Source organism: Diadema setosum, chromosome 15, assembly GCF_964275005.1.
Source record: "Diadema setosum chromosome 15, eeDiaSeto1, whole genome shotgun sequence".
NCBI classification, from domain to species: domain Eukaryota; kingdom Metazoa; phylum Echinodermata; class Echinoidea; order Diadematoida; family Diadematidae; genus Diadema; species Diadema setosum.
In genome coordinates this window covers 9,529,626-9,601,714 of record NC_092699.1, presented here as the reverse complement: position 1 = coordinate 9,601,714, position 72,089 = coordinate 9,529,626, and the positions used below count along the sequence as shown (strand labels likewise).

At 37.6% G+C, this 72,089-nt stretch overlaps 1 protein-coding gene across 1 annotated transcript; it reads left to right on the top strand.

Annotated features, from left to right (window-relative positions):
- The first annotated feature begins 17,362 nt into the window (after positions 1 to 17,362).
- LOC140238988 (chloride channel protein 2-like) lies at positions 17,363 to 68,218 on the top strand. The gene is made up of 25 exons (XM_072318884.1): positions 17,363 to 17,531; positions 23,097 to 23,235; positions 23,920 to 24,051; positions 24,993 to 25,121; positions 26,570 to 26,703; positions 27,507 to 27,584; positions 28,638 to 28,842; positions 31,166 to 31,250; positions 31,975 to 32,076; positions 32,851 to 32,935; positions 33,559 to 33,702; positions 34,788 to 34,968; positions 35,571 to 35,668; positions 36,466 to 36,581; positions 38,418 to 38,551; positions 39,607 to 39,788; positions 40,418 to 40,469; positions 42,360 to 42,388; positions 45,133 to 45,215; positions 45,582 to 45,604; positions 62,040 to 62,044; positions 64,011 to 64,046; positions 65,026 to 65,130; positions 65,961 to 66,047; positions 67,891 to 68,218. The coding sequence occupies exons 1-25, from the start codon at positions 17,406 to 17,408 to the stop codon at positions 68,014 to 68,016; spliced, it is 2,616 nt and encodes an 871-aa protein (XP_072174985.1). The 5' UTR covers positions 17,363 to 17,405; the 3' UTR covers positions 68,017 to 68,218.
- Positions 68,219 to 72,089: the final 3,871 nt, after the last annotated feature.

Below are 72,089 nucleotides of genomic sequence, written 5' to 3'. Positions count from 1 at the left end.
ATTTTACTGACTGGCAACTGAACCCACATCTGTTATGACAGCACGTCCATCTTGAACTAATTTTTGCATCGTTACCACCAGGGGTGTACCAGTGGCACACAGAGAATGTGTCACTCTGGTTTGAGTGGTTTAAAGGCATTGTTTAACAACATTTTCCGTTTGATAAAAAGAATAATACAAAACAAAACAAAAACAGAAGAGCTGCATGGTCCCAAATGGAAAGCCTGTACACTGTATGTATGCGAAGACAAGAGATAGACTAATGAAATGGTCAATTTTATGTGCACTGCAACTTGGCCATTACTCTTTAGCTCTTATTTATGAGAGGATTTAATTTTCGCAAATATCGCGAATCACTGTTGGACAGCAAATTTAACAGCAGTATATGCAAAAAAACATAGCCATGTGCTGGGTTAGCAATTAAACAAAAATGAATGAAAACAATAATAAGAACAGAGAACCTTAGCTTTTCATACTTAAGCAAATTGTAAAAGATCTTGTAGAGCCTAGAATCCTGTAGGCATATTGAGAATACTGTATGAGCAGTATACTGTCATAACCTGGTTCCAAATGCTCTCAGTTCCAGGGAATGAAGCAGTGATCTGTGCAATGCAAAAGCATACCTACAAAGCGTGTATACAAGTGCATGTTTGATTCTGAATAAATTGTTTGTAAAAAAAAAAAAAAAAAAAAAAAATCATTCTATATGGTGTAATGTGTTCTGAGCAGCATGACACAGTGGTCAGAAGGATTTATTTTTTTTTTGTAAAAAGCAACTAACTTGATATTAACAAAAATTGTAATATTGATTTGATTTGATTTATTTATTCACCATAAATTCATGCAAAAAAGAATACAGTAAAAGTGTGACAAGCAATATACAAACATATATTGTATGAAACATAGAAATGCATCAAATATGGAAAAGGGAAGAAAACAAGAGAAAAAAAGCAATGAATATAAATGTACAGTAAGACAACCCATTCAGCTCAGTCTACAAAGACATGGCTGTTCTTCCATGGGGTCCTACCATGAAATTGATATATTGATATCCGGATAAAAAGATTCAAACTGTAAAAATATGTATGTCATTGACAAAAAAAAAGGGTATATTGACTGAGCTACGAAGCAAACAAACTTATACTATGGAGGGATTATAAAAAATCTGGAACAAATGATATTAACTTACTAGAAAATGAAGCAGGACTACAAGCAACTTTTAAATTTGGAGGGAGATTGTTATATTGCACAGCACCCCTATAATACATTGTAAAAAGTTCTTTTACAATATTCTGTCCTAGGTTTTGGCAAGGCTAAGTTACCGGTTGACCCAAGTGAATAATTAAAATGACAATATTGAAATTGATCTTTCAAATACGGAGGTGCAAAGTCATTTAATGCCTTAAAAACCATGGTGTTCAAGTGGCAACAACGCCAAGCTGCTAATGACTTAATTTAAAAGTTGCTTGTAGTCCTGCTTCATTTTCTAGTATTAAGTTAGCATACTTGAAGGCTCAAATTCTTGATGACACAGAAAGGCAAAGCAGCACTTTTTTTTAAATAATCTCTAATAGCAACAATGTATTTCACTATTTGCTTTTGACCCCATGCTGTTATATCAAACAATTTGGTCTGGCATTAAACTGAAGGACCCCTGGAAAAAAAAAAATTGAGCTGGTCACTGAGATACTGGTATCAGTCCCTCCTGAAAGAAACTGCACTATTCAAAGAGGTTGTACCAGTGAATCAAACAATCTTCAGCTAAAAAAAAAAAATTGAATAGCCCTGAAAACTTGCATGTTGCATCAGAAGTATGCTTCTGAGGGGGTTGGTTTTTGAAAAACAAATACCTGGTAAACAAACAAAACAAGTTACAGTCTAATAACTACAAATAGCCAAGTATCCTCCCATACAATATGGATCATACTGGATTAGCCCATGTACTGTGAACAAGAGGGCTCCCCTCAAACAAGCGCTTCATTCTGTCACAGCACCATGGGGGACTTTAATCCATGATCTATCACAGCACCATAGGGGGACTTAATCCATGGTTAGATAATCCCGGATTTGTACACTAGGGGCCAGTTTCCCACAATAGGGTGTGGACAATAGGAACAACTGGGTGACATCATGGTCAGTGCAAATCGGTCTATGTGGAGAGTGAGAGAGGGGTAAAAAAAAATAAAGGGGGATGCATGAGGGTATTAAAGGATGAAGGATTAAGAGTATGGGTACTCATTAAATCTTGTGTGATATAGGCCCACAGCCTACCACATAACAGGCAATAAGGATGAAACTGTCAGTTTTGATCATATGGACTTTCAAGGGCAAGATCACCTTGATTATGCTGTATGTGGATTGAGTGAATGGGACAATGTCAGCAAAACACATCAGTGAAAATTTGAGGAAAATCAGACAATCTGTTCCAAAGTTATGCATTTTAAAAGTTTCTGTCCAGTCACTCCTGGATGAGAAGACTACCACAGTGTATGATGTCACATGCGTAGAATGATACAAAGGAAAATATAAAGAGGATTCCACAAAATTTCATTTTTTTTTTACGATATATGCAGTTCCTCAGTATTCATTACTATTACATTGTATCCCCACTGCTTTCTGAAAGAGGCAATTCAAGTGCTCTTTTATTATGTGAGAAAAGTTATAAATATGTTGAATTTTGTTTATATTTTATATCCTTCTATGTTTATTGACATCACAAGCTGTACTAGTAGTCTTCTCACCCAGCTACAATATGAGTTCCAAGTTTTCTGCCACATGCCCTATGACAGAACTTCCCCCAGGTCTCTCATACTCTGGCGATCAATGACCTTAAAGTGCAAAGGTATCTCATCACCTGAATTTTATTCTCCTGATTACAATATAGGGGGTTGTACTATGTACACTACCCTTGACTGATTTCCATTCATGTCTGTACAATGGGCAGAACAAACACCAAACACATCAAATTTGCACGCTGAAAACATTGACTGAAAGTGATATTCATAGGTACCTTGTATGGAACAAAAAAAAACAACAACAATAGGAAAGGCAAGTTTTGTTTTGAGTCAAGTGCAAGGCAGAGCCACGTCACTATAAAAGTTGTTTTAAAGACATCAAACACACACACACACACACACACACACACACACACTGTTGTACACATATTCATCATCCATAATCACAAAATGGATCAGTGGTATGACGCATTTCAAAATCAGTATATTATTGAGACACATATGATCTGTAATACTTGACTAATACTCATTTCACTGATAAGAAAGGGGGAAGGAGAATACAGAAATGACACTGATATCTCCAAGTCTACTTTCTATTACCCAAACCTATTAAAGCTCTACTGAGTTAGTACATTAGATTTTTATATATGGGCTCAGTATGTAGCCTCTCATTTCCAACAAAATATTGCTCAACTGTTTATACATTTTCAATTTACATGTATAGTGATATCAATTGATATAAAAACATCCTTTACCAATTGTTTATCTTTTTTTTAAGTCTCATACACATGTAGTTACAAATAAACTCCAATTACCATCAATGAATATACTTAAATGTGGCTTCACTAGCTAAAACTTGCTCTTACACTGATGGGTTGTCTGATAAGCTTGATGTGTGTGCTCCCCTATGGCATATTTACTTGAGAATAAAAACATCTCCATGCACAATTACGCTTTCGGCAATCACTTGTCAAAATGGCGCCAGGCTAGCAAAACATCTGCCTAAAGCAAGTGCTTCAGGCAAATATCAAAACTTCCAGCCCAGACGGAAAGGGCGAGGGAGTAAACACATAAATCTGGTGGCATTTGATCTGTACTGAATAGCTCTTCAGAATCAAAAACAACAAATAGAATACCTTACAGAAAAAAAAAATAAAATAAAATCTGCAGTTACACTGTACTAGATCAAGTGACCTCCATACACAGTTGTGCATATGTAAAGATTAGTTCAAGCTAAAAGATTATTTCAACTTTAAGCATTATACCGAAAGGTGGTGAATAACCTTTTACTTTTGTACGCACATTCAACCTTGCTGAGTCATAACTGTAGTACTTGTTGTTGTGGTTGATGGTGTTGTACATGTATCCTGTATGGTTTAAAGTGCTTACTTCAGTATTGCAATTTGTCCTAAACTTTATTCCCCTGTCACAGTGATGAAGTGTCAATGTTTAAAGGCATTCCCTTGAAAATCAATCTTGTGGCTCGAGCTTTAGTTACAAGGCAAGATGGGTCTGTAAAAGCATTTGACTCCTCTGCAATGCTAGTCGCCAGAGCTTGCTTGCCACCTTGTGGAAACGCAATAGCCAAGTGCAGGAAGGGGGGGGGGGGGGGACTTTGTCAGAGTAAAACCAGCATGTGCGACAAGCATCAGTGGCGGCAGGGCGTCGGAAACACTGCAACTGCAATTAAACTCATGATAACAGTTGAACCAGGGTTAATTGCTCCATAATGAAACCAGATCTATCAGTTGACCAGGTATTAAAGCGATAGTGATAAATGTCACCTTTCTGCATGGATGTTATTATTCACATGCCGATGCTACTCTTGTTTCTCATTGACAGAAGATGCTACTGAGGTAAAATACAGGTCATGTGCTGTCATGAGCTCATCTAATCATACTAAGTTCCTCAGATAATCACAATGTTAATACTACAATGTATGTGTACATGAAATGGAAAATATGGAGAACATGGTCATGTGCTGTGTACCATGCGAAGTGACATCAAATTCATGCATGGTATACTTTGAATGAGATATTGCTCCCTATATAAATGTCTCATTTTCAACACTCTAGACGATGAATTAAAACCCATCAACTGTATCTACTATCTACACATAAATGAAAGCTTACCGGTGTGTACAGAAATGATAAGACATCAGTAGTGACTATCTACAGTTTTTACAAATATTCTAAATAAATATTGCAAAGTTGCAGTTCAAGGTAATAAACCACAACAGAAACACACACACACATACACACACACAAAAACACACACACACAACAGGAGAATACTGCACATGTTCCTAAATACTTTAATGACATGAGGTCTGATCAAACTTTACCGCAGCATGACCATTCAAAAAAAAAAAAAAAAAAAGATGGGGGAGGGGAGTTCCAATTCAGCATCAATTCACACTGCATAAAGTATTGACATATAAAAAGTGTGTTTCTATGAAGCTACAGTCAACCTTTATGCAAATACCGGTACCAATTCAAAGCCAAAACTACATTTGTACTATCACTCTTGAGTATTCTGAACTGAAAAAAAAAAAGCAGCTGTGCCTGCATTGTGAGGAAACATGGTAAAACTAAAGTTCAAGTTCAAAGAGTTGACTTCAATAGGATGCACCAGTTCTGAGTCTAATACCAACAGCTGCAGTTCAAAACAAAGACATTCTTCTACATGACTTCAGCAATTCACACAAATCAAACAAATACAAAGTAATGACTTTGCAAGAGTTTTTCAAGAAAACCAGTTTTTGAGGTGGCATTCTGTAGAATCACAAAGGGGGGGGGGGAGAAATCAAGAAGTTGCCTCTCAATTTTTCAGAGTACAGGATGAGGAGAGACTTGTTTTACTTTCCATACGTTGACTTGGACAACTTGGCAGTCATTTGTGCAAGAGTAACTAAACCTACAGCTGTACAGCAGCTCATTGTGCAATTCTACATACAATTGTAATTGGAAAATTAAATACAAAAAGGGTACATTCTACATCATTTGTAGTCTACACTAGTTTCTCTCCTTCAGCCACACAGGTTGGCAATTGATCAGTATCTGCTGAAAGCTCTGTGAGGAGTATGTTCCTTCCTTAGCAACCTGGGACTTTCTTCCCATCACGTCCCATCCAACCTCGTGCACGGAGGGGGAAGGAGGACAGGCTGAGTGCGCCAATTTCACTCAAATTAACAATTTCCTCGTCAGCCGGAGACCCCCCACCGCTGGAAGTTGGCACCCTGGCACTTCTGTGGCAGGCGAGGGGGCTGCTGGGAGGCCCACAGGTGTCGGGTCGTACCTCAAACATCAACCCACTTGCTTCTTCTCCTACACGTGTAGATGAATGCTGCTCTGCTCAATCCTGTCATAGAGTGTACATAAGTTGACACTTGCCCCCTTCCTTTCCTCTCACCAGCCCCTTCCTCCCCCCCCCCCCCATTTATTTAACCCCACCCATCCGCACACACAATCCCCTGCATGTCTCACAAACATATCACCTCGTAAATATTTGTGATATCTAGTTTCTGTAGTCACTTGGAAAGACCAGGGGTTCAATTGATAAGTAACAGTCTGTGGAGTCCCCCCCCCCCCCCCCCACCTTTCCCAACTCATTTTCATTCTGTGTATCTCTCTGTGTATTTCTCTATCTACTGTAAATATACTATTACATGTATAGCACTAGGTATAGATATCAATGATCTATAATCTCTCAATATAATCTGCAAAAAATATTATGTCTCCGTCTCTCACTCACAGCACATTAACATACTTCACAAACACACTCTTTGTGCACAAACTGCCAAACACACTCAGAGGCATGCTGATACCTGTACTGTATTCAGCATTAAGGTCAACCCAGGGACTCGTAACCTCATTTCCTCCCAGGGAGATATCCGTAGTCTCCTGTGAGTAGGGCTTATATAGTACCACAGCCGCGCCATGCATGATGGGGGACTTTCAATAGTACTTCTCTGTTTCAATGATTAATCATTATTTTTCTATGACTGATGCAGATGCTGGAGTGGTGCGGTCAAGCAGAGATTTAAATGATGACACAGTTATACATGTACTTTGAAATGATTGAAAATCTGAGTCAGAGTCCTGTAAAGTAGGTTTGATTAGGCCCTATTATTTTGCACAGTTTTCCACAGATACAAATGTACATTACCCATGTATGTAACTGCACTAAAAATATAAGAATAGACAGAAAACCCCTGTCTGTCTGGAGGAGTTTAATAAATTTTTTGCTTTGTTTTGTTTTGTTTTGTTTTGTTTTGTCTTGTTTGTTTGTTTTTGTTTTTGTTTTTGTGCTTAGCTATTGATCTCCTCAACAGACATAGGAGAGCTAGAGGGATCTAGGTGAAGCCAGATCTAGTCTCAGTGAGACATACAAATGTACACTGTATAGTCTACATGATGATAGATACAGACTGATCTTTCCATCAAAATGAAGATGGGAAAATTTCAACCTCTCAAGAAAAAATATATTAATCGATCTGTGCATCACATAAATCTAGTAGGTAGTATGGTATACATTCTCATACCATAGACTCTTCAGATATGGTCCATTCATTATCTAATATGGGATATTTATCCAAAAAGAGGTGGCTCTAATTTCAAATGTTATCAAAGTGCACTCAAACCAGCTCCACCATGAACAAAACAAAACAAAAAACAATATAACATGTTGATCAGATGAATATGCTTTTTGGCAGATGTCGTTGAATCCATAGATTCCATTGTCACTGTACACACACACTGAAACATTTTTCATTCTTCGACACTGCAAATTCCTTGAATAATCATCAACTGTTGACAATAATCAGTCAGCTTATGTTTATTAGGAGAGCCGAGTCATCAACTCTAGTACATCTTCAATTCATCGTACATAGTACAGTAGAAAAAGTGACGGAAAATGAAATGATATGATCCTTTGATCCAGCGGACCGGTTATGAGTCACTGCGCCGACCACACGGGGGAATCTCCCCTCCGTGACCGTTGTGAAGAGATGGCTTCAGTACGCAGTCAGTTGTGTCTGTCAAAATCGACGTTCAAATTAACCGTCAAATTGCAACAAACATACAACAAGTAGAGCAAAACCCCAAATACATTTGATGCATCGCAAAAGCAAGAATACATACCACACGTCAGGGAATCATTTTTTGCCGTTTCACCTCCATTTGTCCGAAAAACATCTGCCATTGTGCCAGTAGATTCCGGTTCAACAAATCACCAACGTACGTACGTAAACGCGTATATATGTCACTGCACCTGAATTATGGCATAACCTGCTTGTACCTCACGTGCCAAATATGAAGCGTGCATTCGGGGATGGGACCCACACGGCGGAGGACTGGTACGGTTCAGCGAGACGCTTGGGTTCGTAACCATACAACGGTTGGCTGATAGACGAGAAAGGGAGAGAGCAGTCGCTCTGCGTGTCATCCTCACGATGATAAACAATACCTCAACAAAAGATGGCGCTATTACTGATTCACCGAACCGTTCACAGGAACCGCTCAATCTGATTTCACCGCTGGATAAAGTTCAAACATGTAAAATCAAACATAGGCCTAAGTCTCTGAATACTCGGTTCTGTATGACTGATAACTGACATATCTTTGATTTTCTGACTTATGTTTGATTTCATCTTTTTATGCAACAGGGAAAGATCCTGCAGCTATGATTTTTTTTTTTAATATCGTAAAATCAAGTAATATCATTATTTTGGTTTTTCCTCTACAAAGATTTTTTTTTTGATGATTCTAATCGCTTCTAGAACGTTTGAGGGAGGTTGAATGTGATTCAAAAAGTTATAGATACCAGCTATTATACATATGGGAATTGAATGTACTCAGATCGAGTTTTAAAGGGACTTTACAGTACTGGTTGAGGGGAGGATTCAGGTTTATAACATTTCTAACTGAGAAAATGAGAAACCTCTCTTATATGAAAGAGTATGTAATTTTAAAAAGGATCCAACGTTTATTTGATGAAAATAATTTGGTTTTCAAATGGCCAAGATATAAAAAAGCGGTAATAATAAAAGACAACAGGCCACGCCTCTTATTAGGATCTCTTTGTTTTACCTTGTTTGGGGATATCTCGGCCAATTCAAAACCGTTTTTCATCAAGGATTACCCCAGTGCCCTTACAACATTGTATGCTCTTTGACATCTCCAGGTTTCTAAATATCTCGCAAAACATTCAAAGTCAAATCCTCACCTCAACCAGAACTGTACAGTCCCTTTAATAAAGAAAATTATTATTTTCAAAAAATATGATTTTGAATACTTCGTCTTTTTCGCATGAGATTCGGTCAAACATTGTCAAGACCAACAGAGAGCGTTAAGTCACCAATACCAAGTGCAATGCCTTAGTAGTGTTAAAAAATTAATACTTTTCCTCAATACTCTACAGTCATCCTTTCTAATACCCTTACGATTATAAGAGTATAGTTAACTATGTTCATGCATTACTGATTTTTTACAATAGAATCAATATAATATTCGACATGAGTTCCTGAATGAGTCAAAGTGACATTTTTAGCAAGCTTGGTAAATCGGTGACACGACATTTGCTCCGACGACAGTTGTTCCGGTCTTATTTCCTCCAAAGACTTATAAGGGTTTATATGGTTGGGCTTGTGATAGGGGTTTAGATTTAGTTTCATGTGAGGATTAGGATTAAGGGTAGTGTTATGTTTGTACTTAGAATTTACGTTTTGGCTTATGAGACAATTGAGGGGGTTGGTGCAATATAGCGTTAATCCACACTTTTGTGAAAATGAATTACATGCATTTACGTCATCCTGAATCACTGCTCTATAATCCACAAAAATGTCATCTTGAAATTCAGTCATATTTAGTGGGTCTATTTGATGCAGGCACCTTTTTGCCCCGAAAAATAATCACAGGATTCTTATAAACAAGAATATAGTGCTAAGCCACACTTTTCAAGATGGCGACCACCATGGTACTTGTAGCAGACAGAAGGGCGTCTGAAAAAGATCTAAATGTGAACAGTGAGCAGACTTTTTCATCTGAAAACTTAAGGGATTCTGATTCATCATATTAATATGACCCGTACTCTTCTGGAAGTTATGAAAGTGGAGATGGGATAAACATTAATGACTATTGTGTGGGTTAGCACTATGTTGCACCGATCCCCTTATTGTCGCAGGAGCAAAATGTTAGTGGAATTACCGGTAAATCACCTGATCATGAAGTCTCTTCTCTTTGTCTTTTCTTCTCTCCCTCCCCATCTCCCCCTCTCTCTATTAACATTGATTAAAACTCGTCTAAAATTTCTTGCTGTTATTGATGATAAAGATGATGATGATGATGATGATGATGTTGTTGTTGTTGTTATTGTTGCTTATCTCTACTAGTTCAATCATTTTGTTGAAGTGAACATGACGTATAGCATAGCAAGCAATACTGCATGCTTACACATTTTTGTTGCGGAAACAATCTTATATTGAAATATAGTATACTGGACGACAAAGTTTGAGCTTGACAATCAATTATAGAACTTTTAATGCTACTTGTCCAAACTGCATGTCGTGAACATCGATACTGCTGCTATCTTCTTTACAGATGTACTAGTTCAGTTGAGGTAGAGATTCCTAACTCACTGCAGAGTACGACGTCAACTTGTGTACCCCTTTTAACCCGAAGGCAACTCCGCCACGGACCCCCCTCTTTTTTTTTTTTTGTCAAGAAACTTAATATGCTTTTGAAGTCTTTTTTTTTCTTTTTTTTGACTATAAAATGTTATTGTGCAATTTTGTTCATTCGAACAAGTTTAAAGGTTACAGTTGTGTGAGATAATTATTATTCTACATATTCTATATAATAGATACCCGTATACTATCTATCATCTATCTATCTATCTATCTATCTATCTATCTATCTATCTATCTATCTATCTATCTATTCATTTATCTATCTATCTATCTATCTATCTATCTATAATCATCTATCTATCTCCATCGGTCTATCCTTCCATCTACCTATCTATCTTTCTATCTTTCTATTTGATCTATCTATCTATATATAATCAATATATCTATATATCTCTCTCTATCTCTCTCTCTCTCTATCTATCTATCTATCTATCTATCTATCTATTTATTTACTATTATCTATCTATATCTATCTATATCTACAAAGAGAGAGGGGGAGAGGAAGTGGGAGGGAGGTGGGAGTGAGAGAGCACTGTTAATTCAGAAAGTAAGGAGATCCTTTAATATTTTAAAACATCTTCTCACGATAGTAACTTTACCACGATTTTACCTTTCCGATGTCCCCAGGTTGATGAGGATGAGAGCGCCCTCTACGAGAACAGACTTGAAAACAAAACGTTTGTGTGTTGAGCAAATTAAAAAAAAAAAGGAATTGACATGATAGACACACTGAAGTTTATAACATGAGAATCTATTTGCGGTGCGTGAAAAGGTGAATTATGACCAGGTGTCGTATGATAATCAATCATCCCGACGCAGTTCCCTTCCCACTTTACTCTTAATATTGCAGTTTCACCAGGCACAATTTTACGTTATGGATCCGATGATTTTTGAGCAGACGTATGCATTTCTAAATCCTTGGATGATCACATAACAATGTCCCCTCTCTATGGAACTCTATCCGATGTCGGCATACCAGGTCAACGATACTTCATGATATATCAACATACTTTCGTAAATATTCACCGTTATCAAGAAGTCTGCATTCCTTCAATCTGTAGTGTGCATCTATCTACCTATAAATAATCAATCTACTATACTGTTATAGACGCCATGTATTTCGCGAGTCTAAATTTTCGCGAATTGGGACTTCCCGACGATTTCACGAGTGCATGAATTCGCGATCGTGGAGTATACTGAACGGAGAAATGCATACGTGTGCGTCACATTCATAATACGGGATCAGGGTCATTAATTTCGCGAATAGCACCTGACTCACGAAATTCGCGAAAATAAAAAGCTCGCGAAATATTCGGCGCATACAGATGTCCTGTTTGTCTGTCTATCCGTCTGTGCACTCATTTTCCATGGCCGTATACCTGTCAATGATATTTCTCGTAATCAGGATCTATCATTGTCAGACCATCCGTCCAAGTGAGGTTTATTTTTCCCCTCAACTGTAGCCATCCTCGTTTCGGGAAACTCAATCGGAAACCAGCGGCTAACTGCCCAAACGCTGGAAACATGCCCTTGTAAACACAACCGCTTTAAAGGGATCGTACAGTTTTGGTTGAGACCTAATTTCAGGTTTCTAACATGTTTTGGTGAGATAATGAGAAACCTCTTATGAAAATATGAAAGAGCATGTAATTCTATGAGGAATTCAATGTTTATTTGATGAAAATTGGTTTTGAAATGGCTGAGATATCTAAAAAAAGAGCGATTCTAATAAAGTGTGGGACCCACACTTTATTACGATCGCTTTGTTTTACTTTGTTTTTGGATGTTTCAGTCATTCCAAACCCGATTTTCATCAAAATATAAACTTTGAATTCCTCTAAAATGGTATGCTCTGTACTATATCATAAGTGTTTTCTTGTATATCTCGCAAAAAGTTAAAAGCCCAATTCTCATCTCCATCAATACTGTACCATCCCTTTAGATTTGGGTGAGATAGGGGATTCAGATTTTAACTTTTTGTGAGATAATTTAGAAACCAATTAAGAAATATCAAAGAGCATACAATTTATAGGTATTCAAAGTTTATTTAATGAAAATCGGTTTTGAAATGGCTGAGATATTCAACAACAAAGTAAAACAAAGTCGTCCTAATAAAAGGTGAGTCCCACCTTTTATTAGGAACTCCTCATTGTTTCTAGATATATCAGCCATTTCAAAACTATAGTTTTCATCAAATGAATTTTGAATTCCTTTTCAAATTGTATGTTTTTTTTCCATATTTCATGACAGGTTTCTCATCATCTCATGAAAAAAAAGGCTGGGAACTTACGAAGCCCATAATCAACCAAAACTATCCCCATCCTTTTAACACGCCACGGTGATGTCCAACTGGTTATCTCCGGTTTTAGGCTCAGGGTACATCCGCAAATGAGTCGCTGTGACGCCCGGCTGTGCAGTCAGACATCAGTACATTATGTATTGTAAAAACGTTCAGGGGTGAATTTCAGAAGAGGATTACGGATCCGTTCAACTACCATTAGCAAATAATACCATAAAGAGTTTGACCGTAAGACGGGTCAAGCGCCGTCATAAAGAAAATAGAGAAATTTAAGAAAGTCGATTATCAGATCACAGAACAAAATGAAACATTTCAAGTGATATCTCACTCGTAACATTGCAAGGAATATTCTTAACGTTATGAATCAAAATGTGTTTGCTATGTGTGTATTCTCCTTACTACCTCCCCCCCCCCCCACAAAAAAAAAAAATAAATAAAAAAAAAATCTCGCCCTGGAAGCACAATCTAGCCAAGGGGCTCGAACCGGGTACCCCGTAATCAATTCAGAGTACGTGTAGCTGAGTAACGGATGTAGCTATTGATATGGGTATAATAATATTATTATTTGACATGACACACCCATCCTCTGTCTTAAGCAGGGAGAGAGGATTGGGGAGGAGGTGGTTGGGTGGTTGGTGATGGAGGAATGCGTATATATACAAAGCAAAATATTGGAAACATTTTGAGCAGATGGAGAAGACATGCGTTCCTTATCTCACAAACTATAATAGTGTATAGAAATTAAATGCATTATCTTACAAATTAATAGTTCATCTCCTATCTCGGGGATGAACTTAGAGTGGAAAGCGGGATTTAATAGGAGGCCATAAAACCATTTAATGTCTGAACAACCGCTTAAATATAACCGTTATTGTTACAAGGGATATACCATTCGACACTTAGAGCGAAGTCAAAACGCATCACGTCATGTGTGAAATGACTTTGGTATTGGCCTGTATTATCTATCACATGCTCTGTCTGAAATACAACGCGTTTCATGCGAAGCTCGCAGGAATTATTACAGGATATGCCGGTTGTATTTTCAAAGTCTTCTTCAGAGAATAGACGTAATGGCGATGAGGTGACAAGAATAAAAAGGAGAAGAGCAGCGGTTCCTGCTGAGTGCGTGTTTAGAAATGAGCAATGACCGAGGTCTATTTGCAACAAACACTTTGTTTGGTTTACTTGGGACACCGGTGGTATAAAGCTGCCATAAACTCAGTGGTATAATACACCAAGAGCCGCGGCGTGCGACAGGGAATCTGTCACTCCGCTTCCAGTGGCCCCGTCAGGGAGGGCAAGCCTAACATCTGGTTTTCCGGAAGCTGATCAGCTGGAGAGCTGGGCTGATTCTAAAAACGCTACGAAGGTGAGTTGCATCTATTTTGTGACCTAGGCCTATTATACTGGTGTTGCCCTGCCTACATCCGTTCGTGCAGTTCACTTTTTATTAGTTTTACTCGTCTGTATGCAGTGAACGTTGCCTTTTACTGCAGATTCAGTGTCAGCAGAGCACACTCCTTATACATGATCCACTGGTGTACTCACTTATTCCACTTAAATTACTTCGCTTTTCTGACTGTGAAAGTGTATTTTTCAGAATACTGTCGAGTACATTTCGACAGCATGATTTGATCTTGGTCGGACCTGAGGTTAATTCAGCATTTGATTAGAACTGAACCTGGCATAAACCACGTCAATACTTTTGAACACGGGATCAACACCGTTGAAAATTATTTTATCACTCAACGTCGAAGTATTTCAAGCGGGCTCGTCCATGCTTTTGTCTCTTAGTAATTACTGTTAATTACCATTACCATTGCTTTTAATTTCAGGCAATCCAAACCTTATTTTAGGCCAAGCGGAGAAACTTCAAAACCTTTCGTTATATTATAACATCAAGTGATAAACATGATTTTTAAGATGGGGATACGACATGCGCCTTTTGATTGTAGCAATATTCTATAAAGCGACCAGTATTTATGTTTCTACGCCCTGTACTAAGTTATGGTTATAACACGTCCCTGATATGTAGATTAATCATCTTTTTATGCGATGGGTAAAAAACAAGGAGTATAAATCACACCAATAATGCGTGATACAGTGAGTAAAAGGAAAAAAAAATATAACAACATAATCGGCAGCATCCAAGCAATAATCCAGCATGCAAAAGTGATTCAGGTCATATTTTAAGAGAGGACAAACAAGAAAGGGGTGTCATAAAGCGTCTCGAAGTTCGGGGCATGGGGAGGAAGTGAAAATGTGCATAAAAAGGAAAAAGAAAGAAAATTAAACTATAAAGAAAAGGTCACTTTGGGGCTAATATTTACAGAGCTGATTTTGTGGGTTCTCCTGCTCGCAAACTGACCCGATCCATGTTATGATGAAGTGTATATTACAAAACAAATTCCTCCGAATATCATTCTCGTGTATGCAAACGCTTTGTAATCTCCTTCAGATTTCCTTTATACACATCGTCAACTTTTTTTTTCTTCTTCTTCTTCTTCTTCTCCGACCCTCTCTTTTACCTCCTATAACTTCTTTCCCCTTTCTCTCCCTATTTATCTTTCTTTTCTTCTTCATCTTCTTTCACTCATGGCTGTCCCTGGGTCGCTTTCATGGCCTCATTAAAGTGAACAACAACGACGAGCATTAATTTAGATATGCTGACAGCGAAGGACTTTGCTCGTTGTAGCTTCTTTTGCTTGGATCAGATACTCTGATTTGGTCCATTTTTTTTTTGTTTCAAATATAGAAGCACAATCAGTGATGACTTTACATGACCTTTGACATGCGAGTGGATCACCATCGCTACAAACGCGCCTTTGTAGGTTGTGTAGTTTGTGGTAACTGTGCAACTAGAGCAAATCCGGACTTGAGAGTGCCATTAGTGTATTTCCTCTGATGCGATCCGTATGGCTTCTCCGAATTCTTAGAACCGCAATCCTAGAATATACAAACGAGTTTGATCGTCACAGTTATGGGACGAAATAGGTGGGACACGCATGATCCAATATCGGTTGCTGATTGTCGTTATCTCCAAACCGGAAATCATTAGCGGAAAGCAAAACAAAACAGGAAAAAAAAAACACAAACAAACACAGGCTATTATCAAATTAAACAGAACTGCACCCTTTCTTACGTTAAATTTGACTCATATTTTCACAGGGAAGGAGGCAACATTGTGATTGTGGACTTGAAGTAATCTCGAGATACGTAATTTGTCTGGTCATATTTATATACATGCGCACAAAACTTTGTCACATTTTAGGCAAATAAGTTTTTGAGATACAAAACCACGGGAAATTGAGTGTGTATTGATTGAAAGGTATTTGTTGAATAACATCTCTTGCAGCCCGCAGGTTGAATTGCGGACATCTTACAAGGGTCATCATGAATCCATTCAAATATACAAACATACATTAAAAATATTAACTATTGCACAATAGAGTTATTAACAACACAAACAACAAATAATACAATTAACAATTATTCACACCTCTGTTCTTGTTTTCATAAATAATCTCTATTGTTTATACAAATAACCTTACTAAATAATCAACTTTCTTTTCATCTGCTCATCTTCTTTTTATTCATCTTCTCTTTTAGGTGGGGGTGGGGTGGATGTCGTTATAAGCTTGGTAACTGCGTTGGTCTATTCTGAAAAAAAAGGCTCATAACGAATAATCATCAGAGTTTTGAAGTGGGCCGTTTTCAGATTCATAACGTAGCTTCCGCAGTGAAGTACATCAGCTATGCATAATGACCAGCCATTCACTGAGGAAGAGTGTCTTTATGATCTAAATACTTTTCGCTATCCCTATAACTCATGAAAAATGAGCGATACAAAGGGCTAATAATGCTCATAATAAAGACAAGGGGATGCATGAATAGAAATCGCGCAAAGATTGATGAAATAAAATAAAAATTACTGAGCACTAATGACCGGGCAAATAGTCTGACCTGTCGATTTATCAAGAACTACACTTGAAGATTATACGGTATCAGTTTTACTTTGATAATAACCTCGTTAATTGCCCATTTATACGTCAATTGTCTGCGATATAGGATGTCGAATATGGTCCTGAACTTCTGCCAAAAGCACTTCTACACGCAATGCGGAACAATATTATGCGCTGTAAACACGAAAAATTTATAAACAAACACCCGCAAGACGATTGAAACAGATATAATTTCTCATCAATTTATAACGATGAAGAGCATTATATTACATCGCATTACATTGGGCCCTAAATTCATATCAAATGAGATAGATATGATTTCTGCATATCATTGAAATGGTACAATAGCTGTGATGAGAGTTGCAATGCATGTACTTATGTTTAAAGGCAAATAGAAGCAAAATTCGGGAGAAAGCTCTATCGGTCGCTGGCAGGGGTTCCTCCCACTAGCGAAATTTCACGTTTTTTTACGCTGAAGAGATAAATTCCATTCGTGGCAGGGGTTCAGACTTGTTAATTTGCAGTAATGGATCAGTTGGTGAGTATTAAGGTAATGACTGATAATTTTTTCCAATTAAATGATTCGATTGTGTTGAGCTGTAAGAAATAAGCACACATCACAAAGTGCAATGTATAATTTTATATGCTCCCTGAGTTGTTTTGACACTCGCTTCTTTGACAGATACCTTGTACACAAGTGGACGCGTCCAAACAGCTGTATTATGGCAGCGAGTCGATTAGCACGCCAGGCTATGCAAGCCGAACAGGCAAAAGAAAAACAAGAACATCAAAAGTTCAAGATGGCGCTCCAACCGGATAGACGGCAGATGGAATATGAGCAAACTTTGGTAAGATTTCACAAGATCGACGTTCCATTTCACAGTTGTTTACACCGATTTTTCAGACTCTTACATTTGTAACTCGTCGTAAATGAACAATATGACATCAAATCTTAGATTTCCTTTCTTATTTTACGGATGAAATATAGTTGTTCGTCGATTCCGATTATGAGTGTTACCGCACCAACAAAATTCTGAATGAAAGGGACTACGTAACATTTTAGCAAACGCCTGTGGTGGCGTCAGCAACACCTCTGGGCCCCGTCTTATAAAGACTTGTAATTGATTCAGATCAATCACAACTTCACGATTGAATGCAAATCCATCTTATAAAAAAGTTGTGATTGAAAATAAGACGGAGAACTGCAGTCAATCAATCAATCACAGGTTGCGATTGATTGCAGCTTTCAACATGTTCAAAACAAGACAAGAGATTTTGTGATTGATTTCTATCACGTAGGCCCTAAGTTTTATAAGACAGGGCCCAGGTTTTCGTCCTTTAAATGCGAAAAATAGATGCATAACAAAGTTACTCTGGAAGTATTTTACTTTGGAAAGACTTCCTTATATATTATGTCCCCCGCCACTGTTTTGTTTTGTTTTGTTTTTTGTTTTTTGTTTTCCATACCAGCACTCTACGGCATGGCACGCGCGGCCTTGCTAGGTTATGCACAAATACAGCCTGTACACGCACTCACACGCTTTTGGCAAGTGGTGGGGTACAAATTGTGTACATGTATGGCCATGGGGGGGGGGGGGGGGAGGGAACAGAAGCGGGGTTGAGAAGGAAGTCTGCCTTCCAAGTTCTGAGTTCCAGTTTACTTCTTACGCTGTGTTTATCTAACTTGATTGAGAGAGAGAATCACATTTCAAAACGCGTGTGGAATGGTGTTTGCGAATGTGGTTTGAAATGCAATTCTCAGGGTGCAGCGTTTATCTATCCATCATACAGACTATAAGATAGTGTAGATTCGCGCGTTGTCACTGCGTAGTTACCAGATAGGCAGGTACTACTTTGTGCCGTTCGACCCAGGAAGTAAAGGTCAACTGTATACCACCAAACGTGCCTCATCATTCACACACAAATAATGGGTAGAAAACACAACCTGAAACAGCTGGGAGTTGACCTTGAGGCTTGAGATACATGAACGTGTTTCAAAACAGCAATGCGTTTATCTACAACTACCTGTATGTACTCGCAGAAAGGCGATCGTGGTCTCAAACGTGCTTCAAAACGCCCTTTGAAAGGCGTTTCAAAACTAAGTTTCTAAACAGAGTTTCTAAACGCATTTGAAAACACGGTTGCATTTATCTAACCCCCAAAAATGCCTCAAACATGTTTTTAGGATCGTGATTCTGCTTACTGGATACTGTGCTTGTACATTATGTATGTATGTGTACTACAGTGCAATTCCATGCAGTGTTCATTTATTAAAGTGGGATTTGCTCCACTTCAGTGAAATAAGTACTCGTTGATATTCATAATGGCCTGATGCGCCTGATGCCGACCGATTTTTTTATTTTATTTATTTATTTATTTATTTATTTATTTATTTATTATTATCATTATTAGCATAATAGTATTATTAATAATAATAAATTATTATTATTATTATTATTATTATTATTATTATTATTATTATTAGCATAATGGTATTAATAATAATAATAAATTATTATTATTATTATCATTATTATTATTATTATTATTATTATTATTATTATTATTATCATTATTATATTAGGGGGAGAATAGAACTTAATTGTAATGATTGGTTATTTGCAATAATTGTTCTATTTGAGCAGAGACTCTACCATGACACTCACATGTTTGTGACTACATGTGCAGTAGTTGAGAAACTGTATAATATAATATTAGCATTTTAGGATAATACTGTGTACTTTCAGATGGACACAAATGTTTGGGGTTGATTCATTACATGTACTTTACAATTTCATCACAAACTGTCTTGAGAAGGGATGTTTTGTGTGTTAAATTTTGGAATCAATAGAAAGAAAAACTTAAAATAATAATTTCATGTTTCTACACATGTACAACATATAAGACATAAAAAATATGTGACCCTGCATCACAAAACCAACAAAGGGTCACCAGACATAGATTATTACACAAGGGCAGATTCTGAAAGAGCAGACTTTGATGTATAACTCAATGCAAATGGACTGTCCAAACCTATAACTGGATATTGGAAAGAAAGCACACACTCTGGAAATGTGTGTGTACTGAGAAAAGAGGCCCCGAATTACATGGTCTATTCAAATCTTAGCAAGCCGTGCTGCACTGTAGCTGTGCAATGAATGGGACCAAAGAAAAAAAAGACATGAAATGTCTAAATGACAACAATGAAGGGATTATTGGACTAACCTAAAATTAAAAATGTTCTATTATCACATTCTATCCATTATCAACACCAACTTTGAAAGCAGTAGCATCATCCTTTCCCAAGTTTTCAGAGTTAAAAGTGAAAAGTATGCAAGGGGTTTTGAAGAAATGAAAAGGGGCCTCCCTAATCACACTATTTTACAACAACAACAAAAAATGTTCTAGAAAAACTGCTGAAAACACAATTTTCCCATTAATTTGTTATACAGTTATGATCCCAAAGTGTGCAAAAATGTTGAAGAAGAGTACTCATTCAGAAAATATGACAAACTCAAGATTGATTAGGTTGACCCATTTCACCTATGTTGAGTTCTCATGTAAAATCATTGCATGTGACTTTTTGTTGGTTTTGTGATGCAAGGTCACGTATTATATACAATATATATATATATATATTTAAAAAAAAATTATTGTTTTAATGTTGCCACTGTGGGCCTATTGTATGTACCACTAACATACAAAGTTGAATCCATCAGGGTTTATAACACAATGTACCTGTGTACAGCTGTAGCTGTATCGTTTCATCTCATTGTCTTAATACTGTGTGATCTAATCAGGAGGGAAACTGGCAGGGCAAGTGAGTGAGTGTACACCTGCAGTGGCAATCATAACTGTAGCAATGTAGTCATAGTGTTATTTTGAGTGTGATAGCATAGACACAATGATGGAATGATGCCAAGTTTTTGTTCTCCTCTAGCACAGCCTGGCTCAGAGCACACTGTTACAAGTCGTTCCCACGTCTGTCGTATCTTTGTAATTGTTTGCCAGTTTTTGAAATATGCACCTGTAGATAATATTTGACCAGAGGTGGAAATTGGTCAGTGTTCTATATCAAGGTTTCTCTACCTCATAGTGTGAGAGAAGCAATGTTTTCACACTGTCTGTCATTTACAGTACTGCCCCCATGACACTTAACATGATTTTAAAAAATGAAACAACATCATCTGTTGCTACATGCAGCTGCCCCCACAACACTGAACATGAATTCAAAAAATTATTTTAAACAGCGTCATCTGTCACAAGCTATCCCCCCCACGACACTTAAAGGGGTGGTATGATATTGATGGAGATGAGGATTGAGCTTTTACCCTTTTTTTTGTGAGATACTAGGAAACCACATGTATAATGAAATAGTACAGAGCATACCATTCTTTAAAGGAATTCAAAGCTTATTTAATGAAAATCGGTTTTGGAATGGCTGAGACATCCAAAAAGAAAGTAAAACAAAGCGGTCCTTATAAAAGGTTGGCCCCACCCTTTATTAGGATTGCTCTGTTTTGAATATCTCAGCCATTTCAAAACCAGTTTTCATCAAATAAACATTGTTCTCTCTTGGAATTACATGCTCTTTCATGTTTCATATGTAAAGAGGTTTTTCATTTTCTCACCAAAAACTAAGAAACCTTGAGTTACATATAGGTCTCAACCAAAACTATACAATGCCTTCAATAACGTGAATAAGAAGGAAAAAATAACAACCAACCAACCAACCAACCAACCAACCAACAAACAAACAAACAAATAAACACCCCAAAAAGAACAATATTCCTTCTATGTGGATTTTGGTGATGGTCTGTCCAGGTATCCATATGTACACTGACTATAGATGCTTCCTGAGGTATTCAGGTGGGCAGATACACAGGTACATGTGTACATGTGTGTTAAGATTTCATGTCAAAGGTCAAAGCTCTAAATGATGCAAGTGCAGCTAAGAATTTCCAATAATGAAATAATCTGGTGAAAAGGATGGATGGAAAGTACTGTACACAGCCTGCTGTTGGCATGGAATGACCATGGTGGAAGATTGCAAGGTCATTTTCTTGCTGTAACTTCATTGGTAATATTATTTGGTGAGAAGTGTGCAGCTGTAGATTAATGGAGGAAACATTAGACATTAGAAAAGGGAGTTCAATGCGCGTGAAAACTTAGTACAGTGCCAGTTTCTGGCCTGAACTTCTGGAAAATCGTACTGCTCTATAGTGATATTTGGTATGATAGAACTAAACCAGGGCTCGACACTAACGGTGGCCGGTGGCCCGGGGCCACCAAAAATGCATGTCGGGCCACCAAAATTTCAGAAATGAAGAATTTGGTGGCCTGATCGGGCCACCAAAAAAGGTCGGATGTTTGCCTTTGGGCCACCAAAAATAAAAGTTAGTGTGGAGCCCTGACTAAACCAACATATCATGCAAGGGGTTAAAAGCCATCCTACAGTCTATTTTAGTCAAGATCAGCTTTATCAAAGTGTATTAAAATGAAAGACCACATACAGCATGGATCTGTGATATCAGTACATTTAGGAGTAGTATAAAGATATTTTTGACAAGGACTATAACCCTACCAACTCAGTACACATTCAACAATGCCTCCTTTTTATGTCTCTTCCTTGCTGTAGAGAGTAATAGCTTTAAGCACCAAACTTTATACATTTTATAACCCAAGTTTCCCTATGATTCAGCTAGTGTGGAAAAATAAGACTGCATTAGAACTTTGTCCTTGAGCAAATTTAGCTATTTACAGTTCATTCACTGAAAGTGACATGTGAAAAAAAAAAACACCCAACCTATCTCATGGTAAATGGGGAATGAAACAAAGACATGGAGATGATAATAATATTTACAAATAAAAACAAGAAGTTCACTGACCGACAAGACATCGGGAAATAATGACTCAATCATGTACATGTACATGCAGAGTTCTGTGATGTCATCATAGTGCAATAGTTAATTTGCTTTGCCTTCAAGATATTTTGTGTTTCTTTTGTTTTATGTGGTAATTCATAAGAAAGTGACTTGCAATGTGAGTCACTGCAAAAAAGGAAAAGGAAAAACATGAACATAAAATTTAACATACACTTTACTTGACTGATGTACATTCCTTTAAGTTTGCCCTTTGATATGATATGTCATCAAATGGGCATGTACGTGTACAGCAATTGTGTTTCTCTTTTGTTACCATTTTCTGTAGACATGAGATTTTTTTTTTTTTTTTGCTGCACCTTTTTTCTGCTTGTACTGTAGTCAAAATAGTAGGAAGACTCTCCGTGATTGGTAGTTAAATGGATTTATTTTTTCGCCCTTCTGCATCTCAAGAATGCAATTCAAGGCACTCGCATCGTAGTTTTCTCCCCCCCCCCCAACCTCATTGTTTGCCATCTTGTTCACTTGTAGATGCATGGCCAATATTCGCGTGACCTAGGTCAATTCGCGAAGGCCAAGGCAGCAAGGTTACGAGAGGAGAGGACACAGAGACAACTGGAGGATGAATTCAGGCGGTATGCTGGGGAGAGCAGATGCCACCGGTGTAAAGGTACTGATGCATAATTAGGAATAAAATTCAATAGCTCCTAGACCATTACAAGGATGTACATGAATCTCTCTGCTTTTCGTACCACATTTCAATGTCACAAAATGTGATGCTTTTATTTGAGTCAAGCATGTCTCAACGTGCGTACTTTTCTTTTGGGATGGATAATTGAATACTTAAGTTTTTTTTTTTTTTTGTTGCTGTTGGAGAAAGCAAGAGCAAGATTGCACATGTGCATACAAAGAAAGTTGGATCCTCGCACAGCCACAGTGTGGTACTAGTACAACTACTACACTGTCACTACTACACTGAAATTCAGTGATATGATATAATATTGTAAGCAATTGAAAATATGATACCAGGTACATTGTTTCAATAATGACAGTTACAAATTGTGATGAAGATGATGATACATGTAATATGATGATTCCATAATTGCAACATGCTTGGTACACTTGTATGATTATGGTGATCATGATATTCATTTATTGAGCACTTCATTTGATAGTGAATGATGCTTGAAAAACTAAAAGCTACATGTATTGTACTGTAAGCAGAATGAAATAAACACTCTTATGACCTCACTCATTGCCTTATATGTAAAGCTTTAGATTAGCATTGTATTAGCTTCATTCAGTATAATTGAAGCAGACATGCATAACATACTACGTCCAACATTTTTTACAGCATCACTGATCTGGTTCCGCAACTGGCTGTTCTCCAAGATCGGGGAGGACTGGATATTTCTGGCTCTTCTTGGTGTGATCATGGCATTGTTGTCTTTTGCTCTTGACTACACCATCCAAAAATTTCAGACAGGTATCACATATCTGTTTCTGTGCATGAAGTATTCTCATCCATATTTATTAGTGTTGTCTACAGGCACTATTTGTACACATGGTTCTTGTGAATAAGTATCATATCCTGTGGACAGAGGTTTTTCTTTATTAGTCATATCGCCAGACAGTTCTATTCCAGAGACAAGATTATTTTGATGAAGACCAGTGAAATTTGAGCTCTATGCAACACATTTTGGAGATAAGTGACATGTACAGTGTATGAAATTATTACTCCATTTTCAAATGGTCAAAACAATTTTGACACACTACTTACTAATTCACTTAAATGTTATCTGATTGTCATATTCCATGTGCATTACCTCTTTTCCTGATAATGGGATTTTCTTTCTTGGTGTACATGTAATATTCTTGTAAATTCTTGTGTGGTACAGTCTGTGGGCTCATGGTTTCCTCTCCCCCAAAAGAGACAAAAAAAAAAAAAAAAAAGAAAAAGAAAAAGAAAAAAAGAATGAAATGAAACAGGAATAAAACAGGACATGACACATCAGGACAAGAAGAGTAAGTCATGACAAGTCAAAATAAAGTAAAATATAGACAAGACAATGCAAGACAAAACAAGATGGGACAACAAGACAGCCAGACAGGGCACAGTGAATCATAGCAAACTAAACTATTAAAAAGAGAAACAAAAATGAAACAAAATGACCCGGAATGGAAGAAAACAAAAGCTATTGTAAAATCAGAAATGTGTGCATGCATTTTGATTTCGCGAAATTCGCGAGAGCGAAGATTAGCGAAATTAAAAGTGCACGAGAAAGTTCTTGTGTACACTGTATGCATTGGGTGCCAGAGGCAATTTGTGAAAATTTCATGCCGTAAAAAAGACCGCCGGCTCCCAACTGTATCTTGCTTTGCAGTAATCAGAAATTCACTTCATACTGCTGCCATTGTCTTTACCAGCCCAAGTGCACATGTTCTACATGCTGGAGGGAAAAGCCATCCTGCAGTACCTGGCCTGGGCGGGCTTCCCCGTCGTCCTCATCATCTTCTCAGCAGGGTTCGTTCACCTCGTCTCACCTCATGCCATCGGTAAGTACTTGTCTCCGCCTCTAGGGGTAGCTTCTCCATGGGGTGCTTGCACTGTTTGTCTACATACACAGTGCTTGATTTAGAAGAGAAATAGAAATTTATTAGTCCCCCACCTAGCTATACACTGTAGATGTTCTGAACGAGCTTCCTCCTTATACTTTATGCTGTTGCAAACTTTAAAAAATTTTTTTTTTTAAATATGTTGTGCTTTTAAGCTCCGGGATTCACATACTGTATACGCTGTATATTTCGTGGGGGTTTTATTTTTGCGAATTTCGCGAGTCGGGAGCTATTCGCGAAATTAACGACACGCGAAAATATTACCTTCCAAAATGAATCCCTTGCCTTGATGATACGAACATTTCAGTACTAGTATACCATGTCACGGCTTACCGAACAGACCATACTGGCTAAGCTTGTTTACGTACATATAGCACGTCCACGTCTACTTATGAATACTGTTAGAGAGCCAATCCATTATTGCAAGGGGACCACTCGTCAGAAATCTAGCGCGATGGACTTAACCACTTCAAAAATGTTGAATTCTAACTTGCTAGTTCGCAGAGTTTGGTAAGTTTCTTTTCATGCAGTGTATAACTAGTATCATTCTTATTTGCTAGTAAGTTGAAAATTCACACTTTCTTTGCCACTTCATATTTTCTCTGGTCCCCCAATTGCGAATTTAACCACTCGCGAAAATGTGTGGCAGCGGCAATTCGCGAAAATGTATGTATGCGAAAATTATAGCGTATACAGTATTATGGAACATTTGCACCATGATTGATATACAGGGAAACTCTGCTATGATGAGGTAACAGGGGCCTCATGATGACACATACCTCGTAAATGTACTAAAATCAAGACCAAATGCAGTAATGAAAACTGTGAACCACTGAATTCACCTAGTTCAAAGTGATACCTCGCTTTAATCGAGCTCGTTATCACAATGGGGTTTGCCTGTACATGTACAATTTATTACCAGACTTGTCCTATGAGATGCCGTGTGTAACTTGTGCTGTGTCATATACTGGTGTCTGGATTATTCCTTTTAAGGCAAGGACACACTCTTCCAGGGAGTCTGTAAAATATCTGTAAAATTACATTGTACCGTTTGCAGACAAGGGAATGGATTAGTCAGCTTAAGACATTGAAATGAAAACTAATACGCAGCACAGAGCTCAACTTATCTTCATATTTTACTGGCTCCAAATTGAAGTTTGTTAATATAACATGTACCAGGCTATCAGGATGTTGTGTAACAAACACTGCATTTGCATTTATATGTGTGTGTCTGTACTGTCTTCATGCTGTTTTTTTTTTTTTTTTTTATTCTTATTAATTCATTCTAAGTTTTCACTTATTGGTTTTAGTTAATCATTACTATTATTGGTATGATTATTATTGTTTGTTTGTGTTTTATTGCCTTGTGTTGATGCTGTAATTATCAGGTTCCGGCATTCCGGAGATGAAGACCATCCTAAGGGGCGTGGTGTTGGAAGAGTACCTCTCCTTCCGAACCTTCATTTCTAAAGTGATTGGCCTTGCCACTTCGGTGGGGAGCGGTATGCCCCTTGGGAAAGAAGTAAGTGCCAAACTCTGTCCACTAGCAGATATGAAGAAAGAGGAAGAGATACTGCTATGTAACCCTGCATCACAAAACATGTTTCTACAAAGATGACGGTTCAGACTACAGTGTCAGAAATCTGCGAATATCAGTGTGTTAGGAAAAGAAAGAAAGAAAGAAAGAAAGAAAGTAAGAAAGAAAGAAAGAAAGAAAGAAAGAAAGAAAGATAGAAAGAAAGAAAGAAAGAAAGAAAGAAAGAAAGAAAGAAGAAAGAAAAAGTGCTTAGTCATATTTTTCATAAAATTATTCTGCTCCTGTCTCATAACATCACAAATCATGTAGTACAAAAGATCACTTACTTTTAAACTTGTTTGCAGGGAAGACATATAATAGGATAATCAGCATTGAGAGATAAGACTTTGATTAGGAAGGAAAAACGGTTCCAAGCCATTGATTAACCAAAGTTTTGAATATTGATTTTTTAAAGGAGTGTATTCACTCCTGTACAGTGATCTGACTCTTGTGTACAGACCAGTGTAAAGCTACATATCTGACATGTTGTTTGAAATATGCAATTACCTGAAATTTTACATAAACTTTTTGGTTACCATAAGTTTCCATCTTTTTTAATGTTTTTTTGTTTTGTTTTGTTTTGTTTTTGTTTTTTTTTTTAGTTTGCCTGAAGATAATTTTTTCCCTTTTTTTATCATCGGCTGAAGTGTAATATGAACTCTAAACTGATGTCTGCAATGCCCAAGATAATCAGCATGAGAGGATTAATGTGAAATGACCATGCCTTTTTCTTGGTAATCTACTTCCAGGGCCCGTTTGTCCATATAGCAAGCATAGTCTCTACCATGCTGAGCAAACTGATCGTGTCCTTCAAGGGAATATTTGAGGTGAGTTTCAAAGTTCATTTTTCCCCCCTTTTTCGTTTGCTCCAGTGAACTTTTATGATCTAACAGAAGTATTGACAAGACAGTACATTCATCTGTTTAATGCCACCCTGCTGTTTGTGAGATTGATTCTCAGTGGTCTCTTGGCCTTATATTCTTTCTTGATCATACATGTATGCGTGGAGCCATTGTCTAGACTGCAGACGTGTTGGCAAACATGATTATGGGTTATTCGTTTGTTTTTGTCCCATTCAAGGCTGTGAGATAGACCTTAATGCTTTGTGAAGTTGCAATATTGGATACAGTGCAGGTCAATTTTCTTCAGATATTTAAATTTGCATGTTACAATTCGTCCATAGTACATTTACATGAGTTTTTGTCTGACAATGATGTTCAAAGCTGCAAATGTGAAAAAAAAAAGAAGTCTGAAAATGTAGAAAGCCTCTAAATGTCAAGGGATGATAAATTGGGCTGTAACATGTACATGTAGTACTGAATTTACAGAATTGACAGGGAGTATTTTCAGTACCATATCAATAAAAAAAAAATCAACAACCTATCATTCATTACATGTAGTGGGAAAATGAGAACTGAGGCCAAATTAAGGTATTTTATATGTCAAAGACTGGTTTTCATTGTAATATGTGATTTTTTGTTGAATGAAGGGCATTTTATTTGTGATAGTATGCAAACCTCACTATGTTCTTTGAAAATGAAGTAATAATATACAGTCACTAATGTAGTGTTGGAGAAAAAACAAAACAAATGGGCTGTGTTTGTTTACTTTAAGAAGTGAAAAACATAGTGGAAACATAGATATAGTAGAAACGAGAGGAGTATCTTACTGAAAATATTTGAAATTACAGAATGAATTTGAATAAAAAGAGAAAAAACAACAATGTCAATGATAAAACATGAACAAACAGGTTGAGAACACAGTTCTGAAGGGCATGTGGAATGTTAGGATTTTCGTAATGTTTGCAGACATCGTACACATCTGTAATGTCCTATCTATGTTATTCTCCCCCAACCCTTTCAACACCCATCTTCACACAGAACGAGTCTAGAAATTGTGAGATGCTCGCTGCTGCCTGTGCTGTGGGTGTGTCTTGCAACTTTGCTGCGCCCATAGGTGGCGTGCTCTTCAGCATCGAGGTAACCTCGGTCTACTTTGCCGTCCGCAACTACTGGCGCGGTTTCTTCGGCGCTGTGTGTGGCGCGTTTGTCTTCAGGCTGCTGGCAGTTTGGAACAAAGATGAAGGTTGGGAGCTGTTTCTCTTTAGATTTCCTACTCATTATGTCTACAGCTTGTGTAAATAGTTTTCCTTAACAGGCTTTGTTTTTGCAATATGCCCATCTCATGTTCAGTGTAACAGGATGACACTGTTTTCCTCTTTAATCTCAGTTGTGGAAAATAGCTATGACATTGTTCTCAAAGTGGTTTCAGATGGGTTTGTTGACTACAGTATGTGAGGGATTTTACCAAATAAATAAGTGTTCCAGTTTTAACAGGTTATCAAGGCTGCTCATCTCATTCAGTCTTCCCTGGCTTGAAGGGGAATTCCAAATGATTTTTATAATTTCACATCATGCAGTACACAAATCAGTAGTGCATTGTATAAATTTGTGGAATTTATTGTGGTCCTTGAGCAGGGGAACCAATACTCTGAGAAAAAAAAGAGTTACACTGAACGAGGATGATGACATAGGAGGCTTACATATTCCAGTAGTGGAGCAGTTTAATTTTATTGCCATACCTCTTGCTAAACAACTTTGCCTGTGTAGAATTCATGCATGCCTTCTTCCTTTGTTCTGCTTCCTTGAGCATCCAATCATGTGTTCTTATTTGAAGCTGCTTTGTCGTCATCCTCTTTCATGTGATTTTTTTATGAATTATGAAAACATTTTTATTCCTCATCACAGTCACTATAAATTGTGAAAGTCTGTACACAGTATAACCAATTTATAGATGTTCAAATGCTAAAGTCTGAAAATCAGTCCGAAGCCTCTTTTAAAGGACCATTAACTGCGTACGTGATATATTTGTCAGTGCTTTTATGTTAGAGAATTGTTTTTTTTCTTCAAATCTACTGCTGTACCAATATTTGCAAAACACATAAATCATGAAGATAATGCCTCCCATAACAGAAATGGACCTACATGTAATTAAGTGTAAAGCATCTCCAAGGTTGGAAATTACTGTAAATGAAAAGGGATAATATTTACCTCTCATGTCACAGCGCTCCTTGATTGACTTCTCCTTTTACTATATCAGTCAGCACATAATGAGTTAGTATGTGACCTACGTCACAAAACCAACAAAAAGTTGCGTGACCTGATTTTCCATGAGGACTCAAAACAGGTGAAAAGGGAAAACGTAGTCAATTTTAAGTCTTTGTATTTTCTAAAAGAGCAACTTTTCTTTCATTTATATCTAAAGTTTGAGATCATTAAACGAATAGGAAATTGTCTGTTTTTGCAGTTTTGGTAGAGCACTTTGATTTGGCTTGATGTAAAGCTTTCTTAGATTTATGGATGCAAAGCACTTGAAAACCTGAAAACCCTTTTCACTTTCAACTCAATTAACTTTTGAAAGTATGATACTACTGCGTTGGAAGTTGTATCGGTCATGAAAAGAACGTACATAATGATGTGCAAGCTTTCAGTTTAGGTTAACAGTCCTTTCATTGTGAATGCAATGGAGTCTTATATCCTTTTCTTTGCTCCATTCATTGCAGAGAGCACAGCTGGATCAAAGTATTAGCACTTGACTAGACCCTTAAAGGTACTAGCCCACATTTGCAAACCCACGAAAATCAAAACTGCATAAAACAGGTCCAATATGACTTCAAGTACAAGTTATAACAGTAACATACCTCACCTGTCGCTCTTTGTCTATACCATTCGATAAAAGAGAGAAAATCATCGTTTTAAAATCAATTTTCAAACCGGGTCAACCCGACCCAAAATCGAATTACGAGCGCGGGCTATAGCTACGTACATTGTACATGTAACACGTACGTGGACCGGAGCTAGCGAGCGTTATACGCATGCATACGGATTACGGTGCATTTTCATTTATTTTTATGAAAGTAATGGACTAATTGGAACGAAATTTTGCACAGGTGTTACTGCAATCATACCCAAACTCCATGCTAACTATGAGATCAATTGCTGCAGGTTTACAAATGTGGGCTAATACCTTTAACATCAAAGCCTCTTTTCTCAGTACACACTTTTCCAGAGTGTGTACATGTACTTTCTCTCCATTGATTAGATGAGTTTGGAAAGCAATTTGTATTGAATTGTATGCTATTTTGAAGTGTGGAGTCTGCTCTTTCAGAATCTACCCTATGAATAAAAATTAATGTCTGGCAACTTTTTCATGGTTTTGTGATGCAGGGTTACATATTATACTCACATATTGCAAAAATAGTATCAATTGTCTTTATATTCCTTGATAACATGGCATGGTAGTCACATCTGTAATGTGTAGAAATTAAAATGATTGTTGTAGATTTCTTATAAAAGTCTTTTTGTCTTTTATAGTGCACTGAATTCCTTGTTTTATTTCCTCTACACAGAGACTATTACTGCATTATTCAAGACAAACTTCAGACTGGACTTTCCCTTTGATGTCCAAGAGTTAGTGGCATTCGCATTTATCGGGTAAGCTCTGGTGTACTGAATAATAACACTAACACGAACACAAACACGTTTTCATGTAATTACCCACACGCTTACAACCACTGTATATTTGCACAATCCATACACAAGTAAACCACACACTCACAAACCCACACCAAGATGTGCTCACAACCACAGATTGTGCATACAAAATGCTCATACACACATGCACACACACAAAAAAAATGCAAACAAGCAGATCAGATATACATGTAGACACTATTTGGCACAATTATGGCTGTAGCAAAATGTGATTGTTATTGTCTTGTACACAATCTAGCATCACATTTTCATATGATCATTTCTATTCCTGTCCAGTATGTATTTAGATTGTGTGTTTGTGTGTGTGTTTCATACATTTTGTGATACTATCATACTGCACAATGATATATATATATATATTTTTTTTTTTTTTTTTTCTTCCCAGAATTGGTACTTCCCAACAATTTCACAAGGGGATAAATTCGCAGTATTAATTATTGGAATATTGCAATGAACGGAGAAATGTATGAGTGCTTGTCACATCTATGTTGGGATCAGAGTAAATATTTTTGTACATTACTAAATTCACGAATGGCACCTGACTTGCAAAATTTGCGAAAATGTAAACCTTGCAAAATACATGGCCGATACAGTAGCCCAGTGTGTGCATGGATACATGTACAAACATGTTTGCCTTTGATCATCTTGTTGTGTCTCTTTTCAGTGTGGTTTGTGGCTTCGGGGGCGCCCTGTTCGTTTACCTTCACAGGAAAATCGTGGACTTCTTCAGAGGCCAAAAGACCGTCAGCGGTTTCCTCCAAAAGAAGTAAGTATCCTGCTCTGAGAATGTGACTAGACACATTTCCTACTGGTGAGGTACATGTAATTCCCTGGAAGACTAAATCCCATTACATGTATCATGCTATGAAGACATTAAATGCAAAAACAGATATGTCCATTTCTATCAATTTGAGATATTTCAGTTTATAGCTGTTGAAAAACGAAGAAAACAATGAAGATGTGGTAATTTTGATCAGATTTTCCAAAATATTTCTCATTATGGAACAAGTGTAGTGTCATTGAAAAAACCCCCAACTATTTGATGATGACCTCACTGTAAAAACCTTGAAAAATGGCATTTACAAGAATTTTGTACGTGTTTTTGCATTCAAACTATTCTTGTATTCCTTGCACACTTAACCAGTGTAAGATTGCAAATCTGGATGTGTAAGACAATTTCTCTACCAGTCAAGTTAAATTTGTGATTGAGAACCGTAGTGATGAAGTAAAAAGTAAGTAATGCAGCTTCTCCGATAGTTTGTTTGCATTTGTCTATGGGAGGCTATATCCATGCAAGAATCTCACTCAAGAGAGATGTTAAGAAAGTGAATACCTTCAAAGATGTTGCTTTACTTTTTCTCTGATTTTGGAGAAATCGGTTGCAATAAGATTATACAAATGTATCTTTAACCCATTGCTCCCTGGAAGCTGATGTCTCATGTGCATACTCTGTCTCATTGGCAAGGGGGTTAATATCTGTGTATTAATTTGAATAAATGTGTGACATTAATGTTTCTACATTTACCTTTCTCTCTGTCAGCCGGCTGATCTATCCCACCATTGTGGCATTCATTATTTCATCCATTACCTTCCCTCTGGGCCTTGGACAGTTTATGGCTGGAGAGGTAAGTTTATGAATTGCCCCAATAATTTAATTTGCCATGCGCAGCTAGTTCAAGGTAATCCCTCCATTTTGTGACTGTCGTCATTCTTTAATATTGAACATTATCTGATTGCAGCAAAGTGTACCAAGTCCGGGTCACATCAAGAGTTCAAACAACTGATAGTTTTCAACTGCAATCAATGATCTTATTCCTTATGTTTCATGTTATTTCCTAAGAACACCAAAAGTATAATGTATTTCTTGTCACTCAAAAAATGAAGGGCATGCCTGATATGTGGTATGACTGAATGTTGTTCGTTGATCACTATAAAAGTTTGTGAATTGTAAGCCTTGTAATTGTATTACTCTAGAGTTGCTAGATACCCATGTACACACCTGGGTCGAGAGGGACATGGTGGGTAAAAGCATCTTGTCCAAGGATGTAAGCACTGGGCGGGATTCGAACTTGGGTCCTCTGATTGGGAGTCGGGAGTCTTGTCCACGATGCCACAGGGTTTTGTCATTAAGATGTTTGTTGAACATATACAATGTATCATATGATGTACTTCAGGCGTGTGCATCAATCGTACATCCCTTGTCAGTCATTGCATTTGTTCAATAAAAAAATATCTTTGTTCTGCTCAGTTGACTCAAAAGCAGCAAATCAACGAGCTCTTCAGCAACACCACCCTTGGGAACGATCCCGAGGACATTGAGGAAGAAAACATCTACAAGCCATGGCATAGACCCAACGTGTTTGTGACCCTGGTTGTCTTCATCATCATGGAGGTGAGTGTGTATCTGGCTGCCCAGTCATGTTTTCAGAGAGTACTGTAAAAGCAGAAATTTTTGCACAATTGAATTTTTGCGCTTGAAATGAAATTTGTGTAATGGTAATTTTGCGAACGGTCAGGACAAGTTGTTGCTAGCACTTCAAACAGCTCACTGCTACCAGGGCGGTTTAGGGCTTTTTAAATAGGCAGCGCATACTGTGATAAAAGGCAGCTGGTCCATATTACGACAGCAAATGCACTCATGGTACAGGACTAGTGAGTGTGTAAAAAAAAATTAAAATAAATGTAGCAGTACAGTATCCCTTGAATTCCTACCTCAAGATCAAAGACATGAAGTAATTTTACATAGAAAAAAAAAAAAAATCCACTTTTATGGTATCTGTACAATTGTACTTCCAGCACAGTGATACGTGCAGAAAAGATATTGTCAATATCTTTTGACACTTACTGTGGAGGATTACTTTTTCCATTTTTGTATGGATGCAAAAGAAATGGATATTGTGTTGGCAATAGATTTGTTCAAAGCATTATATAAAATGCAACGCATTGTCTTGAATATTAATCATGATACATGTTCATATTTATATGTTGTTGTTTTTTTTTTTTTCATTATAGATGCTAGTATGACATGAGCCTTGTTGAATCCTGCATTGATGCTGTCATCTACAATGCCAATTTATATTCTAAACTTTGCTGAAAGGAGTGGTTTAAGACTATACTGTCAGTGATGCATTTGTGCCATTCAGTGCCTGTAGGGTAGCCAAAATGGGATTGTACGGAAATTAATAGCTTCTCCAGTTCAGTGTTTTTGTGTTGTTGTTTTTTTTTCATTTCATGCTGTAGCTTCTCCAAAAATGTGCTGCGTTTTCATCAGTAATGATCATAATTGAAAAACAAAAATAGTGAAAAAATAACTGTAACAACAACGCTAATGATGATATCAATAATGATGATTATGATGTACTATACACTGTCACTGCTGCCACTACCACTACTCCTCCACCTGCTACTACTCAATAATGATATATAATGATTTTAGCATTATCAATGATGATAACTTCTTATGACAACTTAAACAAGTTCTGGATGTCGGCCATCGCTGTGACACTACCAGTACCCAGTGGAGTGTTCATCCCGGTCTTCACCATTGGAGCAGCGTTTGGCAGGCTTGTGGGAGAGGCCATGGCTGTCTGGTTCCCAGAGGGCATCCCGAACGGAGATGTGCTCAACAAAGTGGTCCCTGGTGGCTATGCCGTGGTCGGTGAGTGGTCAAAATCTGCAGGCTCTGAATTCTGCACGCTGTAGCTCATCTATGTGACTTTGTAGTTGCATGATTAGTATTCATTTTGAAGAAAAACACCCAGAATCTGCATTAATTTGTACAGGAAACCTAGAGTCCAAACTTTACTGCTGCAGTTTCAAGTGCTGTTATATTTGATGAATAAGAGGAAACAGTTCTCTTTGCATTACTGTTAATTAAAATGAGAAAATATTGTTCTCCATGAAAGATGAAATTTCTTGATCCAAAACTACCAAATAACTGAACCATATTTGCTGGCCACAGTTTTGAGTATATTTCTCTCTCAAATCATGATGAGTGCTTTGTGAACTGTTGTTTAAAAAGATGAAGGAAAGCAGTGTTTTGCTACTTTGTTACATGATTTGTTTGTGAACTTAGATGTGAACAATCCTGCGCTAAATTTTTTGAGGAAGATTCAGTGCCTTTTGCTGAAGAATGAAATACAGCATACATTGTTCTTAGAACCCTTTTGTACAACATCTCACTGTTTGAAAACATGCCGATATTCATGTGAAGTGAGCATAATATGCATTGTAATCTTGCTTCTTTATGTTTCTACTCAGGTGCCGCTGCATTGTCTGGCAGTGTAACTCACACCATCTCAACGTCGGTCATTGTGTTTGAGCTGACTGGTCAAATCACTCACATCCTTCCCGTTATGGTGAGATATTTCTAGAATTATCAGGTGATGTCCCAGTTTGTCCAGGGAAAGAATAGTGAAGTGCAGTGTCCACCACTCAATTGGAAAACCTTGAAAGTGATAAACACCTTCGTTGCGATTATGCAGTTTACCTGATTAAGAGAGGTCAGAAATATACACCATTTTAATAGAGATGGGCGACAGGCATTCCTGTGGAATATTTGCCTGTTTATCTGTTTTTGCAGTGAGTTTTCATGATATTGTGTGGTGTTTTTGCATCTCTTCTAAATTAGCCGTGAAAAGAAAAAGGTCATGTTTTATCCTACACTGATATTGACCGAAGTGAAACACTTTATAAATTTGTAGAAACCAACTTGCATTAGGAATGATTAAAAATATTTTTGTCCTTGTTGCCTTTCTCAGCACAATCCAATTTCTAGTTTTCAGATGGGATGATATAAGTGCAATCCCATTTCAATGAACATGGTCATAAAGATTTCCATTGCAAATCTTGTTACAATGAAGTAAAAAATGTAGGTTTCAAAATTTATCTTTGTACATTCATATAATCTCTTTATACACTGTACTTTATTGTTCGGCTATTAATGAAATTTTGATATAACAAAAGAAAACTGCTGGTCCAGAGGACTACGTTATAACAGGTATCGACTGTATGGGTATGTCTCTTTTCCTCAGAATTTGAGCAAAATAGTAACAGCTTGACAAATTTGGCATGGTGTATGTGATTAAAATGGGTCAGTATTAACTTATTGGTATCGTTATTCCTGCCATCTTGTTTGGTTTTGTGTTGGTTTCAGATTGCTGTTCTGATAGCCAACGCCATAGCTCAGCTCCTTCAGCCGTCCATCTATGACAGCATCATCCGCATCAAGAAGCTCCCTTACCTTCCTGATATCAGCCACGCTGGCTCCAAGTTAGTCACAATCAACAGACAGACCGGCCAATGAATTCAAAAGCAAATATTTTGGCTTGAATAGGAACCTGTTTCAAAATAAAATGCAAAAACATAAAAATGCAAAAACATATTAATGATACCTGTAGAATTCACCATCTTTGAGAAAATTAAAAGAATTTGAATTGTTCCTATTCATTTGTTAAAGGGATGGTACAGTATTGGTGGAGATGAGAATTGGGCTTTTAACTTTTTGCGAGATACCAAGAAAACATGTGTGAAATAGTACAGAGCATACCATTTTAAGAGGAATTCAAAGTTTATTTGATGAAAATTGGGTTTGGCATGACTGAAACATCCAAAAACAAAGTAAAACAAAGAGATCGTAAAAAAAGTGTCGGTCCCACACTTATTAGAATTGCTCTGTTTTGGATATCTCAGCCATTTCAAAACCAATTTTCATTAAATGAACGTTGAATTCCTCATGGAATTACATGCTCTTTCATATTTCATAAAAGGTTTCTCGTTATCTCACCAAAAATGTTAGAAACCTGAAGTTAGGTCTCATCCAAAACTATACAATCCCTTTAAAACAAAAATTTGCTGTACATTTTTTCCCCAATTAGTTGCAATTACACTAGTGTATGGTTGTTCCCCCAATGGTGTTCCCTTTAGCTTGGTCTGTTTTGTATGAAAAATTTAGAAATATGCAAGGGCCCTTACAAACATGATACTTTTAATATATTGCTAACAGCTGGTGATGAATATAATCAATGTATTGCAGTTGTAGTGCCTCTTAGCTGTATTTATTCTGAGTAAAATGTCTCTCATACTCGTTTCAGTTGATGTGGGGGATCTTTGAAATTTACAGATTGTTGTCCAGGGACAGCCCTGGATGTAAGATGATGTAGAGCAATTCATGAAAGGAGTTTGTACAGTGATGATACAGTTCGACCTCGATTATCCGGCCATGTCGCGACCGGTGCTCATCCGGATAAGCAAATTGGCCGGATATGGGAGACACAATGTTAATGTATATAGCTGCCTTCAAAGCTGCCGTCCCAGTGCACTGGCAGCTCGGCAGGTAGGGTACCCCGCAACAGTGGTGTAATCTATGCTAGCCGGCACAAAATTGTAATCCCTTCTTCACAAAAATAAAGTATATCTTTATGTGAAAATCACACATGTTTTACCTCTTTAGATATTGAGAAACCTATCATGCACATCTTATGAAATTAGTGAAATAGATCCATGAAAGTCACTGTTTTTTTTCAATTTTTGGATGAAAAGAAAAAGTCCTTCACTGCGTGAATGCGTCCGGATAATAGAGATTTCCGGATAAAAGGAGGCCAGATAATCGAGGTCGAACTGTATCTGCCATTGAAACTTCAGTTGACTTGTCTTTGTTTTCAATAATACGAATTTGTGTATTATTATCATCAAAGACTTATTTTGCACTTTACACACACAGCATTGGCATTGTTTTGATATTGCTATGTACAACAGGATGTCTTTGATTTGTCACTTTGTGTATTTTGAATTCATTGTTGCTCTTTCTTATTCTATTGCAGGGCCCCCAAGAATAACATTGTAGAATAAACCATTGATGGGGCTACCCTGGGTAAAGAATACTGACAAGATAAAATATCATGTACATGTAAATGTTGTTAATGCATAGATCACATACAATATACTGAAGATGAAAATATGCAAAACTATAAACCAACATCACCAGAAAACTGAATTATACTTCCAATCAATATTACAAAACATTAACTTTCATGCCAATATGGGATTTTCTTTTTTTTTTTGACGCTCGTCTCCACTTTCTTCTCCTGTGCCCCGCCTCCCATCAAGGACGTACGACATCTTCGTGGAAGACATCATGGTGCGGAATCTCAAGTTCATCTCCTGGCTGTCCACGTACAAAGAGCTCCAGGACCTCCTCAACAACTCCTCCCTGACGTCCTTCCCCTTGGTGGATGCACCAGGTAAACTTTTCCTCATGATAATGATGATGAAACACAGCAATTTTATGGCGCCATGTATCTGTGTAAAAAAAACCAAACAAACCCCAAAAAACAAATAAACAAAGGCGCAGTTTTCTCCAAGAAAGTTAGTAATTGAGTGTTGGACAGAAAATGAGTCTTGAGTGAAGCTCTATTAAAGTGCTCAAAATTGCCAATTTCATGGAGAAATGGTGGTAGGGAGTTCCATAGGCAAGGAGCGGTAGAGGAAAATGCCCAGTCTCCATATCCCTTGAGACGTGTACTGGGCATCTGGAGAGTAAGGCCAGATGAATGAAGACCAGGGCGATGATGACGCTGCATAATTTTTTTGGTAATCTCCGTTGTTCGTTAATATGAGATCCCACTCGCACGTATGCGCAGTCAATTCACTCGTAGCGTGTGTTTCTTAGCGGTCAAGTCGCCATTTTGAACTCGAAATTTTGCCAATTTTCTTTCACTTTGCGATCTGTCGCGTTCAAGTTTTCGGGGTTTCATAGGTTATTTTACCTCCCCGATCATTTGGTATTGTTTTTGGAGAGCGATGGAAGTGAATTCGGGTTTTTCTATGAAGCCGAATTTCCCGCAAGAGAAGCTGGTTCGCGATGCGGGTTCCACCAGCATCGCCAGCGGACCGCGAGCGGGGCCCTCCCCCGGCAGTACAAGGTGAATGGCCTTAAAAGATGAGCAGTAGGATCATGAAATCCATTCTGCTCTAACTTGACAGGAAACCAATGCTGCTCAACAAGTGAAAAGCTGTACACACTTCGCTATGGGGATTCTTGAATATTTCTGAGTCAGATCAGCCTTCACACACTATGGTATCCTCACACAACCATGTCTGTAGGCAGAGTAAAAAGGCAGGCTTGACTGTAAACACCTTGAGAGCAGGATCCACTGATTGTTGGCATTGTTAGAAACAAAAAAATATAAAGTGAAGAGATTGCACAAAAAGAAGCAGGAGGGATAAATGTTGAAGGAATAGAGAGTCACCTTAAAACAAAGTTGCCTTTTCGTTCTATTTTCTGTGCTGCAATCAGAGTCCATGATCCTCCTTGGCTCCGTGCAGCGCATGGAGCTCTCCTTCATGCTGGAGAAGAAGATCGGCAGGGCGCGGCGCGTCCTCGTCGCCACGGAGAGGCGGAGGAGGGAGAACGGCATGGACGCCGGCCACGAGGCAGCTGGAGAGGAGACCGTGGCGGTGGTGGAATTTCACAAGAAGGTAAAAAATGCTGGCTTTATCTCCATGCTATAGAAGAACAATTTCAATAACAACAACTCTGTACAAGGATTCCAAACTTCAATCATGGAATTTGCTGTCCGCGCACATAATTGTAGACTGATGAGGAGTCATTTGTCCTTTTGCAGCACTTTTCTCTGCCCATATTCTCCTCCGTCACTAGAGACTTTCCACTTGAATACCAGTTGAAACCAAGAATCACAGACTCTTTATAAGCGTGACCTATTGCCGCTCACAAAATATATCTTTTCTCTTTCCTTTCTTGAATAAACAATATGGAAATGCCTATGTGCATTCATTTCACCATGAGCTATGGTAGAGGTGAGATATGGTTAGGCTCAATGATGGGATAATGCACTTCTCTTTATTCCCCCCCCCCAATATTTGTGCAAAGCAGAATACAAATTTGAATTGCAAATTACAAAACCCTACCACAATAGTTGTAAGATTATTTTTCTTTCTCTTTCAAATGTGACACATTTCATTATTTCATTTTCATATGATGTCTACTGTGCATTCCAAAGTAGGAGTGCAGACTTGTGCCATATATACAGGTGTATGTAGTCTTTTCCTCAAGTCTTTTTCTGTGATTTCATCTCTGTTGTTGGTAGCCTTCTTCAAATGAAAGAGCAGTCAGCATCAGTCTCTCCCCAGTAAATGAAGGTGAGTAATACGCAGTGGATTACTGGTACTATATACTGATAGTCTAATTATCTGAAATGTTTCTTTGGGAAACTTAGTCTATGGGTTGCAGTGTACTGGTACTTGGGCCCCGTTTCACCTGCAGTCTTACAATACAGTCACAACCTAAATTCTCCATATCGCATATAGCAAAATATCATCCCAGAATGCATTGCGCAATCAACATCCTGGCTTTTATGCAGTCAGCTTAACTTCCGGTTATCGCCAACGCGTTACGTACGCAATGCATGCACTGCACGCCAACGCACACTTGCGTCGGTATCGTCTGCTCAACATCGGTCTCGCAAATTTTACCTTTTCAGCGAGTGTCTTTCTAAAAGCTATTAATCATGGATGATCGCGAAAGATTCAAGAACATGACAGTTCCTCAACTGAAGAAATATCTTGTCGAAAGGGGTGTGCCTTGCACTGGAAAACGACGATTTGAGTTAGAAAATCTCGCCGAAAAAGCCGCAAAAATTTATCCGGTTTTGGAGGAGTGCGACCACGCAGCCTCCGAGAGGAAGCGGCGCAGAGTGACTACAGCGGACGGCTCAGTTTGCGATCTTAACGGGAAAGCAGTGACATGGACTAGGGACTTGAAACAGTTACCATCCGTTCGTATTAGCGATGTTTACGCTTATCTACTCACTTATCTTACACAAAAATCTCACTGTTGATTCTCCAATTCATTGAATTTGCAGCGAAATAAGACTCAATTGGGTCAGACGAAATGCGAGTAAGTATACATACGTGTTAATGCAACGAAAGCGATGAATAAGTGTGTGGGACGCTAGCCGCGCCGCTGCACGCAGCGTGCATGCATGCATAATAGCGCGCGGAGCGATAGCTGCAACCGGAAGTGGGGTTGACTGCAAATCGCTCCAAAATACGCCAATTAAATTAGTGCGCCGCCAACGTTGGTTGTCTTATAGCTATATGCGATATGGAGAATTGATTGTAGTGACACAAGGACAGTAGCTGGGCTTTTGGGCTTTCAAATTTGTGCTCTCTATGTGTAACAATAACTCTTGTTACCCATGACAAAGTTCTCTATGGAGCAGCTCTCACGAATCATTCTTAGAGTAGAAGAAAATTCTGAAGTTTCTGTCATATTGTCATCAACCAAAAGAAGGGGAGTATTCCTCCATCTGAAAGCCTTGCTCTCACATTGGATGCGGTCAATAAGGGACTAATTCTACCAGAACATCCACTTAAGTGTGACATATGCAAAATATTTAAGTATCAGACGTACTGTTGGAAGAAATTCAGCCACGTGCTTCCGCCTTGTATGGTCGGTTGCACATGAACCACATTTTGATCACTCAGCATGGTCGGCCCTATGGGGGTTTAGTCTCTCTCCACCAGAGAAGAGGCTTGAATTTCTGGCAGTATCTAATCTCACATGCATGATCAACAGTTTGGGCTAAACTTTATGATGCTTTGGTTCTTGGGAAATGAACTTGCTCAGTATGTCTGTGCACTAGATTATCATTGTCTTTTGTTATTTCAGTTAGTTCAATGAATTTTGTAATGAATTTTACCAATAATTGAAGACACCCCAGGATTGACCAATACTGTAAAAGCAAGAATTTTTACATGTCTTATAAGTATACATAATAAAAGATATAAAACAAGATTTCATACAGCATGTGCCCAATTTTTATTTTTGCACTAGTTTCATATGGCATGATATGCGTGAGAATTTCCACTTTGACAGTTTAGCAAACTCTACTTATTGCAGCCTAGAGTGTATGGTAAAAGTGTATTCTTGTTTAATTCAAAGATCCATGTAAAGGTTTGAGTTCAGTTTTTAAGATCAGAGGTGAAACAATCTTTTTAAGTTTGCTTCGTTTAATCTCTCCCCTGCAGACAAACCAGATGTGTCCAAAGGATTCGAGGTGAGTGTCCTGAGAATTTCTTTGTCCTGTTTGAATATCTTAAAAAGGCGCTGTTATACAATTGGCTGTGGAGCACATGATAGAGTACTTGTAAAGTGGACGAATACAGTTACTGGGATTCAGCGGCATTACAGTCTGACAAAATCTGTTGAACTAATGCAATGTGATAACATCACATATCTGAGGATGAGCAATTCTTCTTTTTGACTTGAATATGTTGCAGGTATATATTTGATGTCTGATTCCAATGAGAGTATATGAACAAGAATCGGGTTTTACTGTATGTTCTTGATGAAGAGTAAATAAGTGAGTTTTCGTTAATTTTAAAGATGTTTGGGAAAAAAAGTTGTATCTTAATTTGTATCAATAAATACAAAATACTAGTAATGTTGCACAACAAAGTTAGAGCTGAATATATATTATAGAGATTAGAGATGAATATATTTGATATGAATATTGTGAGTGAGGGAGGAAGATGTTTTATAATTGTTTTTAAAAAGGTTTAGTATGTGAAATGCAGATGTTGGCTTCTGTTATCCTATTGGATTTTTTTTTTTTTTTAATTCAAAAAGGTTTGCTTTGAGTCTCTCTGGAATGAGTGTTCAATTTCATGTGTTACTTGCAATGGAACAAGTACATTTCCTTTAATTCAAAAAGAATTAGGAAGGGTTGATTCTGAGTGGCTGGGACCATGGACTCTTAAACTTGAGGTCTCTGGTCCATGTCCACTGACAGCAGTAGTAGTTAACCTCAGCATGGCACTTTATAGCCATTGTCTACTTCTTGCAGGGGACCAAATACTGATTGGTCGTACAGTTGCTGGCTTATATGAATTTAATTCTTTCTTAGCTGCCTTACAAAATATGAAGAGTTTGATTACAAAAGGAGTTAACTCCATTCTTTTTAATTTGAGATATTTGTGATTAAAGCTGTCAAAAAAGAAGAAAAGAATGAGAAAATGTGGGATATTTTTCACCATAACTTCAAGAACATTCCTTGCTATATAACAAGTGATGTTTCACTGGAAAGGTTTTATTTACAAAGTACAGCTCTATCTGACAATGGTACTTAACCTCTATTGCATTCAAACTCTTCACATATGATCCCAGAACAACTCATTCATTTTAAAAACATATTTTTCCATTTTGATCTTGATGTTAAAGATCAAGTGATGGAATGGATCAAGAGTATAAGTGCTAAAGACATTTTCTTGGGGATATTTCTTTTCTTACCTTGCTTCTGTTCTACTGTGAATGATTTTTGAGATGTATAAAAGAAAAGATTTTGCTCTCAAATGCCCGTATGATAGGGTTTAACAACCTCCTGCCTGAACTTAATTTGTTTGACTGAATGATAGGAATTGACATTGGTGTCCTTTCGCAGAGATTTTTGCGCACACTTTCCACAAGTTCGAAAAAGGTAAAAACTGCGTTCACACCAGTTGAGAATATTGCAGTTCTGGATACCCCCTAAGACACACAAGCACCCGTAACTTGCTGTGCAGTGTGTTGAGAGTGCCCTTCCATATGCACCAGTGGGAAGAGTTTGAAAAGCACAAGATTTTCCTAATCTGGAGTGTATGCAGTGTGTGTACTACCACAGCACTTGGTACTTTGAGAGAAATAATTTAACCAATAGTCCCTTCTTCTGTTCCTCCTCCCCACATGATGATATTAAGCCTCCCCCCTTTTTTTTGGGGGGGGGGGGGTGGGGGGGGGAGGGTTTAGGGAGCAGTTGGCATGAGTGGTGGTATTTATATGACTGGTAGTCTCTACTGCAGTCGTTCTCTTCTGTTGAACTACTTGGCACCTAGAGAATAAGTATAACTGTTCTGAAACTAGGATGTATCAGAAACATGCTAGTGTTGACTCTTAATAGGATGAATGACAATTTATACATACAAAAAAAAAAGAAAAAAAGGAGAGAGGTAGAAATTAGGTTGCATCACAATCTCTGGGCTTGTGTTTGAAGTGTTTGTAGACTGTAGTAGTTGTCGAAACCATTCATTTTTAAAAACCTTTTTTTTTTTGTTGTTTATTTACTTCAGCTTTTGTTAAATTGTTCCAGTTCATTCAATGCTTTTTTCCTTCTTTTTAAATTTGCTAGTGATAGCTTTCCCTTTGTTTATTCTGTACAGCATTATCACCATATTAGATACATTGGTTTTAATCATCACATTCTTCTCTGCAGTATTTGAGGGAGTGAACTATTGAGAGTGCCTTGAGGATGTGCTTTGAGCACAAAGTGAGAGTTATTGGTAATGCTCTCCGAAATGGTACACTTTGTCCGGGTTAAATTAAAAAGTCATTCATTGTAGCAAGCTGCTCATGAAAACATTGAAATTTTCTATATTGCAAGTAGTGCAGTATACATGATACACGTTTATAGATATCCATTCTGTTTGTGTTCCAAAATGTGCGTACAGTTTGGCACTAGGCTAGTAGTGATATCGTTGCTAATGCTGACGTTTGCTGCTTGTGAAAACTGTCTCAGTGTTTGGTCAGTATTATTTGAATATGTTCAAGTAGTATAGTGTATGTTGGCATGCTGTTTGGTGGTTTGGTTAGTCCAGTGCATCTTGCTTGCATATACGTGGCATGCATCACCAGCACTCTTGAGCCAACAGACGAAGAAGGCGAACATGTCTTCTGGCCGCACTCTGGTTCTCCTCCATTCGCATGATGTTTCACTTCCCTCGCCTTTGTGCGGGATCTTGTGCCTGTCCATCTTTCTTTCCCTCGTAGGATAACTTTAGTGGGCCGTCCAATAACTCCCCCACGACGACCCTAGACTTTAAGCGTGCCTCATTTTTTGGCAAGCAGCTCAAGTCGGTGAGTTTCGACCCTCCTGATTCACAAGTATCATTTTTTTTTTTTCACCCTCTCACCGCTCACCTAACTATTCATCTCATCCATGCATGAAGAAAGAAAAAAAATTGTGAAAAAAAGGCAACAACAGGATTAATCAAAATAAAAACCAGGAATTCAGAAAGTTTTTCAACTGCTCACCCTTACTATTCATCTCTTCCCCGCTTGAAAAAAAAAAATGAGTGAAAAAAAAACAGCAACAAAAGAAGTAAAAAAAAGAAAAAGAAGCAGAAGTACAGAAGGTTTTCCAGCTGCTCATTCTTACTATTTATCTCATCCCGCATGAAAAAAAAAAGAGAAAATAATTATAAAAAAGCAACAAAAAGGACTAATCAAAGAAAAAACGGCAGTGGCGGATCCAGGGGGGGGGGGGGGGGGCGCACCAGGGGCGTGCCCCCTCTTTATTTTTGGTTAAAACAAAAGAAAAAAAAGAAGAAAAAAATAGGGGGTGGGGCCTGTGCGTCCCCTTTAATTTCATAAAGGCGCCTCCCCTTTACAGAATTCCTTGATCCGCCCCTGACCAGAGTACAGAAAGTTTTCCAACTTATGGAAAGGATACATGTACCTCTGAAGAGACTAATATTCTTAGCTGCACTCTTCCCTCAGTTTCTTCCAGTTGCTGATATAACTATGTGTTTGATAACTGTACGCAATCGAGTGACTACAATTCAAGTTTAATGCATGTATTAACAGAGAGCAAGCTACACAGTGGGAGTTGACACAAAAATTGCTTATTTCACTGCTGACATAATCAGTAAAAGGTCCCTTGCATAATACACATTTTTCCATTTCCTTTTTTTTTTCTTTAGAATCTAATTCATCTTTAGTCCATGCTTCAAATGAATGTTTACTTTGTTGGATTGAGAAATAAGCATGAAAGCCTTTTTTATTGGGAAAGTTGTCCCAAACATGGGGACTTTGTAGATGCAAAAAGATTAGTGAAACACCAAGTGAAAGTTTGAGGAAAATCGTGGAGTCCACTTGGAAGCATTAATCTTGCTTGCACATTAGATGAGCATGTGATCTGGCTCCTTTAGAAAGTACTGAGTGCTGTAAAAGTGGAAATTTGTGCATTTTGAAATTTCCGCGTATTTCTTGCCACCAGAAACTAGCTCAAAATAAAAGCATGTGAATATTTTTGCTTGCCACATTTTCCAGTAGATGATGTTTTGATTCAGCCAAATAAAAACACTCGAAATTCATCTTAAGTACCCCTCCATGCTCAAAATATTACTCGCCCGGAAATACCCCCTTTTACATTAGTGTGATTTGGTACTTTCTTTTAACATATTTCAATTAAATCCCAAGTAAATGGTACATTTTTCAAAGATTAATTTGTGGAAAAATCATATATTTTTATGAATACCAATTTACTAACTTTAAAACATCACAGATTGAAGAATTCCCACGTAGAGAGTGCAAAACATGGAATAAACTAAGAAGAAAAAAAAAAACATTATATCTGATTGGATTGTCTAATTGTCCTTATATTCTCACTGTATATTCACTAATATACCACTCTACATTTACTGAATCCACAATGTTAAAGGAAACTTTCCATAGATTGCTGCTGCATGTCAACTTTTATGTTCTTTGCATGCACATCTTTTATAAATCACATTGTGCAGTGTGTCCAGGGTATTTATCACAGGGACACGTAAATCATCATTTATCATCAGCATACTTTCGAGCCATTTTCATTCTAATAATAGATGTCATGAATGATAGATTAGAGTTAATTAGATTCCCAAGCCCGTGGAATATCTGAGTGTTGTCTTTTCAGTACTTTAGACTGTTCATAGCATGCTGTAATATTTATTATGTTTCATAGCACCAACACTAATATCTATCGCATCAAGAAGTAGAGAAGCATGGTAGAAATTTTCATCATTTTGAAGTGATGATTCATATGTCCAAATGTGTGCACCAATTTTTATTTTTCTTGTCTCAGTAGTGATCATTACCAAAGACATGACTTTTTTTTCTGTGTAGAAGTGTTTGTGCACATTGTGTGTGCCAAAAGGTTTGTTTTGAAACCAGACACAATGTGTGCATTCATTTTGGAATTACTATGGTATCAAATTACAAAAATACAGTGTGAAATACCGTGGTATTTCACTGTCAAAGTAAATGCACCTAATCATAATCAAACTTCTGCATCTTTTTACACTTTCCCTGAGTGCATCCTTCTTGCTTTGTTTCACATGTCCGTAAATGCACTTCATAAACCATCATCACTCATGATGGAAATGATCAGAGTAGTTTGGCTTAATGAGAACTGGTCACTGAAAGATCTTCTTTTGTAAGATCATCACTGTAAGATCGTCTTTTGTAAGATCTTCATTTTGTGAGAATGATCACCATCACGTACCACAGATGGTAAGGAAGATACATCCCATTCCTGATGCACAGAACTCCGTGCACCTAGTAGATATGCACTGATCTGTGATGGCCCTTTATAACAAATATCTTGTTCCTCTTCAGAGATCTAATGTCTTGTACAATGTGTATTTCTCCTCTCTCGTTGCTGCTCTTACAGACATACCATGGGTGAAAACTCAGATCACCTGACAGGATAATCTCGCACGACATTTTGTAAATGATACACTGTAAAGACCCAGTAGCGTTGGGATTCGTGCAATGGTAAGGCTGGCCCGATTCAAATATATTCAAGAATCCCATTAGAATTACATACAGCTTTATCCCTCATTTCTATGGAAGTTCACACACAGCCTCAGAATCTTGACTGGAGTCAAACATTATGGATGAGCTTTGATGCACATATTCACTGATGGGCAGTTGTATTCTAGCAGGTTTACGCTAGTCATGGTTTTCAAATGTAATTCCAGTGGGCAGCAAATGAAGATGGATTTAGTCAGGCCACCCTTCTCTTCCCACGCTACTGGGTCTTTAAATGTGACCCACCACAGCAAAAGGATCCTAAAGTCACTGACGGCTGAGCCAAGAAAATCGAGTTTTAAGTCAGGTCATCAAAATCGGTCAAAACCAATGAATTTCTGTTTTTGACATTATTTTGTAGTCTGATGTTTTGTCTTTTATCATGAATGCGTCAAAAGGAAAACTTTGAAGGTGGTTTTCACAAAACCCTGATTTCCTAGACCACTCAACATGCTCTCATAAAATCATCAATATCTCCGCAACCGAGTTTTTTTTTACGAGTCGTGTTATATATGAAATAAAAGAAAAAGAGTAAGGGAATAATGTCATGTCATTTTCAAAAAATCAACCTCCCCACCTTTCGGATCCTTTTGTTGTAGCGGGTCACAAATGACTTTTCCATTGTGTATAAAGTGGCTCCTGTAGAAGTAGGCATTTTGGAATCTTCAAAGAATGCTTCCTGTGGCAGTTATGGTTCGAGTTGATGTTGTAGATGTAGGCTTGTCTTTAAACGCCGCCCCCACCCCCTTCCCCCTTCCCCCTTCCCTGCTTGTAGGAGAATTCTCTAGCTCGCCGCAATAGCTCCCCAACCACCACCATCAATGCTGCCGGTAAACGCCCTTCTGTTTACGGCAAAAATATCAGATTGGTAAGTTGCTCTGCAGACGCTTTGGAAAGGCTTGTTGTAGCATTTCTGCAACTAATGCTTTTGCCATTAAAAAAAAGCAAGCAAACCCACTTACCCTAATCTGATTTTATCTAACTTCATCATTCATGCATAGAAAGGTCCTAGCAAAAACGTGTGAAATGCTCAATTCTCTAATGTATTTCACATTGATACTAAATGAGTGTTACACAGTTACATGTTGTGAAGAGTATGTATGGTTGTTAATGTTGTTAGAACATAACTAACTGATACATCCAACATTGTAGCAAATGAATTGCTCTTGCTATTTAAAATTGTAACAGTGTGTGTTGAAATTTGTTCATTATACAATGTAGATATTTTTGCTTTTTTTTTCATTTCTTGATTCACTTGTTGCTTTGATAGTTGTTGGCTACTGCCTTCAGAAGGTCATTTTTGTGTTGCCTTTCATATTTTTGTTCATATGCTGGGCTCTATGTACTAATGGAGATTTAATACTTTTAAGTCTCTTTATTTATTTATGTATTTGTTTATTTATTGATTTATTTATGTATTAATTTGTTTATTTGTTTAGTTGTTTATTTATTTATTTATTCATTTGTTTATTTATTCATTCATTTATTTATTTATTTATTTATTTATTTATTTATTTATTTATTTATTTATTTATTTATTTATTTATTTATTCATTCATTTATTTATTATGATTTTTGTTGCTGTTATTGCAGTTGGACACTGGTAACCACAGGATATAAATACATGACTCACGATTAAACATAGTATACTGAATAGATTTGTAGCGCCATCTATTGTCCCATCCCTACAATAAAATTCAGTTTCCCTGAGTGGGCTTAAAGGCATAGAAATAAACAACCTCTCTTAACACAATATTTATTGGCTCTTCATGAATTGTGGATTGCATGAAATTGTACATTACTTGTAATGATGAGGTGTCTCAAGTTATTGTTTGCTGTTTTGCTGATCTCACCTTTTGTGATACAATAATGCCATGCAGCCTTCAGTGCAATGCCAATTACAAGTGAATCAGTAATATTTTGTAACTTCCTCCTAATTCTAAGACAAATTTTTATTCATTAATCATAGTTTTGTTCCAGCTAGGTATACAAGTATAGTTAAAATGTGTGCATTAGGCTGGAATATGGCTATGCTTTGATTTAACAGGCACAAGGTAAACATTATTTATTTATCTATCTCTCTCTCTCTCTCTCTCTCTCTCTCTCTATATATATATATATATATATATATATATATGTATTTATGTGTGTATTTATTTATTTATCTATTTATTTATTTATTTATTTATTTATTTTGTCACTGGCAATATATTCAAGGGGAAGTGAAGGAAAAGTCATGATTGTGTTTGTGTTCAGATTTTGGATTACTGACATTCTTGTAAGGTTTATCAGTGTGATTTAAATGTTTGGATATATTTGTTGTAACCAATCTTTCTAAAAAAGGCAAGATATTATTTCATAATCCTTTTTTTTTTAATGACTAACATTACTCTCATAATTGTCACATATGTAAGAAAAGAATTACAAGTGTATGGTGTACATTTGTAATTATCTTTATTTCCATTGCAGTTGTTCCTAACTTATATGTTGATATCGAAATATAATTGATTTGCTTGTTTTGAGATTGATATAGAGCAAAATTAATTCTTAGGATGTGTACTTCACTGGATGCAAAATTGCTTGTATTCAATCATGGCTTGTTTTTATGGAGTGACCGCCTTGATTGGCCAGTCTTCACTCTTGCCTGCGATCAGCGTGCATTCTCTCATTGCAGTTGTTCTGAAGACAACCTTAAGAACTTCTGTTGAGGCTTGTCATCCCAGGCATAGCCGCAATGGATTGACACAACAGCTCTTACAGATACAATACATGCTTGTGACTGTACAATATGTACGCATTGTAACCCCAGGGCCCTGTTTCATAAAGCTGTTCGTAAAGTTATGAACAACTTATGAGCGACTGGTGATCAGTTCTGATGTGCTATACTTATCAGAATTTCCATAATTCAGCATAAGAACTGATCACCAGTCGCTCGTAAGTTGTTCGTAACTTTACAAACAGCTTTATGAAACATCCCCCGGGTCTGTTAAAAGTCTCCATTCATACTCTAGTAGAAGGCTGTAGGACTGTCATTTGGCAGTTGTTTTGCAGCAAGTATAATGTTTGAAAGAAAATGGTATCAACAATTCTATCCTCCATCTAGACCATGTGGCCAATTCCAAACTCCTGAACATGTCATTCAAGACAGTAGTGCGACATGCCCCTCCTACTCTTGTACTGCAGGGGGTGCGAATCTATAGCTGGGGGTGGTCCCCATTTTTTTCCTTGATCTTTAAAAAAAAAAGAAGAATTGAAAAAAAAAGATTCCTTGAAAAGTCAAGAAAAAAATGTCACAGCACCCATACAAAGTACTTTCTGAAGGTTTTGTCCTTCAGATTATTTTTGTATAAGCAAGGGTACCATTGACCCGCAGCCCCCCTACCTTAGAAAACATTCCACAGCCCCTCCACTGAACTTATCATACTTAATTTGTGGCCTACTTTGTCCCATTGTCAGCATTAACTTGGTATTATGGGTTACATATTTTATGTATGCAGTATGAAAATAGCTCATTCTGTTCAAATGTCCGTCTACAATGTTGGCTTTCAGTGAAATGTTAGTGTTCATTGAAATGTCAGCTGTTCAGGTATTTTGAAGGCTTGTGCCTAACTTTCAGTAAAGAACCCCGCTGAAACAGAACGTTTGATACATTGTATGTAGCCAAGAATATCACACAACAGTGTTACATGCAAAGTAGTTTCCCTTCCTTCTTCCCTCACAGTGTCTGCTCGCTGAAAATTTTGCTTTCCTGTGTGTTTGCGCTATGCGTGCGCTGCAGCGTTGCAGCCTCGAGTTCCAGGCCAGTAGCTCTGATTCGTTTCTCTCCCCGGTATCTGGGGAGCGCAGACGGCGATGGATTTTTGTGGCTCCCTCAGGAGATGAATCATATGGGGACACAGGGTCACAAATGCAGGCAGCTGTGATTATTTTTGTTTTAACAACAGCAACAACAACAACAAGAACAGAAAACAACACAAAGCGCTGTTTCCCTACCCAGCTCTTTAGTGTTGTACAATGTGACACTGGGTATGTGTGATGGAGAGCACTACAGTGGTATGAATATTGACTGTTTCTTTTTCTTTTTTCTTGGGGGGGGGGGGAGGGGGTAGGGTTTGGGGTTGGGGTTGGAGGTTCAGCAGATATGAGATAAAAATTATATGTTATGAATGTTGGCTCCCTACAAAGAAGAAATGCAAATATTGGTATTGATGACTCTTCTCTCCCCCCCCCCTCCACACCACCACCACAAGCTTTTTATAGATTAGCATGACCATTCTCATGATTTTGTGGCTATATTAGTGTAATTAACCATGGGAGGTGTGGGAGATGAGTGAAACGTATGTTGAGTGTGGTTGCCCGAGGGCATTCAAATGAATCACATGAAACCTGTCGTGTTATCAGCTGCCATGAAAGGTGGATACTTGTGTTACCCACAAACAGCTTGTACTTTTTTTTTTTTTTTTTTTTTTTTTTTAGTGGGATTGAACAAATATGGGAGTTACACTATTATTTTCTGTTAGGAAGCCAGTGATAAGAACCTGTCAATCAAATCGTATTCCTTAGAACAACATTTCACTATTCGTACCCAGTGCAGGGACAATGTATCCCATATTTTTTTTCCCCAGGCTGTTTTATCATTATGATTTAAGGAACCCTTTAGCAACATTCTGTGTTTGTTTGTCACACTTTCAGCACACACAAAAAGGAAAACAGGAGGCTGGACTTGTGCTGATGCTGTGTTCATAATGAGCATTTGGCTGCAAGATAGAAAACCCAAACGTAGTTTTCTTCTCCGAAATTAGTCATTTTCTGGTCAATAGTTGATCACTCAAAAATGTCAGTTAATATCTTCCAGTTTTCCCTTCCCATCATGCTTTGCCACACTTTTAAATGTTTTGACTGCATCACCTAGGGATAAGAAATAAACAAGCTAATGACTAAACAAAAAATCCAAGAGTAATACACCTATTGCTGTAACTGCAACAAAAAATGTGTAACACGGTAATTGGCGATAGTCAAAACTGTGGTGTTAGTGATATCTGCTTTAGCAGCCATTACTCTTTCCACAGTTATCCAAATTGTACTCTTCGGTTTAAAAAAGGAACAAATAATATCAGTCAGTCATTTGAAGACAGATGTACAATGTAGACCTTACAATCTATGTTAACCCTAACATGACTTTTTTCTTTCGAGTCTCCCGCATCTTTTGACACCAAATTTGCGATGCCCGGGCGCGCAGTTCCGAAGTTGCGCATAAATATGTACGTGCATGTCAGACCAAAAATTTGCTCAAAGACATGAATTCGTGTACAATTTCAATGCAAACTGTGCTTACAGGCAAATTTCATAAAAGCATGATAATTTGGGGGCTTTATTGATTAAAATCAATAACATATTTTCTTGTTCGGAACAATGTCGCAGACAAGTTTCATCGAAAAAACAATGAAAAACATAAAGTTGAAAAAACAAAGAAATACATAAGAAATTCAAAAAACAATAAAATACTTAAGAAATTTGTTCTGATGGCACAATTTTTTTCACTTATATTTGCTCAGGACACTAAAAAGAATATTTACACAAAAAATGTGCCCATTTTGAGCTTTATTTAGTGATTTATACCAAATTGTCTGATTTCATGCATCATTATGCATAAATTAGCATAATTTACCATGAATGATAATTATTTTAAAATTTAACTTCATGGTACTTTAGATTACATCATAGGCAATGTGTGTGCCAGTTTTCGTCGCGATCGCGCAGTTGAGTGCCGAGATCTGGAGGGGGGTGGGGGGGGGGGGGCCTGGGAGGTCACCCTGGGCAATCGAAGCTCATAACATTACCCAAATAGCTTAACTATGGACACGCTGTATTTTGTGCTGTGAGTTTGAATATGGGTGCTTCCCATAGCGCAGCTCACAGTGTTTGTTTGTTTTTTTTAATATGCATGTCAATGATGCCCTTACCCTATTCAGAAGGAAGGAGCAGTTGAAAAAGACTGTTCAATATAACTGCTGGAAGACCTGGGCCCCATTTCATAAAAAAAAGTTGATAGCAACTCTTGCTGGAATGGCAATTCTCATGGTAACAACAAGAATCCAGCTTCCTGATTGGCTGTTGCTATGGGAAGTTGCCATACCAGCAAGAGTTGCCATCCTAACATCTTTTATGAAGTGGGGCCCAGTTGTTGTTGTGTTTTTTTCTTTTTGTGTGATTGATCAATTCACATCCTGACAATAATATGACATAGGTGTGCAAAGATTGGACATATACATGTATCTAACAGTGCACTGACATTTGCATACATGCCACTGAGCTAGCCTCCGGACTAGAATGTAGTAGACAACCCTGTGTGAGTGTGTGCCTCATCATTGTGGAGCTGTTATCTTAAAATGTTCTGTATCCTTGCCTGAGTCATGCCTGTGACCTTTGCCCATGTCTAACCTCGAGTTCTGTTTCGCTTCCATTCCCATCCGATGCACGCGTACAGTACGAGGTAAGAATTGAACGCAAAATGTTGTACGAGATCTTGCCAGACTTTTTGTTGCTGTTGTTGTTTCTTGAAAAATAGCTGTAGTGTTTTGTTTTAAACATTTTGTTCGTCTGTTTATATTATATGTTGCCTATGTTTTGTTTTCAAGTTTCTAATTCTTTCTTGGTATCAGCTCTGTCCAGAAATACATTATACAGCATATTGAAAATGCAAATACAGAGATTGCAAACTTTACAGGAAATTATTGCTCAAATAAACGCATCCAATTTTGAAAAAAAAAAAAAAAAATGTGTTGGAGCATCTGATCAAATAGCCTAACCCAAATCAGCCAGCGCACATGCACGCACAAACACCTTAGGGAGGCCGGCCACTTTTCCACATGAGCACATTAAAACCAACTACTCTCAAAATTATTACTTTTTATTGGCAAAAAACAAACAAACAACCCACACACACTTAAAGCAAGTCATGTATCACTTTAAAGGGATGGTACAGTATTGGTGAAGATGAGAATTGGGCTTTTAACTTTTTGCGAGATACCAAGAAAACACTTATGACATAGTACAGAGCATACCATTTTAAGAGGAATTCAAAGTTTATTTGATGAAAATGGGGTTTGGAATGACTGAAACATCCAAAAACAAAGTAAAACAAAGCAATCGTAATAAAGTGTGGGTCCCACACTTTATTAGAATCGCTCTTTTTTGGATATCTCAGCCATTTTTCAAAACCAATTTCCATCAAATAAACGTTGAATTCCTCATAGACTTACATGCTCTTTCATATTTCATAAGAGGTTTCTCATTATTTCACCAAAAAATGTTAGAAACCTGAAATTAGGTCTCAACCAAAACTGTACGATCCCTTTAAAGAGTAGAAACTATCTTTCTTCCCATGCACAAATGTATGAAATATTGGCTTTCAATTCATTCGCGATTAAAACTGTCGAAAGAGTTCTGACAAATGGCTGTATCACTGCATATCAAGGTATGGTAAACCTTTCTGTGGCCTTTGCAGAGGTTTGCTCAAACTTCATGATATCTCTTATTATCTGGTCCGATATGGGTTAACAAATCGTATGCTCTAAAAAAATAACCCGAATAGATGGTTATCATCACGTTTATTTCTTAATGGTGACATGGCTGAATCAAACTACTCTTTTCTTTTTGCTAGGCAGAGGAAAATGCCAAAATAATTTATTGGGGGTGTTACAGCAACAGGGAAGGTAGACTGTCCATAGAAACATTCCAATGCAAGGGTGATAATATTCTGGTGCTACGGTGTAATTATTCAGTTCATATCCAACCTCATCGATAGATTCCACAGTGGGTTTCACTTACCGTACAGAAATATAAATGTAATCAAACATGGAATGGCAGATAATTTTGTTTTTTAATATCTCACGAGGGTGCTGGACTTATGGCTGTATATTTCCTCAAATAATGTTGCCTTGGATGGGGTTTCCCCATTTACTAACTTCAGTTTTAGGTATTGTGCATGAATAGCATGTCTACCCTTGTGCATGTGGTTTTTATAAGGTAATGCCACAGCCGTAAAAGTCTGGGTCCCATTTCGTAAAATGTTGGTATGATAGCAACTCTTGCTGAAATGGCAGTTGTCATGGTAACAACAAGAATCCAGCTTCCTGATGGGCTGTTGGTATGGGAGGTTGCTATTCCAGTAAGAGTTGCCATCCTAACATCTTTAACATTATTTATGAAACGGGGCTGTGGTATGAAAGTCTGTTTTAAAAAATATCCCCCCTCCCCCTACCCTGCCTGTTTGTTTGTTTGTTTGTTTGTTATTCTTTCTCTCTCTTTCAAAAAAAAAAAAAAATATGTTAGAGCTCTGAGCAAGGAAAATATATTTGCAAAGCCAGTATTTGTTTTCTGCAAAGTGGAGATGAATTTTAGTAGCAAAGTCATACATGTCTCTGTGTGTGTGTAATGATGTATTTGAAGATGTGTTTGTGCATGAAGTAGAACTGTTTAGTGGACTATAGGACCACAAAGAAATAGTCACCTGACATGTCGAGTGTTGGCAGTAGAGGGAATAGTGAACGTCGGTAGTCAGCACAGCATTAGTTCCATATTCTTGTTTTTCCATTTTTGTGATTTCATTTGAAAAACCTATTCATAAAATTAAAAGGAATGTGACTGTAGAATGGTATGGCAAGGATGAATTCCTATCAACAGAATAAATAGCACTGACATCACATATTTTGCTAGTGAACAAAGTAGTTTCTTGCACTGAGGAAAAGCTACGTGTAAGAAGCATTCTCCCTGTTGACTGCATGCGTTCACAACTGAAAAAAAAACCCAACGACTTACTAGACTATAAACTGATATCTTTTTTTCTCTCTTATATAGGACTAATCCACTCACATGTAAAATATATAAGACCACAAGTATCATATGCATAAATGCATAATGGAGGACTAAAAATGGATATTTAAAAGCCTGTTTATTTATTTATCTTTTGGGTGAGGTTGTTGCCTTGCTTGTGTGTGTGTGTGTGTTTTTTTTTTGTTTTTTTTGTTTTTAATCTGATAAGAGAGACAGTAACAAAAAAGTCTACAAATTCAGTGCTTAATATTTTTCTTTTTTTTTTGCAATTAGTGGATAATCTTGGCATTTGTTTCTTTTGCATTATCTTTTTCAAATTAATGAAAATCCTCGTGCCATGTTGTTTCTCGTTTAATTGATTGATAAATTGCCCTACATTAACATAAATAAGCACTAAATCAATAAGCGTTTGGTAGTATAAAAATCATTGGCATACATACTCAGGCAGGATTTGAATCTACAACCTCCTGATCACCGGACAGGTGTCTTATCCACTAGACCACTGAGCTTCTGCCCGTCAGCTAGTGCTGGTTCTAATCCTCATATCATGCAGTGGGTACTGCATACTGTGTACCGTGGCTACTACTAAACCGTGATTAATATTGTGCTTACTGTATTTGTCGATGTACGTGTAGGGCAATTTGTCAATCAGCTGCAGTAAAAACGAACTCGACGCAAGGATTTTAATTGATTGCCTTTTTGCCGTGCTAACAGTAGTGAGATATACAGTAGTGGCTTAGTGTAGTTCTGCATTGAAGAAACCTAATCACTCATCACATGTTACACACTGCTGTAGCCTTGTCTTCATTCCTTAGCTCACTGACAGCTGGGCTCAAATTGTAATGTGATGCTCGCACAGGATCCATGCAGACACACCTTGGATTAAAGCATGATCTGTAGACAATTTGCAACGAGTCCTTCATGTGCCACCAGCAAAAGAGAAACTCAATCCTGCAAGTTTAACTGTGTTGAAGTACTGTAAAACTAGAAATGTTCACATGCATTTTGATTATGCAAATTTCGTGACACCCAGGATTCACGAGATTAAAATGCATGCAAAAGTTCTTGTCTACTCTACACTCTATATATGCATTGAATGCCAGTGACAAGTCATGGAAATTCCATACCACAAAAAATATCTTGCTATACAATAATCAATGTCAGTGATGCAAATTGCATTGAATTAATTTGTTTCAAATATCTACTTCAGGGTTCAGGCAATTTCTCATAAGTGCCAAAAAAAAAAAAAAAGAATATCTCTAATATCACCTCAACAATACTGTGTCTGTGAAGTCCCTGTACTCAGTACATGAACTTCATGTGTGTGGCTTAATCCATGTAGATATTTCTGACGTGATGTGATTTTACTAATCTATTTAAAATGGTCTTGTGCACTGATCATAGACAGTATTTTGGCATTGTTAAAGGAGAATGAGCTAATGTCCCTGAACAAGAAGGAGTAATGTAACAGAAGGAGAAGAAAAAGAAACAATGATAAAGAAGATGAAGAGAAGGAAAAAGAACAAGAACAAGAAGAAAAAAAGAAGAAGAAGAATGTTTGCCTTAAATAGTTTGTAGGAAATTTGATATGAAGAGCTTCATTTGTCTTCACATCTGGCTCATTATCTTTATCCAAGACAATTTGTTTATTAGTAATTAGCAAATAAGCTGACTGGTTTAGCCTCTCATCAGCATTGATTCCCAATAACTCCATGCATTAGATTTTGCTAACAAAATACTCATTAGGTACAGTCATAAGAGGGCTAATCATAACTCTTAAGAGCTTCCTCCATAAACTAAAATTAATGGCCACACTAAAGAGTCCCACTTGATAATTAAACCACAGAACTGGAAGAAATATACCCCCTATTCAGATGCATGCCATTTTATGCCAAAACTTGATAACGAAACGACGTATAAAGAATCATCGTATAGCCGACAGACCGTTCAGACACTAATTTCGACCGTTCTGGGAAACGTTGTATAGATGTGCAGTTTCCCACTGCGCATGCTGCTATAGTCATGAGTGACAGCTATGGGGTCACCTTTCGTGCGCGCTCCCATTAAGCCCCGCCCAGTTATACCGTTCTATGGTTGCCATACGTTCAGATGCACACGGAATGCTGATTCGTTATCGAGTTCTGGTTCGAAACGATGCTCTGACCGTCGTTTCGTTATACATCGTTTCGTTAGCGTTCAGACGTATAAATTCATAGTATACAAGTGTAGCTATACCGTTTTGGTATAGCTATACCGTTCTAGTATAAATTTGTTGATGTACGGGTTGCTGACTTTTATTGCATCTGCCTGACTTTTTGAGTTCTCTCAGTAAATTTTGAATTTGCAGATACCCTCCCAGACCAAGCATAGGCAATATGTCCTGAAGATAAATAATCATAAATATCATTGTCAGTACATGTATGTACTTATTGAATTGTTTTTCAGGAAATTGTGTGAATTAGTTGCGTTATCTTTTACGTGGTTAGTATCGCTTTCAATTTTTTCTTCCTTCTTTTTCTTTTTTTTTTTGCCCTCGTGTTGCTTCGTCATCCAACCTTCTTGCCTTAGATGGGAATTAAGAAAATATGTGTCATGATAAGTTGTGTGCGATGAACGAGGAATCTACTCCAACCCAACGGGGATGATCGCGCGAGGATTGCCTGATCCCCAGACAGTGGGCTTATTTTGCTGTCACTCTCTTCGGTGACCATGGCAACGGATGTCAGCAGCTTAAAGCCAAGGTTCCTGCTGGCGCCTCTCACCACCTGTTCACGTTCCAGCGACCCCCCCCCCCCTTCCCTCCCCAGGACCCTTGTTCTGCTCAACATTTAGATCTGCTGGAATCAAAGGGGACTTTATCCCACAGATACACAGTTTACAACACCCACACAGTACATGAGCCCATTTTTTTTTTTGCCCTAGGCCTCTAACAAAATGAATCATGTGGCCTTTTCACACCGGCTAGGGCTTTAGACAGACGCTGCTGCCGTAGACATGGTGCGGAGACACTTAAGATGTTAATACACCCTTGGAGAAGGATGCAGCATAATAGACAATGCAACCCATCATTCACGTGAACACATGGGAAAGCGTGAACAGTCCTGCCGCACTTGTTGGCTAAAGACCAGTGCTATAGGACAGTGTGTGTGTACAATGTACACATGTTAATGTGCAACCATCGTTCACGTGAACACATGGACAAGTGTGAACAGTCCTGCCGTACTTCTTGGCCCAGGCCCAGCACTAGGACAGTGTGTGTGTATATCAGTGTGCACACATGTGTCATCAAAGTCAGCTTTAATATGGTGCCAGAGATGTCAATTCCACTTTAGTCACTTGCTATGGAATGCATTGTAGCTTTGGCTATCTACTGTTCCAAGTTCTCTGACAAGAGTGCACACCTCAAGGGTGAATCAGGGTTTTTGCTCGCCTAGTACCTCCTTGGTTTTTAGCAGGATGGCTGTAGACAAAGTCAAGCTACAAGTGTAACTTTATCCTATAAAGGCAACACCCAAGTGTGCAAGTCCACCTGTGTATTCAAATTTACCTATGAATGACAAGTATTGAATATTCTTATTTTCTTGTTTTTGACGTGAGGAGAAAGCTATTCAGTACAGCTGACAGTACTTTTCATAACATGTGCAAGTTGCATTGCAGAAAATTTTCTTCAGTTGGGGATATCGTACAATGGGAGATTTAAGCTTCTACCAGCCTTTATTGACTTGCCGGCTACAGTTCTAGCTTTCGTGGGGAGCGGGGAGAGCTACAATGTATAGGTGTACGTGTATTTACTCATACTTGCTGAGCAAGCAGCATTAATTGTGTACACGTGTACATTGTGTGTTTTACTGTTTTGGGACCTGTGTCTCTAGAGGTGTGAATTGCAAGAGAACCAAGTGTCCTATAGTAGATTCACAACATTTCACACATTTTCTCCATACTAACAGCCCCATGTCAATTTCATCTTGTCTCTCTTTCAGAGCTGTACAGTGCATTACAAAGCATAGTGTGACAAAAAAATAAAAGAAATAAAAAAATTCACAGTTGATTTGGATGTGTGCAAAGTAGTGCGTTGTATGTGTATGATGTGCATGTGTGTGTGTGTGTATGTGTACATGTGCATGCATTTACTGTATTACTTCACATTTACATCTGGCTGTGGCGAGCCAAGCAAGCCTACAAGTACCAAATTTCCGTTATTGCTTACATCCTAAAACATTTGTATCCTGCTGTCAGAGGTATCCATTTTGCCTCAATATTTGATTTTGTTCATGAGTTATGTAATCGCCTCTTTAACTGTTATCTGCAGGTCACATATTATTCCACTTAAATCAGTTTCAGTTTTATTTCATAATACTGTCATTCTTTATAGTAATATCACATTTGTTTTTGCCTTCAGCTGACGTGGTTTGTTATTGAGAAGTTCAAATACCATTGAGGTTCATTGCTGTTATTTCATGATATCAATATAGATGTTGTTGCATGTGCTTCTGCATCTGTAAGTTGCTTGTACTCGATGTTGCTCTTTTAACTTCATTATTGCAAACACGGAGTGGTTAATTTTTTGCCCTTTGTTTTGATAACTTTTTGCCATGTGAAGTCATATCATTGTGATAAGCAGCATTTGACATAATGTTTTTCTTTGTCTTTATCCTTGTACTTGCTGGAGCCTGTGACATAATTGGCTTTATGACCAGATTCAAACCATTAAATCATCATTCTGAGGACTTTGAGGAGCGTACAAGTCTAAGTTAATGCAATCATTATCATTTGGATATTCTATGTCTTTTCCGACATTTGTCCAGAGTCTGCAATGATAACACAGTTTGCTTGTGGAGTTGCAAGATATAAATTACAATGAAAATTTAGCAAATTCATGTGTAATCAGAAATCTGATACCATGATGCTTTGATTTTGCAATATTCCCAGCCAAGTTGAGCATACTCGTAGCAAGTGCAATCAGTATAATAGCACTGTGTAAAGTATTTCACCAAGGATGACAAATACGTCATGGTTGTGGATCTTAGAGTCAGAAGTGATTTACTGTAGACAAGTGTTCAGTTGCTTATGTGGCTGTGATGTAGCTGTATCTTTGTTGTTTCAAGCTCTATCTTGTAGCTGTCACACTCATCAGGCCTGGTAATCTCTGTTGCAGAGAGAGAGAGATAGATGGATAGAGGAGATAGGAAAACCCCCCCCCCCAAAACTTCAAAAGTTTGATGACTAGACATGCGTGCAAATAGGCAGTCAACTCCAAGGCTGAGTTGTAGGGCAAGTGTCTTTGATTGCCAGCGACTTGCTGCATGGTGCAGGTTTGTTCATCTTTACCCAGAATGGCAAAATTATATATGTCTTGTGTATCTTACACGGGGCCAAATCTGTCTTGATCTGCAGTACACGTATAAACAGCTGATACATGTGTATGCTATGTGTTTCTGTGTAATCCCTTCATTCTAATACATAAATGATCTTTTCTTTCTTGCTCCTCACAGTCCATCGGCACATTTGAGGATACAATGTATAGGTGTACGTGTATTTACTCATACTTGCTGAGCAAGCAGCATTAATTGTGTACACGTGTACATTGTGTGTTTTACTGTTTTGGGACCTGTGTCTCTAGAGGTGTGAATTGCAAGAGAACCAAGTGTCCTATAGTAGATTCACAACATTTCACACATTTTCTCCATACTAACAGCCCCATGTCAATTTCATCTTGTCTCTCTTTCAGAGCTGTACAGTGCATTACAAAGCATAGTGTGACAAAAAAATAAAAGAAATAAAAAAATTCACAGTTGATTTGGATGTGTGCAAAGTAGTGCGTTGTATGTGTATGATGTGCATGTGTGTGTGTGTGTATGTGTACATGTGCATGCATTTACTGTATTACTTCACATTTACATCTGGCTGTGGCGAGCCAAGCAAGCCTACAAGTACCAAATTTCCGTTATTGCTTACATCCTAAAACATTTGTATCCTGCTGTCAGAGGTATCCATTTTGCCTCAATATTTGATTTTGTTCATGAGTTATGTAATCGCCTCTTTAACTGTTATCTGCAGGTCACATATTATTCCACTTAAATCAGTTTCAGTTTTATTTCATAATACTGTCATTCTTTATAGTAATATCACATTTGTTTTTGCCTTCAGCTGACGTGGTTTGTTATTGAGAAGTTCAAATACCATTGAGGTTCATTGCTGTTATTTCATGATATCAATATAGATGTTGTTGCATGTGCTTCTGCATCTGTAAGTTGCTTGTACTCGATGTTGCTCTTTTAACTTCATTATTGCAAACACGGAGTGGTTAATTTTTTGCCCTTTGTTTTGATAACTTTTTGCCATGTGAAGTCATATCATTGTGATAAGCAGCATTTGACATAATGTTTTTCTTTGTCTTTATCCTTGTACTTGCTGGAGCCTGTGACATAATTGGCTTTATGACCAGATTCAAACCATTAAATCATCATTCTGAGGACTTTGAGGAGCGTACAAGTCTAAGTTAATGCAATCATTATCATTTGGATATTCTATGTCTTTTCCGACATTTGTCCAGAGTCTGCAATGATAACACAGTTTGCTTGTGGAGTTGCAAGATATAAATTACAATGAAAATTTAGCAAATTCATGTGTAATCAGAAATCTGATACCATGATGCTTTGATTTTGCAATATTCCCAGCCAAGTTGAGCATACTCGTAGCAAGTGCAATCAGTATAATAGCACTGTGTAAAGTATTTCACCAAGGATGACAAATACGTCATGGTTGTGGATCTTAGAGTCAGAAGTGATTTACTGTAGACAAGTGTTCAGTTGCTTATGTGGCTGTGATGTAGCTGTATCTTTGTTGTTTCAAGCTCTATCTTGTAGCTGTCACACTCATCAGGCCTGGTAATCTCTGTTGCAGAGAGAGAGAGATAGATGGATAGAGGAGATAGGAAAACCCCCCCCCCCCAAAACTTCAAAAGTTTGATGACTAGACATGCGTGCAAATAGGCAGTCAACTCCAAGGCTGAGTTGTAGGGCAAGTGTCTTTGATTGCCAGCGACTTGCTGCATGGTGCAGGTTTGTTCATCTTTACCCAGAATGGCAAAATTATATATGTCTTGTGTATCTTACACGGGGCCAAATCTGTCTTGATCTGCAGTACACGTATAAACAGCTGATACATGTGTATGCTATGTGTTTCTGTGTAATCCCTTCATTCTAATACATAAATGATCTTTTCTTTCTTGCTCCTCACAGTCCATCGGCACATTTGAGGATATGACAGAAGAAGAGGCAAGTATTGGATTAATTTATCACTTCCTGTCTCTCTCCTCTCCCTCCTCCCTACCCCCCCCCATTCCTTACCTTTGTTGGCAATTTAGGGGGTCAAGTGGTCAAATGTTGTTCCAAGTGTGGTGCACAAAGGAGGGGAAAAAGGTATTATGTTGTTTTTGTTTTCAGTTTCTATTTGCTCTGCATCCCTGGGAGTAAGAAAAGGTACATCCTCTGGAGAGTGAATCCAGGAAGTTTACAATTGCCTCTTCAAAGGAAGGAAGTGGCATTCCCCTACCCCAACCCCCCCCCCCCCCCACCTTGAGGATGGAGCCACATTATGCAAACTCCCCGCCTTCAGCTTAGCATGATATCCACCTGGCTTACCCTGGTGTATGCCACATTAGCCAGTATTTCAAATTTAACTTTCTTTTGGCAAAAAGAAGGAGATGAAGAAGAAGAAGAAGAAAAAAGAGATCCCTCAGCAGTGATTATCATCTGTAGTCAAAGTTTGGATTCTCCATGAAATAATATATCAGAAAAGAGAGGGTATGACAGTCAAAGTGACATTTTTATATTCCGAAAGGGAATTGAGAGAAAGCAGAATTGATTGCAAATAGATTGGTGGTCCCATCCTAAAGGGTTTTGTGTATAGTAGTGCACAGATAAACAATGATTTGTTTCTGTGCTAGCAACAACTTGCAATGTTCACCTGCAGTATCTCACTAATGTACCTGCCAATGAATAACTTTATATTACCTGATATTACTCGAGATTGAGCAATTAAATGTGTTAAATTAAACAAGTACCATGTTGTAACTGGTCTTCCCCTAATATTGGGGTCAGACAAAATGACTGTTTCAGCTATGGTGTCAATGTATCAAAAATCAAATTTGAATAAGGCTTTTGAGAGTCCAGTTGCACAAAAAGTTGCAATTGAAACTGCATAGAGATTCAAATCCAATTGAGACATGAATGCTGGATTCTGCTTGGTCTGCAGAAGGATGAGTGGGAGGAGCAAGAGGTCAAGGACCAGCTGGACTTCACTGACTGCCAGATTGACCCCGCCCCCTTCCAGCTTGTTGAACGGACATCACTGCACAAGGTACATTTAGATACACTTTTCCTACAGCTCGTGATGTATGTTGTGCTTTCTATTATAGAGCTGTAGTTCAAACACTGCTCTTGATTTGTGCTCAGTGAGAAAATGATTTTGATCCAAGTTTGATTATTACTCTCTTTTTTTGTGTGTTTCTTGCTGTGGTAAACAACAGATTTGATAGTTGAGCATATAAAGGGTATTAAAAACCCCTTTTATGCAATATGACACTGCTGCACATGCATTTCGTAAGGGTACTAAAGTTATTCAAGAGCACAAACTATAATTCAAAACGGTACTCCAGAGATCCAATGTAATCATGATGTAATTTGACTTTGTTAGATTGATATTGATACAGTTTATGCCAGACATCAGTTGCCCTATTTTGTTAACAAGCTTTTAGTATTCTGCAGATGCATAATCTATGTCTACATAAATTTCTCCTTTCCCTTTGCGTGTTCTTTGCAAAATGTTTTGCGGAAGGAGTCAAGGTTCTCAGTGCGTGGATATAATTAGCACCGGAGCCCCATGTATCTCTGCTAAGCTCTTACATTGGGGGCTCCTTCAATGGAGGGAGCACTTTATCTGTACCTCAATATGTCACCTTGATGTATCAAGACTAATTATGTGATTTGATGTTTTCAAGAGGAGGTATTTTGGTTGCGAGTTTGTGTCGTATGCTCCCAGAGACCTGATGAAAGGCACGTAGACTTGTATTGTCAACCAGCAACAAGTTATATTCATTTTTCATTGCCCTTCACCCACAGTGACATATTTACATTTCAAAGTCAATCGTACAAGAGTTTTCATACCAATATTGACTCTTCTTCCCATAGGTCCACTCCCTGTTCTCGCTGCTTGGTCTGAACCACGCCTATGTGACCACTCTGGGCAGACTCGTGGGAGTTGTTGCATTGAAGGAGGTAAGACTTTGACCATTCTTAGGACACGTTGCCAATGCTGGCACCCCCCCCCCCCCCCCCCCCCCAGCCACACACACATGCACACACACAAGTGTTGGAAATCTGACAAAGAATGTAGATTGTGCCACCAAATGATATTTGATTTGTGGTGTTTTTAGGCCCTGTCAAATCTTTGCCCACACCACTTTCACATAGTTCCTAAATTTTTGTTTTTCCTTTCCCCTTGGCATGTTTTGGGATCTATGTAAATGATGATTAACTCATTGAGGATTAGTCCCGAGTGCACTCTGGCAAGCGTCTATGGGAAATGCATGTTGTAGCAAAATCAGTCCATCCTCAATGAGTTAAAGTCAATTTAGAGTCAGTTGTAGTCAAGGCACAGTTCACCAAAGATTGTTATCAAAATACAGCTCAGGGTAGACATTTTTCCCCCCTGTTATATTTTTTGCCCCCTCGTTATATTTTTTTTTTTTGCCTGGTCCTTTGTTGGTCTTGCAGTGTTTTGCAGTTAGAAGGAGTCATAATCTTGTGTGTCAACTGTATGTTCTCTATGATTATGATCTCTAGAGTTTACACTAGACACAAACCACCAGAACGTTTATAGAAAGTACATGTAGTTTGGTAATCTGCCAGAATGAAAAATTGGAGTTTCAATGAGTCCGATCTTTCCTCTCCCACTTGTGCTGAAATCAAATGTCTGAAGCAAACCAGGAAACGCTCAGCCTTACAGGCTATTAAAGACTCTTAATTACTTTTTTTTTTTATAGACAAGGGACATAGCCACTTTCATTCTCTGCCACCCATTAATAGTTTTTCTTTGTAAGGCCTCATGTTCTTAGATGAGATGCTAAAGAGCTGCTACTTGCACATTGATTTCAAACACTAAGGCAAAGATCTTACACATTACCCTGATAGATTTCACCAACAGTAGTCTGAAAAACAAGAACTAAACAAAAACATGTGCTAAACAGTAATTATCCTCATTGCTTGTCGTGTGATGAATTAGTGCTGACTTTCAGAAAATTTGATATGCAGTCAGAAAATAATGAAATGAAAAGGATATAATCATTGTAATGTGAGGCACTATGAAGAGGGCAAATGGAACAATGGGGGTCATATGCATAGACTTAAATACATTATCTTCTGTAATATTTCTTATGATAATGATAACAGTAGTAATTACTTTTACAATCATTCAATTCAATTCAATGTTTTTATTTCATTTTCCGACAAAAAAGATATGAACATCACTTTTTTGATAACAGAAATTAAGGTGCGTAAAGTATAACATGAAAGAATGTATATACAATGATTGTACCACCTTATAATAATTATACATTATCATATAACTCAAGTGATTAGAAGTAATTATATAGTATGCAATTATATGTAATAGTATGTAACAGTATGTAATAGTATGTAATTATATATTATCATATATGTATGCACTATATAAAAGTATGTGCATACAATTTTTAGTACAGTGTATGTAAGCTTGTGTGATTGTATTTGATTAATGCAATTTTTGTTGTGTGCCAGTGAAAAACAAGTATTTTTGTAATGAACACACTATAGATACTCATTATATATCATATCATATCATATATCATATATCATATCATATCATATCATATCATATCTTATCACATCATGTCATATCATATCATATCACATCATATATCATATCATATCATATCATATATCATATATCATATCATATCATATCATATCATATCATATCATATCATATCATGTCAATCTGACTGATCAAAGCACCACAAGCCACTAGATTTGTACTATTTTTGCAATATTCCACATCCGACATTATTTTTCTTTTCCACAGATCCGACGAGCGATAGAAAATAACCAGTACCGCCACCACGAATCCATTCCATCGACTGCACGCAACGTGTCTCCGGCTGGCAGCGTCCAAACGACAGTCACGTCTGCTGCCTCAAGTATTCGTTGAAATGTATATACGGACAGAAACGTATTGAAAGAGACACAGGTAGATACATAGAGATGAATGAAGATGTTGATGCATACTGTATAAGCCATTATTTTCACGTACAAGTTATTTTCACGAATTACAAGGTCACATGCATTTTCGTGAGATGTTGTTTTCGCGAATTGACACACAGCTGCCGTAAGTCCACTTTTACACCAGCGCATGGGCGACATTTTCGCGTGTTGCTAAATTTGCGGTCCAACAGTGACTCGTGAAATTTGCAAAAATAACAGCTTCTACGTAAATGTGTAAGGAGAGGGGTTGAGGATGAGAGAGAGAGAGAGCGAGCGAGAGAGAGAAGAGAGGAGAGAATGCCAATGACTATTAAGAGGGTAAGAGATCGATGAAGTGAAGTATGCAGTATAAAGTTTTATTGTACATTTCTCGGATATCAAGTGGTATTTCACATCAGGGCCTCCTTTCACATTGATACTTACACCTGTCCACCTTGCGTGCTGCAGTCATTGCAGCTACCATCGTTCACAAATATTGACTGCTATACACTTGTATATGGGTTAAAGGTCATACCCACAGACCAAGATGTCATTCTTAGCATGCCATTGAGAATCACCTTGGGTTATCCCTGTTTATTCCTGCAGGAATAGCACAGCAGCCAATATTTGTTTAATATTACAAAGAATACCACCAAATATTCTCTAATCTTTCAACACCATTTTGCAGCCAGTGCTCTGATGGAACAATAAGGAATGATAAAGCAGCCAACAATTGTTCTGTATTTTGTAGCATATCAACCAAATATTCTGTAATCTTACAATGCCCTTTTTCAGCCAGTGTTCAGATGTAAGTTTACAACCACATCCATTGATGAAATGTGTAGATTTATAGATTTGTTGAGTCTACTTATAAGTTGCATTGCAGCTCACATCCATGTATGCATCGAGTGATCTGTATTTTTTACTGCTGCTTACACACTGTGCTCCGTGGTAGCAGTGAAAAGTTACAAGTCATGCAAGTGGCACCAAGTAGTGCGATACTCGATTCAGTTTTGGCAGAACTGCTTGTCACAAGTGCTTCTATGTGACTAGTGTGTTCGATGATGTGGACTGAATATGAGAAGGATACCTCAGCTCAGTTGAAGCACTCAAGTGAATAATCCTGCACGATCTGCTCCCTTTGCTTCTCTCAGTTTCAGTGCAGGACATTCTTGACCTAATGGCCCAAATTCACGAAGGTGGTACAATTGAAACCATGGTTTAAACCATGGACAATTTGTATGGAGCGCCAAGTGTCGCATGGCCTATTACGTTAAAGAAATCAGCCATTTCATAAACGATATGACCATTTCGTTGACGAAATGTCCATTTCATTAACGAAGTGATCATTTCGTCGATGAAATGTCTTTCAATATTTTGGGCAGCAAATATGTAATCAACTGTGCAAAGATAAGGACTTCAAAACAAAAGTCAGTTTAAAAATTGTGCTTCTTTAATTGGAAAATGCTGCTGAGTATGCAGACACATGAATTAACCAAAAATTTTATCTGACAGACTTAGCAGTCAATTGTATTAAACTATAGTAACCTTAACAGTGTAGTTGTAACTCTGCAATTTGTGGCATTGAACAGTGCTTTTTTGGTTTTGATTGGCTGTGTAATAGTGTTGCTATGTTAATAATTACTATTGATTGCACAGTTATCATTAATTAATTTAATTTATCAATTAATTACTGTGATTTTATGCAATGGGGCCCTGGTGAGCAGAATTATGCACAGATGTGCACAGGATAGTTGAATGTAGAAATAGTTCTAAAATACTGAGACATGCATTGTATTCCTTTAAATCAGATCTAGGGCATTACTGACAGGGAGATTTGAAAAAAAAAACAACAACAACAACAACAAACAAAACGAAAATGTGAAAATTGAAAGGATTGTTCCATACAATGTTACTGCCAAGTTCCATACAGGATTTCAACATTTTCTCTGAAATACAGCTTAAAATTGAAAAAAAAAAAAAAAAAAAAAAAAAAATCAAGAACCTCTTCTTTGGTCTCCATAGCAAAATTCTATGGAAGAGCAGCATTGGGCATAGTGGAATGCCAAGCATACTGTTGTCATGCCATAGAGCCTATGCATAAATTTGCAGAAGCTGTGTGAAGCTTCCACTACTATAACACGTCCCTACTCCAACCAACATGTGCATTGGGTCAGTAACATGTAGACTGATGTCAATTGTGTGTACACATCAAGGTTTCACCATGGAGCTATGTGTGGCTCCATGGTCTCACATAGGTCCTGTGTGAAGATGTTGAGACTCCTTGCATTGAAACATTTTGAAAAATCCCTTCTTTACGGTTGAGGAGGTAGGACATTTTTAAACTGATTTTTTATCTATTCATTTATTTATTTATCTATTTATTTATTTATTCATTTATTTATTTATCTATTTATTTATCTTTTTATCTATCTATCTGTCTATTTATTTGTTTATTCATTTTGGTTTCTTTCTTCCTTTCTTTTTTTTTTACTGCACTTTTTCTCGTAGTACTCCCCTATGTTCTCTTCATAGTAGCAGTCACTTGGAATTGACTCTTTTTTTTCTTTTGGAGGATGAATTTTGTGAGATTGGAGCGTTTTCAGGAGCTGAATCTTTAGTTTAGGCCACGAATAGTGTCTGCTTCTCCACATGCAACTACATCCTTTACTAGTGCTGATTTCATAAGCCCTATGTAACAGGCCCTTGCAAAATTTTACCAGATTTGCTAGAAGATGACATCTATCTCTAGAATGACACATTACTTATGTGTTTGGTTTTGTCTATGTTCATCTGAAATGACCAAGAGGTTTAGAAGCAAGAAACAAATCATTGAAATCAATGCAATTCATTTTCCATTGTTTTCACCCCTTGAAAGTATGCCCCTTTGTTGTCCTTTCGGTTGGTGTGAATTTACTGGCCATGTATTAAATGTGGTGATGTGTTGCTGTTGTATGTGATTGCATGCCAAATGGGCAAAAATGATTTCATAGTGGATGATGTTTCCCCACTGATGTAGTCTCCAGTCAAGACGCTATAGCATAATTCCTCGGAATAAAAGATCCCCACTTGAAATAATTGCCGGGCAGTGTGCTTACAGTATAGTTCTGTACAACTGCAATTAAGTGGTGTCTCACAGGAGTGTGCAGCAAGTGCAGTCAGGAGGGCCTTGATTAAAGGCTAACTCAGAGTAATGCTCTGTGAGAGAAATGTGTGTGTTGTCAACAGCTTTAGCAACAAGAACAACAACCACATAATCTAAACGCAAGAGATGCCCTCTACTAGTGTGATTTTTGGGAGGATGTGAGTCTGAAAGCGACCGACAGCTGCCGATATGATCATATTATGTGCACTGCCGTGCAGACAAGGTCACCAAAATTGATGCTAGCATACATATATTATCCATCCGTATGAGTGTGTGTCAACATACATATCATGAACTGTATATAAAAGAAAATCCAGTGAAGAAAACAGGAAAAAGAATGCATATTGTTTGAAAATGTGGATTGTTTAACCTTATGGAGTGTTAAAATGAAGACTTTCCTTATTTGCATATTGATTCGTTACTATAATTAATTGTAATTGGTATTGGTCTTCATAGCAGCAGTACCATTATGGATGTAATTTTTCATCTTATTTAGGTAAAAATCAGTGATGTCAACTCATTATTATTATTATTATTATTATTATTATTACACACTGTATTATAATTGGGCAGAAATGGAGCAACTCTTGGAATTCATACGTTTTTGTGTTGTCTGTGAGCTGATGGGTTATATGAAAGGTTGTCATGCTTTTTTTGGGGGGGGGGGTGGGGGTCGACTCTTTATTTGTGGTGAAGTTTATAATATTTGCTGATAAGTCATCTACAAAACTGTAGATCTCAAGGAATGTTTGCCAAGAAACCACTGGACAAAATTATTGCATAACTTCACTCTTTCAATCTTATATGGAGGAAGATATCGCAAAGCTTACACGAAGGCAATGAAGAAAAAAAAGTGTTGCAACCAATTTAATCTCTGAAATTTGGTTGGAAAACAT

What these genes read in the sequence shown, in the direction of transcription:
- LOC140238988 (XM_072318884.1), top strand. Translation starts at nt 17,406, where the DNA reads ATGGCAGCGAGTCGATTAGCACGCCAGGCTATGCAAGCCGAACAGGCA. An exon ending in CTCACATCCTTCCCGTTATG is followed by an intron (nt 35,669 to 36,465) that starts GTGAGATATTTC and finishes TGTTGGTTTCAG; the next exon opens with ATTGCTGTTCTGATAGCCAA. An exon ending in TTTTTTGGCAAGCAGCTCAA is followed by an intron (nt 45,216 to 45,581) that starts GTCGGTGAGTTT and finishes AGCAACAAAAAG; the next exon opens with GACTAATCAAAGAAAAAACG.